The sequence below is a fragment of the Uloborus diversus genome, chromosome 8 (assembly GCF_026930045.1).
Source record: "Uloborus diversus isolate 005 chromosome 8, Udiv.v.3.1, whole genome shotgun sequence".
In the NCBI taxonomy this organism is placed as follows: Eukaryota; Metazoa; Arthropoda; class Arachnida; order Araneae; family Uloboridae; genus Uloborus; species Uloborus diversus.
Window position 1 is genome coordinate 39761420 of NC_072738.1, and position 68085 is coordinate 39829504.

At 33.5% G+C, this 68085-nt stretch overlaps 1 long non-coding RNA gene across 1 annotated transcript; it reads right to left on the minus strand.

Annotated features, from left to right (window-relative positions):
- Positions 1-45742: 45742 nt before the first annotated feature.
- LOC129228231 (uncharacterized) lies at positions 45743-60230 on the minus strand. The gene is made up of 3 exons (XR_008580905.1): positions 59987-60230; positions 52469-52551; positions 45743-45878 (listed from the first exon to the last, which is right to left on the minus strand). It is a non-coding gene; the product is annotated as an uncharacterized LOC129228231 (long non-coding RNA).
- Positions 60231-68085: the final 7855 nt, after the last annotated feature.

A 68085-nucleotide genomic window follows, 5' to 3' on the forward strand; every position in this document is an offset into this window, starting at 1 on the left:
TTCATTTGACTGTTTTTGACGTTCCTTTGATTTTTCCAACCACCACCCTCTGCACCATCACCGTGGACAGGCGGGCTCCTCACGATGCTGCACCTATAGCGAAAGCCGGCTCCAGGTTGCATCCATGTCCTACACACACGCGCATACATACACAACTACACACACACGCGCACATCCACACACACACAAACACATACACACATACACCTACACACATATACACCTACACACATATACACCTACACACACAAACACATACACACACAAACACACACGCATACATACACACACATACACAAAACTACCCACACATACATGCCTGCACAGAGACACAAACACATACGCCGACATACACATACGCATACATACGCACACATACACACAACTACACACACATTCCTGCCTGCACACAGACACAAACACATATGCCTACACACACATACACATACCCCCCCCCCACACTTATGCCTACACACAGACACAAACACACATACCCCGTACACACAAACATCCCCCCCACACACACAAACACACATGCCTACATACACACACTCGTGATTGCGAAAAACATAATTTGAATTCAAGATGTCAAAATTCAAATTAATTTTTTTTTTTAAGTTGTTTGTATATATTTTGGTACTATGATTTCGTTTTCCTATAAACTATTGAGCAACACCAAACTTATACACTTCTCCAGAATTTTATTGTGTGCGTGACTTTTTTTTTTCTTCTTTTTCTTGTTCCTTGTTACTTACTGCCATAAGAAGTTCGCCAACTTCTTTCGCCTTTTGGAAGGGGCTCGCAAGGGAAAAAAGGTTGAGAACCGCTGTCCTAGACTGAACTGCTCAGCGCCTAACGCGCCAAGTGACCACGCTACCGGAACCCAGACCTTTTGCAAGTGAAGCAGATGTTTTTTCTTTGGCAAAAAAAATGTAAACTATATCACTCATAATGCGTTGGGGGCCTTCGTGACTTTGTGGGAGAAACTTCGCTTCAAATGCCGGTAAACGTGGGTTCGATAACCTCGGATGCTCCTTTCTTTACGCTGAAAATCTTTCTCATGTTGTCTTATGTGTGAATAAATAAAAAAGTCCAAAATCTCGTGGCAATGGCCCTCAATCCTTCCATTATTATTAATTAACGGGGGGTTTGGCGCTATCGTCAATTATGGGCTATAATTGCTTGCTTTTGTCACTATCAGCAAGGCCATGGCCGAAGTACGTTAGCCCTTGGTCTTTGGTGTCCACAAATTTGGCGACAATGGGGAAAATTGCTAAGACTCCTAGTTTTCAAACTCTTCCCGCAATTTCTACATTGTTAGGGGGAATTATCATAACGTAGATCGTAAAATATGCAGAAGTGGCGAAAACATTTCCTCATTGCTTACAATTCCGCGGCACCAAGTTTGTGGACCTTTAAGATATTAAAATGAAGCGAAGCTAAAAGACGTAACCATGGCAATGCGAAACAAAACATCAGTAATTTTAATAGAGATTAGATTTATTCGAACTTGATTTTTAACGGCTTGTAACTTTTTTTCCTTTGGAGATAGAAGGTTATTTTTTCGACCATAGGTCGAGATATTTCGGGAGTAAAAAATGTCGCTTTTTCCAACGGTGTCAAAAACAAAACTGTGGGACAATTCCTTCACTTTTTATTAATAGATTTAATGTAGAAAGTATTGCTAAAATTTCAGCTAAGCCTAAAAAAGTTCGAGATAAAAACGCAAATTGCTCCCGTCGTAATGACGTTAGAGCATTGAAACAAATTGCTTAGAACGCGGAAAATTCTACCCTTTTCAACGATATATAATATTAATATGTGCAAGTAATTTTTCACCTCTTTAATAGCCAATAATAGGCAAATTACGTGAAATTTGGGCCTAAATTTGAATAAAAAAAGAACTAATTATCGGATTTTTTTTCAAATTATAGCCTATGTTACTCAGTAAGAAAGCACCTTTCATATAGTGAAAGAATTTTTCAAATAGGTGCAGTGGTTCCGGAGATTACCTTGAACATATAAACACACAAAAATCCACCCTCTTTCCTTATAATATTAGTAAAGATAGTATAAAATGAAGTCCCCAAAAAGCGTCTGTGTGTGTTGAACTCGCAAAACTCGAGAACTACCCGGCCGATTGCGCTGAAATTTTCACAGTTTGTTCCTTTTAGTCCTGAGAAGGTTTGCAGACCAGTTCGAAAATAATTCGATGAATAGTTCTTTTTTTATTCCAATTCGGACCCAATTTTCACATAAATTTTCGAATATGGGGGTGAAAAATGACTTGCACATATTATTATTACATATCGTTAGAAAGGGTAGAATTTTCCGCGTTCTACGCAATTTGTTTCAATGCTCTAACTTTATTACGGCGGGAGTTATTTGCGTTTTTAGCTCGAATTTTTTCAGGCTTAACTGAAATTTAGTCACTACTTGCTTCATTAAATAAATCAATAATAAGTGAAGAAATTGTCCCACAGCTTTCTTTTTGACGCCATTGGAAAAAGCGACCTTTTTTTACTCCAGTTCTAACTCGACCTATGGTCGAAAAAATAAGCTTTTATCTCAAAAGGAAAAAAAGTTACAAGCCTTTTTAAATTAAGTTTAACAAATCTCGATTCCATTCAAATTGTGAACCAGTTTCTTTCGCATTTTAATTCCTTAAACTTATTTTATTTTGTGTTTACATGGTTACGTATTTTAAATCCATCTTTCTGGATTTAATTCTTAAAAGTATTTTAATATCTGCCGTCATTGTTTCGAAGGGAAATCATGTTTTTTTTTTATTTATTTTTTACGCCTGATTGTTGAATATACGTCACTTGACACAATTTTTATTTTCAAGGTAGACCGGGCAAAGCCGGGCAACGCAGCTACTGTGTAACATAGGCCAAAATTGGCAAATTTAATGTTAATCTGCCATATTTAATGTTCCATTACTATTATTATTATTTTTTTTGTTTTGTTTTACATTTCAACCGTTTATTTATTTAATATTATCATTTTAAAAATTTTATTATTATTCTTTTTTTAATTTATAAAAGCGTCTTCTATGCTCGATTGGGAATTGTCCAAATACAAAGACGGCAAAGCCTTTGACAATAAAAGTTTGACAGTTTTTCAGTAGAAGCGCAGCTGCTGAAACTAATGTTTCTGAATAATGAATTTAGGCGGTTAATTATGGGGGTGCAACCAGTGGCGTACCGAGACAGATGGGGGCCTGGGGCGCTACTCGAAATGGGGGCCTACCTGGCATTAAAACTTAAGTTTCTCAAACTATGTGTACGTACCATATATTACAGTAATTACTTTAAGTGTTACATTTTTACATATTTCAGTTAGTGTTGGATTGATTTCGGACACTATTGTAAATACTACAGTAAAACACATGGTTTTAAGTAAAATTAAGTAAATACTATATTTTTAATAAAATTGTGCTTTGTCAGAAAATATCAAAAACAGAAAAAAGTCCTAAAATTATATAGTATCTTAAAAATTTTTTGCATCTGAACATCCAAGTACAGTGAACAGAAACGTTTAGGCATTCCAGATTTAATTAATTTTAGGATAAAAATTGGCTTTTACAGAAAAAAAACCCCTTTACTATTCCTTTGAGTAAGACACACCAGGGAACTTTTTACCTGATAACATCACCTAATCTCAGAGAAAAATATTTTAAAAACATGCTTACCTAAATAAGGATGAAATTCACACGTTCACAGTCTAAATAAAACTTTTCTGTTAGGTCTCACTCACAAAAAAAAAAAAAAAAAAAAAAAAAAAAAAAACGCTCTTTATGTTCTTCAGATAAAAAAACTCTGGTATGACCCTATACTTGCCTGGCGCGTTTGATTGGAGAAAACGCTCCGCGCGGCTTTGCTGGTAGAATTAAAAATATTCAATGTTCGACAGAAATTAAGACAAAAAAATTTTGCGTATGCGTGGGTTTAACTAACTAATCCGATTTCTAAAGCGAAGAGCGTAATTTCCCCCCGATTGTCGGACAAAGGGCTAGGCATAGGCGGATTTAGGACTAATTTCCTGGGGGGGGGGGCAGGATCTTTTTTGAGCAACATATTTAATTGCCCCCCCCCATGTTTTGGTTTGTTTTCCTGTGATGAATAAGGCCATGCTTTACCTCACCTCTTTTTGTGTGTGTCGTTTTCATTAATGTGTGTTTTCATGCTGTCCTTTTTGAATTGACCTTAAGAGGGGTGACTGGTATCAAGAGTGACGCAGGGCTCTCTTTTAAGTTGGATATAGAATATCTCCAATTATAGGGGGTCCAGGGGTTTCTTCCCCGGAGGATATTTTGTAAAATGGATATAAAAATCTGCATTTTGAAGCCTTATAAGAGTAAATTGGATAGACGAAAATCTCAGGAAAATATAGACAAATTTTTTTAAAAAAAGTTTTATGATTTAAATGTGCTTTGTGATGTAAGTTAATACTTTAAAAGAAATGGTGTACATATTTAGAAAATAAGTAACATGAGAGTAACATACTACTTATTTGAACAATTCATAATTCATACACTTGATAAGAAATAAAATTGAAGCACACTTTGCTTAGGAGTTTCAAAGACTTGTCAAACTATTTTCATGGTTTGGTTGTTTAGATTGGGTGTTTTGGCACAAGAGCCCTAGTAGGTTATACTGCGCCAATTCTTTTCAAGGATTTTAGAACATTTAATAATTTAAGGCAACTCATTTGCACTTTCCAGTCTCTGAAATTGAGTACTAGGTTATACAGTTGTACGGTCTTGTTCAAACTTCGTAAAAAAAAACAGCTATTTTAAGTCTAAAAGAAAAAATAAACTATAGAATTCTCATTACAATAACCTTTTTTTAAATTATAAGCAGTGCAGAAAACGAAAAGGAATGGAGGTAGTGTATCATTTTTTTTCTGGGCTAAACAGATTAACAATATGCAGTAGAAGCAAGATAAAAGCAATCAATAGAAAAGAATTTCCAAAATACTGCATTCGGGATCAAATAAATAGCAAGATATGAAACATGTGAGTCAGAAAAATTTATTTCAAGCAATATGTTACAAACATAAGAACCATGATTTTTACTTTTTTGATGCAGCGAGGATGTAGCAAGGAGCTGAATTTGACATATTTTGGCATTCCTCCCCCTACCATTTGTTAGAAATTTTAAAATTTAAGGTTTGTAGCCACACGTTTCCAAATATTCAAACCTTTCAAGCTCTTGAAAATGAAATTAGTCTTTTCAAGCACTTTCCATTTTTTAAGGAGCGAATGATGCATTTTTTGCGAGTTACCGGCCCACTTCAAAGTAGTGACCCTAAGCTATAGCTTGTTTATCTTATAGGCAAATCTTTCCCTGTATATAATTCACTCTTGCCTGCAGATTTTTGTAAATTTTACGAAAATTCGTCAGTTTTTACAGTTAAAGGGTTTTTACAGTTTTACCAATCTGAACGTGTGAATTCAGAAGATTCTTCAAAATCGTTCGTCTGTAGCAACACAAAATATCTAGTTTTTGAAATCACGCAAATTGAAAATAAACATTCTGAAAAAAAAAAAGAAAACAAATTATAAAGAGTAGATCGTTCTGTTAGCGCAAATGGGGGAGGAGGGTTTCCTTTGTTTTAGGTTCTAATTTGTAAAAATAATCGTCAATTTTACAAGTGTTGCAGCTGAATGCATAGCTCGTTTAGCCTATAGTTCCATTTATATACTTGCCCAAATGATTTTCAGTCAAATGGTGAATTAAGACATATTTTCAGCACCCCAGTGACAGCTGTACTGTTTGTATTTAATGTTCTTTTTTATATTTTTATTTCTCCCATCAGAAAAGGACATTCGCGAACCTCTTTATTTTCATTGACTATTCAAAAAAAAAAAAAAAAAAATTTTTTTTGTCTTAAGGTTTTGGAAGATGTAATGTTACTATATGAAGTCCTCCCAAAACTGTCGGGCATTTCCCTCTATGCCCCCCCCCCCTATAAATCCACCCATGTCCTTCTGAACTATTCAACAAAGAAAAAAATAATATTATTTAAAAAAAATTTTGGAAGATATGTTGTTACTACATAAAGTCCTCCCAAACTGGGGAGGCATTGCTCCCCTTTGCCCCCCCCCCATAAATCCGCCCATGGCGGCTAGGAACTATTTCTTTTGCTTGGCCGCAGCTCATTTCTCCACAGTCAAGTAAGCTTGCAATCGAGTATAGAATGGATGGGAGGAGGTATTATGCAGTCAAGGTCAAAAGTCCCGAAGGATTGACCAATTAAACAGTTTTACGCTGTCGAAAGGGGCATAGCAAAAAGGAAGTCCCCTTTGCTTGAGTCAGAAGGGGTCCGATAAAAAGAAAAATTTATCTGACTGATTTTTCCAACACCACAAAGGAAAGACAACTTCTCATTTAGGAATGGATTTTCTTGGTTATATGTTTGAATTTGGTTTCAAAAATAGTGTATGAATTAAGACTAGACCATCGTAGTCTTAATACACAAAACAAAACATAAAACAGATATTTTAGCTGTATACTGTAATGATCAAAAATTATAAACGTGCATCTGCTCTATGCATTAGTTTTTTTTATATAAATTGTTCGAAAAAAAAAAAAATGCATAAAACTTTGCTGAAAGCACTTAACAAAATAAAAGCAAATGATTTTTATAGGTTTAGTTAATTTGAAAATTTGGAGCCCCCATTAAATTCGTGGCCCAAGCGCTCCATGTGCCTTTGTACACTTAGGACGGGTCACTATGAAAAAAAGTCATATTTAACAAAATTTATGATATATGCTCGCATATATATAGGTAAGTGATTAATATTTCTAATCATGATGTATATGACAGATCTACTGGAAAAAATAAGATACAATTTCGGGGCTTATGTCAAAGCGGGGCCTGTGGGACATAATTTGCCCTCTCTTTGTTTAGGGAAGAGTCACTGAGAAAATATTCATTCTACATGAAAAGTCTACTTTTTATTTATCTAAACCATGACATAAGGCACGTCTGGCGAAAAAGAAAACGAATTAAAATTTTGGGGCCTATGTCAAAGCGGGGCCTGGGTATCATAAACCCTCCATTGATCCCGAAGAGGTATTGATTGTATCCCTGAACAAATATTTGGTCTTTAAAAAAATTATGATTTATTAAGCCAACTTGTTTAAGCATTCAAACCAAGATATGCGACAATATTGGTGAAAACCAAAAATTGAGATTTGGGGGCCTATGTCAAAGCGGGGCCTGGGGCGGACCGCCCCCTCCGCCCCCCCCCTTCGGTACCCCACTGGATACAACAATAGTGTGGGAGGAGGGGTGTACTTTTTCTGAACAAATGCGGGGAGGGGAGGGCAGGTAATTTTCAAAATTTTCCGAGAACGGTTCCTTCTTAAATTTTCGAAAATTCGTCTCAAAAATGCTGAGTTTTTGGAGCTAATTTCAGAGCAGATGTTTACTGCTGCTTCAAACAATTTTTCGGGTTTTAAAAAGTATATTACAATAGTTATGATTTTTTTTTTACTTTTGGCTTTTTTTTGTGAATTCGCCTATGGTAATGATTCAAACCAAAGGATCTTGTAAGAGGAGTTTTATCTGTAAGGCAGCGCCATCTCTTGAGAACCAAAGAAGAAACGGAAGGAAACAGACCGTAATGCTTATGCATCGGTAATATATTGCGAACAACTCTCAAAAGCAGATGAGAGGACGTTACTAAAGAATATTAATTTCATTAACTACAATCAAAGGAACTCTTGAAGAGGTTTAATATGGAAGATAGCACCGTACGTGTAATGTCAAAGGAAACAAGAAAATTATGCATCGATAATTTATTGATAGCACAAAATAACACTTTTTTGAAACTAAATGCCAGGAAATATCTTAAAATATTTTTAAAAAAGTAACGTGAAAGAAATTGTGAAAGGATGTCTGTGGCGGGCCTGCGCGCATAAGATCCTATAGCACCTACAGCCTTGAAATAATGTACAAAATTTATGCCCTGGAGGTTTTATACAGTTTTTAAATTTCGAATTAGTTTTTTGTCATAAATTTTTTAAGCTACACGTAAATTCCCACACCCCTCAATATTCTATTTTTAAAAAAGTAACGTGAAAGAAACTGTGAAAGGAAATGTCTGTGGCGGGCCTGCGCGCATAAGATCCTATAGCACCTACAGCCTTGAAAAATTGTACAAAATTTATGCCCTGGAGGTTTTATATAGTTTTTAAATTTCGAATTAGTTTTTTTGTCATAAATTTTTTAAGCTACACGTAAATTCCCACACCCCTCAATATTCTATTTTTAAGAAAGTAACGTGAAAGAAATTGTGAAAGGATGTCTGTGGCGGGCCTGCGCGCATAAGATCCTATAGCACCTACAGCCTTGAAATAATGTACAAAATTTATGCCCTGGAGGTTTTATATAGTTTTTAAATTTCGAATTAGTTTTTTTGTCATAAATTTTTTAAGCTAGATCCTATAGCACCTACAGCCTTGAAATGATGTACAAAATTTATGCCCTGGAGGTTTTATATAGTTTTTAAATTTCGAATTATTTTTTTTTGTCATAAATTTTTTAAGCTACACGTAAATTCCCACACCCCTCAATATTCTATTTTTAAAAAAGTAACGTGAAAGAAATTGTGAAAGGATGTCTGTGGCGGGCCTGCGCGCATAAGATCCTATAGCACCTACAGCCTTGAAATAATGTACAAAATTTATGCCCTGGAGGTTTTATATAGTTTTTAAATTTCGAATTAGTTTTTTTGTCATAAATTTTTTAAGCTAGATCCTATAGCACCTACAGCCTTGAAATGATGTACAAAATTTATGCCCTGGAGGTTTTATATAGTTTTTAAATTTCGAATTAGTTTTTTTGTCATAAATTTTTTAAGCAACACGTAAATTCCCACACCCCTCAATATTCTATTTTTAAAAAAGTAACGTGAAAGAAATTGTGAAAGGATGTCTGTGGCGGGCCTGCGCGCATATTATCCTATAGCACCTACAGCCTTGAAATAATATACAAAATTTATGCCCTGGAGGTTTTACATAGTTTTTAAACTTCGAATTAGTTTTTTTGTCATAAATTTTTTAAGCTACACGTAAATTCCCACACCCCTCAATATTCTATTTCGTCAGAAAGAGACTCTTTTTCTGCATCAAATAAAACTTGCTTCAATGTTCTCAATTAATTAGAACAGCAAATATAGTCAACGCTCTAAAGAACGACTTCTTATTACTGTGACCCTTCCGTTATTAGTGACCGATGCATGAAGTCCTTTTCCTATTCCATAGATGCAATTTTATTTTGCCGTCCATTAAAGCGTCCGAATTGAACCATTCATTCTAATATAACGTCCAAAACTCTAGTTTCAATTTTTGTATTATCCTCAGGATTAACAAATCGAAAACTAATATTAAACATAAAATGCTTCTAAAGGTAAAATATTAACATTTGAAAATAATAATTTGTTGTAATAGGGTCAAAAAAAAAAAAATGATGAAAACCGAACTCGAATGGTAGACATTACGAATTTTTATATATATATATATATATATATATATATATATATATATATATATATATATATATATATATATATAAAATGAAAAATCAAGAAAGCAGAAAGCTTCTACAACTGCAGCATAAAATTTTTAAAAAGAGAAAGAAACGAATATATTTTTTTAAATTATTTTTTATTTTCTTAGTTTCTTGATTCGCTTTTAAAACGAAGCACAACTATGATCACTTTTTCGTGCATTTTAAAAAATGACTTAATAATATGCCTTCCGTCATAACAACCTTCCGATTTTGTTTGGACAACAGAGGTAGTTATAACGAACGTCGACTGTATAAGTCGACTATTTTTACTGTCGTCGTATAAGTCGACTGGGTTTCTATTTTAGCGAAAAATTCCTAGCCTCGACTCAATTCGAGCCCGGAGAGCTAAAAAGCAAAATATATTACTGGAGACTACGAATTTGAAAGCGACTTTTCAACCGTACAAAACCGCCGCTTCGCAATGCTCAGGAGCACCTATAGCTATACCCACCCTTAACACCAAAACTATGAAAGTTGGTACAAGATAGTTCGGAACCCGGGAAAGGAGCGGTTATGTATATTTCTATCCAGTTTTTTTTTTTTTTTTTTTTTTTTGTCTTCGTGTGAGAGCGATGATGTGTCCTAAAGGGGTTGTTTTCTTCAGTCAAAAGTAGTACTTTTTGTCACTGAAATTGATACAATAAGCAAAAAAAAATAATAACATGAACCCAGAAAATACTTTCATTTTCCAAACAGTTAATTTTTAATTAATTTTTTAAAGTGTTCGATTTTTCAAACAAGGCGTGGTCTTGAAGACGCCACAAATGATGCACTTTGGTGCATCTTTCTACCGCCTTTCCACGTTATGATAATCACTAAGCGAATTAAAATTGCGCTCTACGCTTGCTATCAACCATATCGTTGCCAATACATGTGAGTAAAGATGCGAATTAAATATTTTTTTATGTGAATGGCAATACTGGCATTTCATCATTTGTGATGTCATCCGCTGAAGCATGAAAAATGAAAGCGCACCGATTTAAGTAATTTTCTAAAAATATTACTTTGTCAAATTATTTAAAAAATGGCCAGATCCTATGTTTTTAAGCATGCTCTTTCAGAAAAAAATACTTTTAAAATTTTGGAAACGACCCCATTATGAGATCTTGACTAAAGTTCTATTTTTTGTTCAACGAGAGGGGAGGGGGAGGGGATTTTCATTGCGTGCAAAACAGAACTCCTAACCCGTTTTTAATTTGATTCTTTCTAATAGACGATTTAAATCTTTGCGAATCAAATCAGGTTGCGAAACAATCTCCGAGGGTTGGTGCGCGTCAACGAGCAGGGGGCGGATGTTTTTAGTGATATAGGGTAACGGCGCCAGTAACAGATATGCTTTAGGCGTAGTTCTCAGGTTAAGTCAATTTTCCGAGCGTTTTAATGTATTTACTGAGTGACATAGGCTATAAATAATGCAGGCATGTCTTTATACTATCTTTTAAAACTAATAAGTTCTCTTCGCTACCAGTTTATGTTTCGTACTGTTTTGTTCTTATATACGTAAAAACTATCCTCATCCGCGATAACGAAATAGTTAAAGGTTCTCCTTTAACTGAAGGCTGAGCACATGTAAAAGATAAAAACTTTTTCCTGTATTTGAGGCTGCAGAAGATCGGGTTGGTCGCATTCTATTATAGCCAAGGACATTGAAAACCGTTCAGGGTCACATAATGTTTACGCTTCACAATTTAGTTAAATGAAATAAACCTGCTATTCGCTTCGGGAAAATTAGTTTTTGAATTCAAGTAGTGTAGATAGATGATAATAATCCGTGTTTTGAAAGCTGTAATTTTGCATGCATTCCCATAAGTTTCGAAAATTATTAACTGAAAGAGCAATTGCACACAATTACCGCACTTTCAAAGTTAAGAGTTAAAACAAAAAAGAACAAAAAAACAGTGGATAGGAAAGAATTTGACATAGAAGAGGAAAAAATAAATACAAATTATTTGCGAAACTATTCTTCATGATGACCGTATTTAAGCATTTAAAAACGATATAATCTTTACTAATAACTAGAGGCCCGTCTCGACCTAGTTCGGGTTAAAAAAAAATATCTATTTTAAATAAATGTTTCAAAGGTACTATTTAGTTTGAAAATTAATAGTACGCAATAGTTTTTTTTTTTTTTTTTTTTTTCGCTTTTAAAAGGCTTGAAGCAAAATGATTTATCTCATTTCCAGATCAAGAGAGACCAACATAAAATTCCAACTAAACAATACATTCTTCCCGTATGTAACGTTGCACTACGAATCCTATAGTTATACGTTTGATGATGGTGATGGTAAGAAACTTTCATTGGATATTGTAACCGCTGAAATTGGAAAAGGAAATGTCCAGGGACCAAGGGGATGCGAGGATTAAGAGACAACTTATCTGCTGCTGGTGCTGTGAGAACAATACTCGAAATCATATTATTCCGTAGTGAATTTAATTTTGGTTAAACTCCATTGAATAGATTAGACAAAACAAATTAAAGTTGTGCAATAAAATTATTGGGATATTGCTTTTAGTTTTAAAAACTTGAAGAGAAGTCCTGATGAGTAAGTACAGTCGAACCTCCATATATCAAAATTTTCTATAAATCGAAATCCCAGCAAATTTCTTTGTTCATTATATAGAAAAAAAATGGTTCTATATATCGAAAAAATCTCTAGATATCGAAATTTTTTTTCGAGACATTTGTAGATTTTTTTCCACTTTAGACTGTTTGTCTCATGAAAAATAAAGGTTAGAGGAGAAAATTACGTCCACAACTAAAGGTTGCTGCGGAACTCATAAGGAATCTGGGGTTGAAGGGTGTGTAATTAAGTCGTTCTTCCGTTCTGAAGTTCTTAAATTCTCTCAAGTTTATTTTAAATCTTAGTTGTAATCAGTAACACTGTAAAATCAGTTTCAAGTTATCTCTTTTGTCTGTTGATTATTATTCCTAGTCTTCATAGCTTCAATAAAAATCATTCAAGTTAAGTAGATTGATTGTTTACTTTTCTCCCGATCACATTGTTAAAACGAAAATCCCCTAATGTTGCGATCAAGTTGAATTGCCGAAGAATATGAAGATGTATAGTAAGAAAAACAACGTTAAAAAAAAGCACAAATTTGCCAATTACAGCAAATTTGCTGTAATTGGCAAATTTGTGCTTTTTTTAACATTGTTTTTCTTACTTTACTGTTCAGCACAAAGGTATTTATTTATCTTACTAGAGGACCCGACAGACGTTGTTCTGTTCAAACTTTGTAAATTGAAAATTTAAAAAATTTCAGTAGACTATCAAATGTTTGAACCGTTTTGTTGAAAATAATAAGTAAAAGGAGAATGTTTTAAGCTGCTTGGTGTCAGAATGCGTATATTTATTACAACTTGATTTATTTAATTGTTTTATTGACTATTTTTTATCGCGTAACTTGAAAGATCTTCATAGATTGCATGGTTTGCTCCTTCAGCCATACTCAAAGGACAAAAATCGTCCTCAGATACTAAGTGTAAAAAACTAACTATTCATCTAGAACAAACGGGAAATCCCGCTGCAACATCCCGATATGAAAAAGAATAAAACAATCGAAAGGATATCTTTTTAAAAAACGATGAAGGTAAAAACAGTTTTCTAAATAAGCAAAAATCACTCCTCCTGCCCCCCCCCCCCCCCCCCCCCCGATGTAAAATAAACACATTCTTCAACTAAAATGACTAAAAACTCTTTAAAAACAAAAAACAATTCTTTGCAATTTGAAATACTTCGCCAAATAAACAAAAATCAGGGTTGGGTTTTGGACTGTCCAAAACTGGTTTAGGACAGGACAGGTGGTTTTTACCGTCCAAAAGTGTCCGAAACTATCTTAAACTGTCCAAAACTATGTTAAAATTAAAGGGGTGTAATCTAATCAACTCGTATTCACTGCAATATTCATAATGCATAAATAAAGACATTAATGAGGTTTGACTAATGAGTATTTGACAATATTTTTCTTCAAAATGTTCATTTAAAAACATTTTACTTAAAAAAAAAATGCCAGTAACTATTACATAAAAACTTCTTTATTTAACAGTTGGTAGAGTTATGAAAGGAAATTCACAACACTACCAAGACAACTAATTTCAGTTCTATTCATAACGCGAAGGAATGTTATTCAATGTACAATATTTAGGTGCAAAAAAAAGGTAAGTATTTTAAATGGTTTTTGCAAATAAGTTTTACATGATGTTTTAACAAAAATTATTTTTTAAATCTTAGATTAAAGAACAAGAAATTGATGATTAAACACTTATATTATAAAACTTGTGCTATTCTTTTTTTAGTTCATATTTTTAATAAAATACATTCTGTGACTACAAAAAATTGTAATTTATTGCATTTAAGTCAATTATTGCACTATATTTTGAACACTTTCTTTTGCACACATGCATAAATGTCAAAAAATTATTTTATGCAAAAAAAAAAAAAAAACCTCCTGCATACAATATGAATTTTTTAATGAAGAATTTAATTTTTACTTAACTAGATTAAAATCAGCTGCATAAATAAGTTGCATATATATTTATACCTGAATGTTCACATTGAATAAAGATATTAAATAGTCAACGAAATAATTTTGACACTTTTTGTTCTGTTTTTGATATTTTCTCACAAAATATAGTTTCTCAAAAATAAGTTTTGGACATTTTCGGACACAAGGATTTTGAACAGGATGGTAAAAACCTTGCCAACCCCTGCTTTCATCTGCACGTATGCATAAACATAGGGAAATTTTGTTACTATTATCAAAAACTAGTATGTTGTGGCCATCACGAAACTTTCTTCTATATTTTTCTTTTTTTTTTTTTTTCTGATCCCTCCCCATGCTTGACGAGGAAGCAATATTCCCAACAAAAACAAAATGACACATGCAAAAACTTGACGACTATTCCAATGTCTGAATTATTGCAAAAGCAAAGCAAAGAGCGAAAATTGAAAGTTATTTTAAAAGCCTTGCTTGAATGAATTACAAATATTTTATTTGTTAACAAACATAAGATGGCAACAGTTCAAAATTTTAAATCATAGATAATATTTCCTATCATTTCCATACAATTAAAATCACGAGAAATACGCAGACGACAATCTATTACGATTTATCTTTCTTATTGTTGCATTAATAAAACTATTTTTATTCGCAAAAAAAAAAAAAAAAAAAAAATCAACACCTCTTGGAGCGATCGGCGTCAAAATAGAACCAAAGCCTGTTTACATATGGATTCACATATATTCCAAATTTCAACCAGAACGTAGCATTACTTCTTGAGATAGGGCACTCAAAATGGAAAAAAAGAACGGGTGATTGCGCTACCCCCCTTTTAGCTGTTGACACAAAAATAAAATCAGTTCTTATACCCACTAAGGGCTACTTGCCGATAAATTTTTCTTTCATTCCGTTCATTATTTCTTGAGATACAGCAGTCACAATTGACGACAAAAAACGTTCTACAGCTCAACCCCCGTTTGAGTTATTGACACCAAAATTGAATCAGCACCTGTTCCTGTTAATACCAACATATGGACCAAATTTTGTTTGATTCCGCCAGTAACTTCCTGAGGAATAGCAAGCACGCGTAACTCGAAAAACGTCCCATTGCTCCACCCCCCTTGGAGGAATTCGCGCCAAAAACTAATGGGCACAAGTTCACATAGGGGCACATATGTGTACTAAATTTCGTTCGATTTCATGCGGTAGTTTTTGTTGTAGAGCGACCACAAAAAACTGGTCACACACAGACGTGACACACATACATACACACATACATACATACACACACACACACAGACAGACAGACATTTTCCAAAAATGGCCGAAATGGACTCAGCACACCTCAAAACGTTCGAATCCGTAAAAATTCGAAATTCGAAAATTTGCACGAATCCAATACTTTCTTCTATATATTAGATATAGAAGAAAGTAATAAATAAACTTATGCATGCAAATTGAAATTTTTATCAAGAATTCAACTTCTATGCAACTATATTTTAATCAGCTGCATAAATAAGTTGAATGTTCTCATTGAATAAATGTTTAATATAAAACATTGCTTTGATACATTTTATTCTGTTTTCTGATGTTTTCTTACACAATACTATTTTTTCTAAAAATATAGTTTTGGACACTTTCGAACACTAGGGTTTTGGACAGGACGGTAAAAACCAGGGTTTTTACCATGGTTTTTATTGTAGTGTCCAAAACCTTGCCAACCCTGACAAAAATACAATAAATTACATTAACAGTAGCTTTAAAATGTAAACAAATGATCACGCAGCTCTATTGTTTATAGCCAAAGTCGCCAAGTCACCACGTTACTGTAATCCAGCCGATCAGTGAGCGAAGCGACCGTTCCGAACCGAAGCGAAGCTCCGACCGATTAGCGGTCCGATCTTTTGAACGAAAACTTTTAAAACTTCACATGTTGCCTAATTTGTTCTTTCCACCAAAGATAAAGATGTTCCACAGCACTGATCTTTTGTGTACAGAACTATCCTGTTGTAATTAATATGGACGAAAATAAAATTTGTTTCGTCTTTTAAATTCCCTCATCTTTTCCTTTAATAATGTGCTGATTAGTTTGATAATCCTTAAAGTATTCTGGACATTGGTGCCAAAACCCAGATGGACTTCAGCCTAGAAACAAATGTTGCTAGGTACGGTACTTTCTGATCATTTGGTTAGGAAAACCTAAAGCGCCGATCCAGTCACATAGTTCAACTACGACGACAGAACACACATTTTGCGTGAACTTTCCATACCATTGAGGAGGAATAGATATTTAAGGATTAGTATTCCTTCTCGATGTTCCATACATTACTTTAAAATATATCACTGGACCTAAAATCGTTGCTTTCAAGAAAAGAAGGCTTCACTCTCTCTCTCTATGTTTTATCTATTCTCAATTGACATAGCCAAGGCTTCACTTGATACGCGTCTTATCAGGCTCAGTCATTTCAGTAAAAGTTGTAGTATGAAATCAATTAATCAAACAAAAAACCCGATCAGACTCCAGCGACATCTGTTGGATTTTAAGGCAACTTAACAATATAAACATCAGATAAGGTTATTTTTAAAGTGAATATTCAAAATTGAGTTCAAAAGTGTTTGATTTAATTTTAAAGCGGATTTTTTTCTTCTTCAAGAAAATGTTTGAAAAGCTATTTTAGGTTAAAAGTGAAAAAATATGTAACTTCGTTTTCAATAAATATTAAGTTTCAAAACAAAATCACATGAGTATAATAAGCTGAGGAAGGTGTTTATCTAGTACTAATTAAATTAATGTAAAATTCTGTTAATGAAAAAAATTTTGTGATTAACTATTCCAATTTTTCGCAATGAAGTATTTTCAAAATTATTTGAGTAATGTAACTACAAACCTTCAATAAATATAAAAAGGAGTTCGTGATATTGAATATTGATCATTTCTTATTTGCAATTTATACATTAAATTACAATTTCCAACGATCTTAAAAGAAAGTTTGTTGTTTTAAAACGTATGTGAAAATGTTTTGGTTACATTGTTTTTTTTTTTTTTTTTTTTTTTTTTTTCGGGAGGTGGGGGGAGGTCGGTTTAATTTCTGCTGTTAAATAATAAATTATTTAGTGGGGCCATGGTTAAACATACTATGCTCAATAAATTGTATCAGCGAAAAGTTTTTCTTTTTTTGTTTAGCTTTATTATGCAAGAATTAATTACATATCTCATCAAAAACAACCCTGTTGTAAAAATTTCCCCTCCAAGAAAACCTTTAACTTTTCCGCACAAAAAAGAAAACCTGCATCCTAAACCCAAAAACCCTCAGCCATAAAAAGTTATGATATCTAGTTTGCCCGCCAAGTATCTGCCAAACTATCATCCTCCCTCTTCTCCTTTTTCATCACAGCTACTTCCATTAGAACCTCCTCCCACCTTCAACTCCTCAGAAATATGGATAGATCTTTTAAATTGTTTACCTTGTTTGGCGGGAAGCTTTTTGCTCACCAAGCAACCACTTCACTTTGAAAAGTTTCCCGCCAAACAAGATAAACTATTACTCCTGCCCATGATGTCCCTAGGGGTTGAATTTTTGTGTATGTACTCAATGGCCCCCCAAGAATATGTATACAAAAAATCACTATCGTAGCTCCCCGGGGGGCTGTGATAGAACCCCGGGAAGGTACAATTTGGGGGGTAAAAACAAGGGGGGAAGGGGAGGGGGATCAAATGGCACAAAAGCACATCAGTAGGGCACAAGGAATGTGTGTGCGAAATTTCAGCTTGATTCCTTTTTTCGTCTGGGCTGTAGCCCTGTCAAAGAAAGCGAAAACTTTTTTGAACAGAGATTTTATAACTTTAATACCTCTCCCTCCTGATGGTCCAGGGGATTGTATTTTGGTTTACGGCGTCAGGGGCCACTAGAGACTGAGTGTACCAAAAATCAACTCCGGGGGTCTTCATGGAGCTGAGATACAGAGGGGTGAAGAACCCAAAAAACCCCAACTTGTTCTGTCGTGTAATCTTGTTCTTGGTCGCTTTTATTTTCTTTCGTCTTTGGCGGTGGATTTGTTTCTGTTGGCTGTTGACGTTTGGTTTCCTTGGCGGGGCGGGACGCTCCCGCGTCCCGTGATGTTTCATCAAGCACAAGTGATAAATATATTTATCAGTTACAACATAAAACAAATGAAAGTAACGATTGTTTCTCATAATTATTACCGACCCAGGGAACGCCGGGTATTTTTGCTAATTCATAAATATATTTATGGAAACATTCAAAAAGCTTTTAGAAATTTTTTTATTACTTTAAAGTTGAACTCAAAATTAGTTATTTTTTAAAAGACATATTCCGAAAATGGTGACTAACTCAGTTTAATATCTTTATTTTTTTCACAATAAGAACTAATAAAAAGCTCAAAAAATCCTTAGAGATACAATTATTTGAATGAAAAATATGTAGAAAAGATGGCAAATAAAATTTTAGCCATGAAACTGATCATTAGTATCGATCAATATGCATTACAATTTATATCATTAAGAAGTACGTTTAATGTTAAAGAAGAACAATTTAAATCATTTAAAAGCACATTGAAACAATAACGAATTCACCAGAAAAAACATGCCAATAAAAATTTCAAAAAATCAAAGGATGGCAGCTTTTCATATAAAGATTTTTATAAACCTACTTTGCAGTATTTAGAAAAATTATAACAAAAATTCCCTCCAAATTATTTTTCGGAACAAAACTTTTCCTTGTTTAAAAAATAAATAAATAAAAATAATAATAACAATTAAAAGACATAAAAACAAGCCTGTTAAAAACGTAAACGGTATTCCAATGCTTACATGTTATGAGGAAATTTAATGGGGAAAAATTTCGCCATATAAATATAGTAGTCCACTGAAAAACATGAAAAGAATTTTTAATCATTTGCTAAAAAAATAAATAAAAAAAGCCATTCAGTAACATAAAAAGTGACATTAAAATGAAAAATAAAAATTTGTTGGAAAATTAAATTTAGCTATTGAAGAGCTAAGTTTAAGTAATTCGCCAAATCTAAATTAAACAGCATTAGGAAGCACCCACGTTACTCTAATGTGTAATCCAGCAAAAGATCAATTAAAGTGTAAAACAGTTCGCCAAATAAATGTATCAATTAATTAAAAAACAATAAAAGTTCCTTCAAAATATTAGAAAAACAAACGTTGACGGCAGCAATTTTAGCAATAGAAAAAGCTTTCGCCAATATTGCATGTTCGGCGCCGCGAGATAATTCCCCCACGATTTTAATGTGAATATTAAATGGCAAGAAAAATAATGCTGCCAAATTGTTATCAAGTTTTGCGACGCCAAAAGATTACATATATGTGTGCCACGATGCATTTCAAATCTTAGCGATTATTTTTCATTTTTGTGTCATTTCCCGTGTTTGGTTTTTTGATTTCAATAAAATAAAGCTTTTATTTTTGTCAAGCATAGTTTGTTGGTTAGTTGATTTTTTTACATTTTACTGAAACTTTTAATACCGTTTTGTGGCTTGATTCATTTACTGGGAGGATTATTTTAACTTTTAATAAATATATATATGGAATAAAAATTTGAATGCTTTTCGATGATCTAATTTATTTACTTGTCGAAACAATATGCTATTTTGTCTTTTTCTTGGATTTTTAATCAAAACAAAATAGGGTAGAATTACGGTAACCGGGTCGCGGCGATAAATATTTCGTTCTGGCAACCTTGGCGACGGAGCAATTTCGGCAACCCTGCACCAAAGCTTATTCGCTATTCGTTTGGCCAATCAACCATTTCAGAGTTCACAACACAAAATTGTAATTTACTTGTCTACTAAATATTTTTATTTTAATTCCATCGAACAATATTTTTAATTTCCCCAAAGGTGATTTTTTTCTGAAAACTGGCAACATATATTGTGTTTCTTCAATTTTTAGATTTTAGAAACATTTTATAAAATTTTACATCGTGGAATGTTTGTCACTTTTAACTATTTTAAGTTATAGATTTAAAAACTAGTTATTCATATCTTTGGATACTTTCTTGGAATTTGTTTGCAGTAAGTAATTTCCTTCGTGTTTCATTGTTCCATCTTCAATTTAAAATTCATTACTTATCGTGATAACTTATTCAGTAAGTTTGAATTAAAATTTCAGTTGTAACATTCTCTGGATGGATCTTTTGATGTGATTTAACTTGTTTAGTTGATCGTTTTAAGTTTTAATTAAACATTAAATTTCCTTAAGTGCTCTTTCTATTTATTGACGAACTATTTCAGACTAATGTCGTTTTCTATCCAACTTTTAAAGTTGTTAAATTTGCAAGAAATATATGTTTCATCTTTATGTTCCTAAGGAAATCAAACATAAAAAGTGTAACATTATTTATGTCATGAACCTTTTCGTTTTATATGCTTGATCTTCCCACACAGATTATGTTAACATCCTGAAAAAAGTTACCTCTCACTTGTCTATTCTGCAAAGTTAATTTTAAAATAAGAAAATTAATAACGTTTTATACAAAATTAGGTTTTATGATATGTTTCCGGATATTTTGTTATATTTTCATCATTTAAAAATGAAAAAAGAATTTTATTACTTTTTTTTTTTTTGCTTCTTTAAGATTATGATCAGAAAAAGAAAAAGATTAATAAACAGTTCTAGTTACCAAGGCGATAGTTTGAGCGATCCGAAGCTCTTCCCCTTTTCTTTGAGTGTCTCTCATTGGAAGGTTTCCTTCGTTTGCAATGTAGTACTTTGTTTACATTGAGCCGTAGGTGCCAAATTTGGCTGTTTTTGAAAAAATACGCCAACGCGGCCCGGTTACCGTAATTCTACCCAAAATAGAATAATTCGCCAAATAAAACTAGTTGGAGCGTTCGTTAATCAGGCCCTGCGTAATCCCTAAAAATGCAAATAGTATTGGTTCACTTTTATTTAATAAGACATAATGTGCTTCAGGGATGAATTCGTGCTTTTACCAGAAGTTAACGCCAATGAGAAATAGTTGAATTCTGAATTGGGACCAGCTTTACCTAAAAAGGGAATTTATTTTTCCTGAAAAACAGATCTGAAAAAACGTCTCTTTTAACAGTAGAAATCATAGACTAATAATAAGAGTAGACCGAGCTATGGCAACTCTTTTGCTGCTCATAAACCAAACCATGTGACTGGTGGATATCCTAGCAACAGACGATCAACGCGAGCGAGAAATAAAATAAATAGAATTGCCACGGAAATATAAGTTCGTTGCTTGAGGCACCTGGGGCCCTGCCCCTTATCCTCTGGTGTGGTATGTTGAAAGTTCCCCGGTTGGGGACATGGCTTTATTTTGGCGCAGAAGATGGTTGCGTGGATGTACGAGAGATGTGGCTTCCTCTAACGGGAGTACCATAATGGTTAGCCGAAGGCTCTTCAAAGTAAATTTCAACTAAAGTTCTTCTTTATTTAAATAAGTTTAAGTATTTTTTTTTCGCTTCCTACATATATTTTTTAAAGTTTTATACTTTTTTTTCCCCGTGGGGGATTTCTAGGCTATTTGAATGAATAAAAATAAAATAAAATTAAGACAATGATAAAATGTTGATAAGAAATTTAAAAAGAAAATAGTGAAATGAAAATAGATAGGAGCATGCTCCCAGCCAGAGTGTAGCACAATAACTAGAGTCGAAACGAGATATGAACCCGATAAGGGATTCAACTCACCCCGTTTCGAATTTGAAACTAAGCTAGCAGAGCGCGAGGCCTGCGAGAATTTGCCGGATCCAATGGTTCGTAATTTGGAAGGTTGTTAATAGTACAGTGCAATTAGACATGAACCTCAACATCCAAAGTAAAAGTTTCCTGTCAACTCCAAATTGTTGTATACTGTCCACATATTGTTTGGTAAAAAGTTACACCGTTTTCAGCGTCGGGTTTTGGGGGGAGGGGGGGAAGAAGTTGGTAAATTAGTAGTTTTTATCAGTTTTTCCGAAATATTTAGAAAACTATAGTGTTTAGCGCGAAAAGTGCAATATACAAAATAAGCTACACTAAATTACGAACAAAATGGTCCTAAACATTATTTTGTTAAGTGAACGATTCCAGAGTTACGGCGGGTGTAAAGTAGAAAATTTTCACATTTTTAAGATTTTTTGGGAAGTGCAATTCTAACTACTACGTAAACAGAAATAACTAAATAATTTTATTAAAAAGTAATGTTGAGTAATGTTGTACAATCGTATTCTAGTCAAAAAGAAACTAAGAGGCACCACATGGGGTTAGAAACGTAGAAATACTGGGAACGAGAACCGGTTTTCTGCAATTTGCGTGAACTGTGATAAAGCACTTGAAGTTAGACTACTAGCTTCAAAAAAAGATTGAGAACAAAACATTCAGAGATACTCTTGAAAAGAAAGTTAGCTGTTCAGTCTCTAGCCTATATTACCAAGTCTATAATAATTAACAACACCACTGTATGTGTGAACACTAATACCAGGGGTGTTTGTGATCCGAAACTTCAGAAATTTCCAAAACTTATGGGTTGACAACACATTCTAAAACTGAAAAATTATTTCAAAAAATAAAAAAATAAATAAACTTTAAAAATAATTTTCATTAATGATTTAAATGATTTTTGTATGCATATTTGAAGAGTTTTTACTGGGGAGGGAGAAGGGTCTAGCTTCATAGTTTCAGGAAATTTCACACTGCCTTCAAAAAATTTTACTTGAGTCCACGTGCACCCCTGCCTAATACTCTCTCACATCGGATGGTGTGCACTGTAAGAAAATATGAGAGACTTTAAGAAATACTGTCGAACCCGCTTAAGTGAATAGCCATTTTGCCACGAAAAAAGATTCTAATAAGCGGGATATTCCAAAAACCAGGATAAAAATAACGCATTACATTGGTTTGGTACATTGAAAATGTATTATATTAAGCGGGATATTCTTTTAACCGATATTCTAATAAACGGGCTTGACTATTTTAATTCGAATTACGTGCATATCATCCACCCTTGTTCGACGAATCTGGCTTGATAAGGAAGGGGAGCAAATCTCCAATGGTGTCTGTTGTGGTTCCAGATTCAAATGAATGATCGATCACCCCTTAATTAGAAAAAGCGTCCTATATCATTAATGAAGATCACCTTCTTCATCGTGTTTTCTGACGTTTCCCAGCTACCTTCAGACAGATTTGCGAGCAATACATAAATTACGTAATTGCTCATTATAGGCCAGCAACTTGTTTTTGATGAATACGAGCAAGGAACCACAAAAGATGAAGAACAATTATGTAGATCACGTTCTACGACTAACATTGAAGTCAAAGTTGAAGACTCAATCGATGTAACTATCAACCAACGTGAATTTCTAGCTAACACTAAGAACAAAATGGGCCTAATTTCTCTCCTGACAATGTACTTGCAAAGAGGCGGTTGCACAGTTCACCAAGCATCGGGTGACGATGACTTATTTATAGTTTTAACAGCGATTGATAAAGCTAAGAATGGAGTTGAAGCTTGTGTGATCGGTGATCACACAAGCTTCGCACAACTTACTTAGTAGCTCACTCGCACACAAACTTAGTAGTCCTGTTGAATGTTCACACACCATCAGAAAACAAACTGAAAATGGTGGTACCAAAGAAAGGCAATCAGGAGGAAAAGGTAGGATGCACTGTTTCGGACATTCAGCGAAGCATTGGAGACATCAAGGGTGTACTCTTTGCAATATACGCCTTCACAGGATGTGACAATGTACCATCTTTCTACAAGAAGGGAAACATTTCACCGTATAGGAAAGTGTAAGCCAACAACGCTCTTCGTACGAAGCTTTTTAAGTCCTTAACGATTCCAAAGCTGACCCCAGTGCGGTGGCTGACACAGGAAAGTATTTCTTTCTTGCGATGTTTGGAGCAAAGAATACTGAAGATCTAGATAGTTTTCGCTACCAGTGTAACTTGCAGGCTATTGCAACGCAGCCCATTCATTGTTCAAGTTGGCTTACCCTCACTTCTACAGTTACCAGGCAGCATTCATATACCACCAGGTTCAGCAGCAGCTGGATGAAGAAAAGAATTTACCTCCAGTGGGGGTGGAAGAAGATTGGTGAATACCTGAGACCAATTACAACAATGCCTTCTGTAACTCCCTAGGAATTACTTTCCATCATAGTGCGCGTTTAAAAAGCCGAATGCGTCCATAGCTGCGAGTGCAGAAGTAGTGGTCTAAACTGCTCAAGCATGTGCAGTAACTGCTCAGGTCTAGGAAGTAATAACAGGGGCACTAATATCATAGACGAAGATCTAGAAGAGGACTGTGGTATGCTTGAACAGAACTGAATCCTGATGAATACTTTACATCACAATATGTCGCATTCAACGTTCTACATTTTTATTAAATATTAGTATTGAACTCAGTGTACGAACGTCAAAAAGTTTGATAAAATATGGTTGCAATATGCAGGCGAATATGCCTATTTTCTAAAGAAAAAACTTCAAAAGCTGCACTTATAAAAATGTTATTATTAAAAATGATATAACTATAAATCATAATTGTTATGAATTTTTATAATTTAAAATCATCTATGTTTATAATATATTTACTCTTATTGTGGCATTGTCTAGAGAAAATTTGGGTCTCTCCGTGCAGCAGATTTATATAACCACGGTCCATGAATGCTTCTTTTCCCTTAAAAGTAGAGCCCCTTGAGTAGGTGGTGAGGTTGTCGTTCCTTCAAGGGCTAATCACAAACATACCACCGGCCCCATAAACCGCAATTTGATTTTAAAAAACACTCCTCATACAAAAAATTAGTTTCCCGAGTGATAATGAATTTTTTTTCCGAAAAATCTAAAAAAATACGAAAAATTTCTATTTTTCACCTATTGTAACTCTGGAACCGTTCACTTAACAAAATAATGTTTAAGACCATTTTGTTCGTAATTTAGTGTAGATTATTTTGTATATTGCACTTCTCGTGCTAAACACTATAGTTTTCTAAATATTTCGGAAAAACTGATAAAAACTACTAATTTACCAACTTCTTCCCCCCCTCCCCCCAAAACCCGACGCTGATAACGGTGTAACTTTTTACCAAACAATATGTGGACAGTATACAACAATTTGGAGTTGACGGGAAACTTTTACTTTGGATGTTGGGGTTAGGCCCTTTTTCGGTCTATTTGCACCGTACTATAAGTAGTGGATTGCCAACACGGGGGATGTTGTAGTGAAATCTCTTGGCGAGCTTTTTGCAAAAGTTGTGGAGCGTCGGAAATAGAATTGATGAAACACGGAAGAATGATCTTTTATGGAGTCTGATTTGTAAATTTGTTGGTCTAAGTTATAAATGTTTTGTTAATATAGTGAGTTTTTCGTTTAGATAGTATTGTGCATTTTCTTTATTTAATTTTAATAACTCTCTAAGCAATTAAAGATGCAAGCGCCTTAAAAGAATCGGCAAACGGTAAGATTTTTACCTACAATTTCAATTTAAGATTACGATTAGTACATTTTTGCGTTAACGCAAAACGTTTACGCCATTACGTTTACGCCAACGCTGATGTAGTAGTTCCGAATGAAATTAAAGTTACTGAAAACTGCGATCAAAAACTAATTACTAATGTCAAAATAATGCATAACTAAAAGAAAAACAGTTCAATCATCTCTGCACCTGGGAAAAAAATTATAATAAAAACACATTACGTCTTAAAATACATGCCGAGTGCCAAACTATAGATAATCCTGCCAGCTGGAAACCATGCCGCCAAAGTTTTCGCCGAGCATTCCACCAGTCACATGATGTATCCATGAACCAATTTTTTCATCAGCAAGTCTGGGGAAGCTCGGTCTACTCTTATTATTAGTCTACTAGCAAAAATACACGGCGTTGCCTGGGTCAGTAATAATTATTAGAAAAAATCGTTATTTGCTTTTGTTTTCTGTTTTAAGTGAAAGAATTTAAAACATCTTTTTGACATGATTAAAAATCGAGTTTCTTCCTTACCCATAAAACTAAAATAGCAATAAGTATAAAGAACAAAGTAGTATTGATTTAGAAACGAAAGCACTATATTTAAGCATATACAAATTTAAAAAACATGAAATTAATCTTCTCATGTTTAAAAAGATTAATCTGTTGATACTTTTTTTTTAAACATGGAGTCTAAAACCTTCTCTGTATGGCTAATGAAGTACGAAGTGATTAAAAAAAAGTAGCTGCGCTCGTAATCCCCTTATACTTGCTTTAGTTATTTCGGGAAATTTGAATCATTGTGGCTCTTGGTGCGATTTTACCGAATTTGCGAAAGTCGTTTCGGGGTACCTTTGATGATGCTCCCCCATTCTTTCCTTACTTTGTAAAACGTTATGATATTAATTTTCGTTACAGAGATATCGTCGCCAGATGCTGAGATATTTTTGGTCACCATAAAATGGCGCTAAACAGTTTCATCCGAAATGTTACCAAACTAAGTAATAAAATTTGGTGATTGTTTGAAATTGTGCAAAAAGGAAAATTAATGGAAGTTTTTGTGCTGTTTATGGATTTGCCTAATTTAATTGCTGGATTATTTAACACAGTAAAAAAGGTCTTTTGAAAATTCTTTGATTGGCGATATTTTGTTTACATGGTGAAAGCTGAGAAACATTATGACGTAGTCTTCGGCTTCAAAAACAGCAATGTTGAAAAAATTGCCAAATGCATCAGCTACGGAAATCTTTCTGCAAAAATTTTGGCGATCCGCTGGTTGTTTGGATAATGAGTAAGTGTTCAATCAGCATAAATAATAATAAAAACCATTAATTACATTAAAGTTCCGTTTAAATGAAAAATCATCAGCCAAATCATGTATTATTTGCCAATTTTGTGCAAAAATCTTACTTCAAGATTTGACTTGAGAAAAGCCTTGAACAATCACGAAAAGCAAAGAAAGTCAACAATACAACAATTGTCGCTATCGACAGGGAGTTGAGATGATACACTAAATACTGTATTGAGTTGAGGAAAGCCTTCGAACATGGATCTAAAAAGCTCATAACTCGTTTTTTATTCTACTTAGAAATTTCGAACAGGTGCCATCTTCAGCAGAAAAATCAGAGCTTTCGATGGACATATAATGTAAATATGTGCAAGTATTTTTTCATCCCAATATTAGAGAATTTATACAAAAATTGTGTTTTATTGCCCCCCTAAGGGGTTTTGCCCCCCATAACGGGACGAAAACTACCCTATGTGTTATTCTGATGCATAAGTTATATTATTGTAAAGTTTCATCAAAATCCGTTCTGTAGTTTTTGCGTGAAAGAGTAACAAACATCCATACATCCATACATTAGTGTTACTATCGGTCATTTCCCCTACAGTTGTTTAAATTCAAATTTTAAATTTAGAATGGAACATTTTGCACAGAAGTTGTTTTGAATCAGCTTAATGAACAGAACTACGGATTTGATTTAGTTTATTTGTTTTCCTGAAGAGGGGTAAAGACTATACATAAAAATACTATGTATATACAATGCGTTCGTAAGTGTATTTATTCATTTTCCTTAGTTCTAAAAGTAATACTTCCTCTTATCACTCTTAAATGACCCTGCATGCGAAACTGCTTAAATAGAAAATGTCCAAGAAAAATGTTTAATATCTTTGATGACCTAAAAAATAGTATTTATGAACAAATTATCATTCAAATTTTGTTCAAAATTTTGACAAAGAAATTTTACTGTTTTTTGAAATAAGCTGAATAAAAGACAAAATGGTTGAAAACTAAGTCCGTTTAAAAATTTTAAAAAGTAACTTACAACTTTGTTTTGCCATGTTGTTTTCACTACATTATTTTTTGAAAAAAGTCCATAATAATGGATAGCTTGTTCAAGGTCCTTTAAGAACATGTTTTCTGAAACCCTTTTTCCACTCTTCATCTACTGTGTTTTACATTCAATTTTCATCAATTTATTATCGTCTTAACTGTTTACATTTCTGTGTTTTTTAATTTATTTGATACTTCTCGCAGGATGATACTAGAAAAAAATAAAACCCGAGAAAAACTGCAAATTAAAGGTTTTTTCAAAAATTCGTAAAAAATACAAAAATTGCTCTGTCTTTAATTTTTTTTTATTCATCATATTTAAAATTTAACTTCCTACACTACAGTACAAAAAATATTTGTGTGGCGCGATTGGTTCGGGGTCTGTGAGGTTAAAAGTACTAAAAAGTGCTAAAAATCACATAAAACATTAAATAACTTTTTTTCTAATTAAAATATTAAAAATCGAAGCCCAAGGTGCACATTTTCAGCAAAAACTGCACCTGTGTACAAAATTTCATCTTTCTAGGCCTTACCGTTTTCCCAGGATGCGCGCCACAAACACACACACACACACACAGACAAATATCTTGTTTTATTGTATGTACTAGCCGCCTGCGGCGACCAGCTGGTCCGCCTTTTTACGCCAGGAGTGCCGCCTTCGGCGGCTGCTTAAACAATTTAGCGACGACATTAATCAATGTTTTTCTCTATAAATCAGTATTATCATTCGTTTTTTTTACGTCAATGTTGCCGCCTTCGGCGGCTGCTTAAATAAATTTCGTGGCGGTGTCAATCAATCTATATCTATCTATATCATTAATAATTTGAATAAAATATTTTCTAGATCTGTCTCCAGCTTCGTCGTTTGGAATATTTTTAAAGGAGGGGGAGGGGAGACACAAACGACGTACTCTTCATGCAAATTTTGTCGAAAAATAACAAAAAGCACTTCCACTTTTATGTGAAAGCATTGTTTTTTCAAAGTCATGGTGTATGTGGGGGAGGGAGGGGGGCATTGAGAACAATGTGCAAGCAGCCACCTACGGCGGCTGTTTGGCTAACTTGTCATTTACCTTTTTCTTTCAAGTTTGCCGCCTTCGGCGGTTGTTTAAATAAATTTGGCAGCAGTATTAATCAATCCATCTCTATCTTTTTTCTTGTGCCATTCACATTTTTACGCCAAGATTGCCGCCTTCGGCGGCTATCTACCTTTAGAATCTATCTCTACATTTTCTTATCCATCTCTATAAGAAATAAATGCAATCCCTAAATAAAACAAAAAAAAAAGGGAAGAAAAAAAGCAAGCGCTGCCGAAAAAACACGTGGTCATCACGTCAGAAAATGTAGAAGTAAGCTATACAGTAAAAAAAAAGATTAACATTGCTTGCGATTAAGATTCCATCGAAAATATCGAATCAAAACCCAAGTAGTGACGTCACAAACATAAAAGATTGAAGAACGCTTTTTTCGACTGATGCGTGAAAGGACATGATGTGTTCAGCATTAAAAAAATTGTTAAAAAAAAACTATTGCGTATTTTTAAGAACTTTTTTCTTCTGAAGAGGGCGAAATGTTTTTACTATTACGAACTTAAATTTTAGAAATGAGGCTTTGATACTTCTCGCAGGATGATACTAGAAAAAAATAAAACCCGAGAAAAACTGCAAATTAAAGGTTTTTTCAAAAATTCGTAAAAAATACAAAAATTGCTCTGTCTTTAAATTTTTTTTATTCATCATATTTAAAATTTAACTTCCTACACTACAGTACAAAAAATATTTGTGTGGCGCGATTGGTTCGGGGTCTGTGAGGTTAAAAGTATTAAAAAGTGCTAAAAATCACATAAAACATTAAATAACTTTTTTTCTAATTAAAATATCAAAAAATCGAAGCCCGAGGTGCACAACTTCAGCAAAAACTACACCTGTATACCAAATTTCATCTTTCTAGGCCTTACCGTTTTCCCGGGATGCACGCCACACACACACACACACACACACACACAAACATCTTATTTTATTATATGTATTAAGATAGAAGATATGTATAGATATTTTTTTTTTTTAACTCGAACAAGGTCGGATACGGATCGGAAGAGAGCATTGCACCAGAACAAAGTTTTTTTTACGCGGTATGAGAGAGAGAAAAAAGATCAGTATTCGAGCGGGCGTGAAAGGGGCAGTATGAGGGGGAGCCGAACAAGGTCGGGACGTGCCGCTAGTTTATACATATAATAAAATAAGATGTTTGTGTGTGTGTGTGTGTGTGTGTGGCGTGCATCCCGGGAAAACGGTAAGGCCTAGAAAGATGAAATTTGGTATACAGGTGTAGTTTTTGCTGAAGTTGTGCACCTCGGGCTTCGATTTTTGATATTTTAATTATAAAAAAAGTTATTTAATGTTTTATGTGATTTTTAGCACTTTTTAGTACTTTTAACCTCACAGACCCCGAACCAATCGCGCCACACAAATATTTTTTGTACTGTAGTGTAGGAAGTTAAATTTTAAATATGATGAATAAAAAAAATTTAAAGACAGCAATTTTTGTATTTTTTACGAATTTTTGAAAAAACCTTTAATTTGCAGTTTTTCTCGGGTTTTATTTTTTTCTAGTATCATCCTGCGAGAAGTATCAAAGCCTCGTTTCTAAAATTTAAGTTGGTAATAGTAAAAACATTTCGCCCTCTTCAGAAGAAAAAAGTTCTTAAGAATAAGCAATAGTTTTTTTTTTGTACAATTTTTTTAAGCTGAACACATCATGTCTTTCCACGCATCGGTCGAAAAAAGGTTCTTCATTCCTTTATGCCTCTGACGTCACTACTTGGATTTCGATTCGATATTTACGACGGAATCTTAATCGCAAACAGTTATTATTTTTTTTTACCATATAGCTTACTTCTACATTTTATGACGTGATGACCACGTGTTTTTCCGGCAGCGCTTGATTTTTTTCTTTCTTTTTTTGTTTTATTTAGGGATTGCAGTTATTTCTTTTTCCATCCCCCCCCCCCACCCCCAAGCTGGACGTTTTGCTGTATCTATAAAACGAAATATTTCATAGTTGTGCGCATTTAATTCAATAAAAACAGCGAGATTTTCTTTTCTTTGTCAAACGCTACTTTTTGCACACTACGGGGAATTTTGGAGATAACTTTTTTTTTTGCTCAACTTAAATAAAAAAAAGCGGGTTTTTGAGTGATCTTAGTTTTTATTATGAAAAGGGCGGAGAGGTTAAAATAAATAGAAGTGGATCGTAAAGGTAGATAGCCGCCGAAGGCGGCAATCTTGGCATAAAAATGTGAATGGCGCAAAAAAAGAAAGAGATGGATTGATTAATACTGCTGCCAAATTTATTTAAACAGCCGCCGAGCGGCAAACGCTAAGTGAAAAGGTAAAGTTAGCCAAACAGCCGCCGTAGGTGGCTGCTTGCATAAAAGGCGAATGGCGTAAGAGGGCGAACCAACTGGTCGCCGCAGGCGGCTAGTATAAGAATAAAATAGTATGAAACAGAAACTGGTAGCGAAGACAAACTAATGGATTAAAAAAAATTGTATGACTACATATATGCATAAATTATAGCCTATGTCACTCACTAAGAATACAACTTTCATGTAGCGAAAACATTTTTCAAATCATTGCAGTGGTTCTGAAGATTACCTCGAACATATAAACACATAAAAATCCTCTCTCTCTCTCTTTATAATATTAGTATGGAGTTTATAGATAAAGCTGAAAGTCTCTCTGTCTGTCTGGATGTCTATGACACGCATAGCGCCAAGACCATTCGGCCGATTTTCATGAAATTTGGCACAAAATTAGTTTGTAGCATGGGGGTCTGCATCTCGAAACGATTTTTCGAAAATTCGATTTTGTTCTTTTTTTATTCTAATTTTAAGAAACTTTTACCGAATAAATTATCACAACGTGGAACAGTATATTACGAAATTATCATAACATGGAACCGTAGCATGGGCGAGCCATTTAACATAGCAAATTGGCGAGAAATTCATCATCCATTATTTTAAAATATACAGGCGAACCAAATGACCTTTTAATTTTTCTACTACGGGCAAAGCCGTGCGGGTGCCACTAGAAACCTTATGTAGCTCACAAATATCCTATCAGAAGGAAATTTCAAAAAAAAAAAAAAAAAAAAAGTGGAGGGGGGGGGGGGCATATGAAAAAAGCAAGTTTTCCGATGGAAACGAGTTTAACATTTTAAAAGGCTAGCTAACTTGAATTCAGTCACATAAGAATTCATTTGAAATATTTTCGTGGTCCTACATATTTACAAAGTCGATTAACAGTTAAAGATCCTGCCAACCTATCAAGCAGCATATAAAGAACTAGGTCTTATGGACGGCGACATATCTTGGAAAATAACCTTAGTTAATACATGTAACTTTCTGACTCTGCTCCTAAACTTAGATAATTGTTTACAACTATTTTAACTTTTGTGTCAACTTTTAAGGGGTTTAAGGACCTCTAACCTTCAAAATTTTCAATTTTTTGGAAATAAATATATGTTATGCATAGGGTCAGGTGGGGTAAAATGGGTATAAAAGAGCCTGCTTTTGGATTTTGACTCAAATATTTTTGTCAAAATATTTTGTTTCATGTATACATTACATATGTTGAGAGTAGAATTAAATGATTTTCACACATAATTTGATACAAATTTATTTTTGAGAGGAGTGTTTATGACTATATGTTTTCTATACCCATTTTACCCCACGCAGGTGAAAATGGGTAGCCTGTGGGGTAAAATGGGTATTGAAGTCTAAGAAGTGATAAAAAAGCATACTATTTGTTCAATGCAGTGTGATAATATAGAGTTAAGAGTCGGTTAACAAAATTTTACAATTTAATTTTAAAAAAATAGTGCAAACAGTAAATTTGACAAAATATTAATGAGGTTTCTTTCAATGCATGATATACATACTTGCCATTCTTTTCAAAAAAGTAATGGCCTCTATTATTAAATTGTGGCTCATTAATTATTTTTATTATTTGATGTTTTTCAATGAAATCCATGTCGTGTATATCAGGAAAAATAAGAAAAATCCCCCATCTCGGATTTTTTAAAAATATTTCATCTCATAATATTTCCCTCAACAGCCATATATTTGCCAATAAATTCTTTCTTGCTTGTTTCCTCTAAGTATAATATTTATACCCAGGCACCTGTGGTTAAACTATGCTTCATAAGCATATTTTTAGCAGTTTCTATTCCAGATACTTCCTCTGAATGGGAACTTTCTTTTTCCACTATTTTTTATTTTCTTGTTTTTTAAGTCATTATTTTTTTCACTTTCAACTCTTAGCCTTTCTCAAACATCTTTGTCAATATTTCCTGTATTTGCCAGCATACATTTAAGTTGTTTTAAATAACTCATGCTGGTAGTTGTCAAATCTGAAGCTCTTGTTGAAATAGCAGACAATATTGCACTTTTCAAATCTTTATAAGGTGACGAAATCGTGCTTTGTGACGTGTAATTTTCAGATTGAAACGAGGATGTGTTCTGAGAATTTAAAGGTACATTAGAGAAATTGGTAGCATCGGATTGCAATCAAATACAACTATGACAACCAGCAACAGGCTGGGCCCAATATATTCTGAGGAAATTGTTATTTTGTGCGCAAGTGCACAAAAACTCTAGAATAAGTATACCGCTGGCTTCTTATTTCTTATTGTGGAGCGAAGTTTATTTTATAAAGTCATGGCATTGCGTACTTTTATGTTTCAATTATTTTAAATTAACCACAAATGAAATAAAATTCATTTAAAGGAAAATATTCTGTTGTATCTTTTAAAACAACTTGCTGGAATGATAAGCCTAACCATATACCCATTTTACCCCATTTTCAAAATATGAGATTAAAAACAGAAAAAAAATCTTTTTTTTCTTCCCTGTAAGTTGAAGCAGCAACAAAAATGTCCAACTAAAGATATTATGACACAGTAATAAAAATTTCTCTAAAATCAGAAGCTGGAGATAGAAGTTTAAGCAGACAACATGCGGCTTGAATTTATCTACTTCAATTTAAAGTGTTACCTCTCACTAAAAAATAATCGATTGGAAAAATATATTTTGCGAAACAGAATTCAGAACAGCCAAGTATAATGTCCCACTCAAAAAAATGCAAATTTAATTTAAAATAATTCGTTTTCAAAACCATATTATTTGACTACCCATTTTTACCCCACCTGACCCTAATTTAATTCTGAACAATTTGATACATTATTTATTACCATAAGCAAATTTTTTTTCCAATTATCGTGAAAATGCGAAAACTTTCCCCATAGAGATTTATGTTTACAGCAGAGCTGTTTAAGCCTCTTTTTCTCAGGTGCCGGTTTCTCGATTTGCGTGCACGATATTTTAGAAAGTTTTTTTTATGTATTTCCGTAAAACTTTTCATGCATGGTTGTTTGATTCATTTTTAAGATCTGAGCCTAAATTTTTACTAAAAATAAAAGTTGACATTAAAAAATAATATTTTCACCCAAAATTTTGGGAAATTTTTATATTAACTTATAAAATTTAAAAAATAAATAAAAAAATAAATAAATAAATTTAGGTTCAGTTCATAAAAATAAACCAAGACAAACATGCACAAAAAATTTTACGGAAATATATAAGAAACTTTTTGACATATTATGCACGCAAAACGAGAAACCAGAGAAAAAAGGCTTAAACAGTTGTTAACATAAATCTCTATGGGGAAAGAAACGCATTTTTTCGAAAACTTGAAAAGTTTTTTTCCCATATGGTAATATATAAGGTATCAAATTGTTCAGATTGGGGTGGTTTCTTTCAATCACAATTATTACTTTTAGTCATTGAAATAGATAGAATGAGCAAAAAAAAAAAAAAAAAACTAATTTGAATTTTGACATCTTGAATTCAAATTATGTTTTTCGCAATCACGAGTGTGTGTATGTAGGCGTGTGTGTTTGTGTGTGGGGGGTATGTGTGTGTGTACGGGTTATGTGTATGTGTGTGTAGGCATGTGTATGTGTGTGTAGGCATATGTGTTTGTGTCTGTGCGCAGGCATGAATGTGTGGGTAGTTGTGTGTATGTGTGTGTGGGTGTCTGTATGCATGCGTGTGTGTATGTGTTTGTGTGTTTGTGTATGTGTTTGTGTGTGCGTATGTAGTTGTGCATGTATGCGCGTGTGTGTAGGACGTGGATGCAACCTGGAGACGGCTTTCTCTAGAGGTGCAGCATCGTGAGGAGCCCGTCGACCGTGATGGTGCGGAGGGTGGCGGTGGGAAAAATCAAAGGAACGCCAAAAACAGTCAAGTGAGAACAATAAGCAATCGTGATTGCTCAAAAAAAAAAAAAAAAAAAAAAAACATGGGCCAAGAAAATGCTTTTATTTTTCCAGCAGTTTTTTTTAAATCTATATTTTTAAAATGTCCGATTTTTCAAACAAGGCGTGTTCTTTGTGACGTCACAAATGATGCACTTTGCCGCATCTATCATACGTTTCCATGTAATGATAATCAAGCAGCGAATTAAAATTGCACTCTACGCTTGCTATCAACCATATCGTTGCCAATATACGTGAATTAAGATGCGAATTAAATATTTAGCTCTGTGAGTGGCAACACAGAATGGCATTTCATCTTCGTGATGTCATCGCCAAGAAATGTAAACAATGAAAGCTACTCGACGTTAAATCCCGGTTATCACAAATTTGCCATTTCAACTGCGCTTGCGCGTTCAAAACTCTTGCTAAATTAATTACAAACATTTTAAATTTGGTAATAAATATGAGATGGCAAGAGATAAAAATTAGAAATCACAAAGTTTTTTCTGATTTAGTTTTTAGGCCTCGGTAAAGATTGAATTTTGCGTCTTAATTATTAATGGATTCGGTGTTTGAATCGTCTGTCCTTTTTCAGGACCAAATTTTTAACCTCAGAAGAGCGTACTAGAATTTCAGCATCACTTCTAATACAAAGCCGAACCCTCAACCTAAATAAAAATGTATAATACTAAGCTGTTTACGCCTAACGTAAAATATCCGCAAAAGACGGATTTCTGTACTAATATTCCAATCATTTTTGAAGTACACAACGTGTTTTACACTTATGTTAAATAAATATTTCCAAACTAATAAATATTGAAGTGTCATTTTTCTCTTAAGATTATCAATTATTCATATCCGTAGTTTCATATAATATATCACGAAGTCGCTGTAAAAATATTCTAATCGCATTCATTAATTTGGTGGGACTCTCGCTCAGCTTAAATATAAACAAGCAACACGAAATCTTAAAACAGAAAGCCCAAAAAGCTAAGTCCGCGCGCAAGCGCAGTTGAAATGGCAAATTTGTGATAACCGGGATTTAACGTCAAGTATGAAAGCTCACCGATTTAAGTATTTTTTTAAAAATATTAAACAATTTTTTTAAAAAATGGTCAGATCCTATGTTTTAAAGCATGCTCTTTCAGAAGAAAATGCTTTTAAAATTTTGGAAATGGTCCCATTAAATTAGGCATAACATATATTTTTTCCAGAAAGTCGAACATTTTGAAGGTTAAGGGTTCTTAAACCCCTTAAACTATATTGCTTTATGGCAAACATTTAAAAAAGATATCTTTGACGACATATTGCGAGGAGAGCGTCAGCAGAAATACTTTGATTGTTGTTCAATGTCAAGCGATGTAAAAATTAAGGGCAAATTTGTGAATGAAGCGGACACTCAACAGGGGACTTTTGTTTGCCACCGCCGCAGAGAATCAATGAAAAAATTCTTTTTAAACATGATTGGTACATGAGAACCAGGAACGTAAATTAATGTTGATTGGCATACCCGGTAGAACTGAAAAAAATTAGTAAATTCAACACTATCAAAAATCTACCAACAGGCTTCTGCGATGTTTTTTTACGGAACAGCAGGGAATTTAATTAGAGTTATAAAAACTAACCATTTCACATTTAAACTACTTTGAATATCTCCTACAGAAAGACTCCGTATTTTTAACAAGAAAAAACGGGCAATTGGGAGAATTTCTTTGTATGTGTAAGTGCGCATATCCTTATGTAGAAACATAAAGAACTCCGAATCGCTCCTCCAAAAACTGAATACATAAATTAAAACTTTAGAGTGAAAATAGAAACAAATCATATTGAAAATAATTTTTTTCCCAGTAAAAACCATGGCTTCGGAGTCGGAGTCAATCTCATTTTTGGACAAAAGAGTCAGATTCGAAAGCCAAAAGTTTTTAATTCAAAGACTCGGTGTTGGAATCGGTCATTTTCCCTTAAAATCTGCAACTCTGCCAATGTTTGCGGGGTCGGAGTCGAATTTCCAAGAGTCGGAGTCAGACATTTTTCCTTCGTGTATAAATTTTTGCCCAAGCTCCGTAGTCAGTGTCGGAATCGGTGGAGTCGGAGTCCGAGTAATTTTCGAGCTCAGGAGTCGGAGTGGGAAGTAGGTCGTCAAGAGCTATTTCCAGCAAAATTTGTTTGAAGTAAATCCGCCTTTAAGTTCGGAATCCATACTAACTTTCAGTTTCCCCGTAGGCGCTAATGTTAAGGGATTTGAACTGGTCAAAATTTAATGGAAAACTGTTTAAATCAAAAAATATTTTCAATACATGTTCTTCATTAAAAGCTTTATCCCACCAAGTTTGTTTGAAACCGGTTCGCCTCTAAGTTCAAGATTTATATTTACTTTGCATTTTCCTGTTGGCGCTAATAAGTTTTTTGAACTGTACAAAATCGAACGAAAAGTTGTTCAAATCAAAAAATTAAATATGGGCATGAGATGTTCTCACCAAGATCTTTGAAGAAAAAAAAAAGTTCGAATCGGACTTTTCACTCAAAAGAGTTTGGGCTGGGGGGGGGGGGGGGCACAGACAGACATACCGACATACATTTCCCCCATCTCAATACCCTACTTTCCAATTTTTAATTTTTCGATACTTATTTAATTATTTTATTTATTTTTGACTTCTTTTTTTGTTTTTCGCGATATTTTTAAGATGCATTTAAGCCTTCTTTCAGGCTTTTTTTCTTTTTTCTCCGACTTTTATTGGGAAAGTAGGCTAAAAATTGAGTAAAAGGCAAGAATATCATTAAAAAACAATTAGAAAAGTAATGATTCATAATAACGTAATAACATAGCACAGAATAGTAGCAAAACCAAACTAGTAGTTCTTTTTTCTATTCTTTTTACAGCGTCAACTACAGTTACTTAACATTTCCAACACCGAATCGGACTTGAAAGATCTCTACTTATAGCCCGGTCAAAATAGACCAAAAAAAAAGCGAAAGTTCGGAAAAATTCCCATAAAGCTGAAAATTGGTACAGACCTTAAGAACATCATTATACATGAAATGTCAAAAGTCCTCATCGATCCGAGTGGAGCTAAAAATTTTATGCAAGGTCAAAGGTCAAAAAATCAATTTTTCATATATGTCTCTTAAACGATAATTGTTAGCGAAAAAATGGAGGTTAGAAAGTTTGAAAGGTATGCAATTGTGTACAAACAAGTGGGGATTCCGAGGATGGGTCATGGGGGTCATACCTTCCACCCTAAAGCCATAAAGCTACTAAATATAGGTTAAAATGGCATTGGAGACATATTTTTAAAAAAAATCCCCTTAGACCCCTTATTTGTACCCCTATTTGGTACTTTGACTATGAAATTAACACAAATATAGTTAAGGACAACACTAAAGTGAAATGTCAGAAGTCCCCATCGATCCCGGTGGAGCTAAAAATTTTATTCAAGGTCAAAGGTCAAAAACCGATTTTTCGCAACTATCTCTTAAACGGTAAGTGTTATTGTAAAAGTAGGGGATACAAAGATTGAAAATTAATAGATAATTAATAAATAATTAATAGATAATTATGCACAAACGGGCGGGGATTCAGTGGATGGGTCAAGGGGTCATACCCCCCTCTCCTTAAAGCGATAAAATAAAGTTGAAAACTGCAGTTCAGGGACTCAAATTTCTAAAAATTCACCCTAAAATCCCAATTTTTGTCCAAATATTGCACTTTGACTATGAAATTACCATTGAAATAATTACAGACATCATTATAAACGAAATTTCAAACGTTCCCAACGAATCCCAGTGGAGCTAAACGTTTTATTCAAGGTCGAAGCTCAGAAAATCAATTTTTCACAAATATCTCTTAAACGGTAAGTGTCTTAAAATAGAGGATACAAAGTTTGAAAACTATGCACTTATGTACATACAAGCGGAGATTTAGAGGCTGTGCCTTTGTGGTCTTACCCCCCAGCCCCCCCTCCCCGTAAGCGACAAAATTAAAGCTGCATTTTGATGACATATTTCGTTGACTTTAAACCCCCTATTTGTGCCCTAAAATTACTTTGATCCCTTTCTGATAACGAGTACTTCCAAAACCAGAAGCTGGATCTGCAATAGGTGTTAAAAAAGCCCAATATTTGTGCCCCCCCCCCAAATAAATGATAACATTCATAAGGTATCGCAGTTTTTGAAACTTGGAAATAGTACTGAAGTTCCTTTTCTTTCTTTCGAGTGACCTCGAGAAACTACACTTGACCCCTATGCCTATCCCCTCTTACGATTCACACACCCCCTTCAAATTGAAAAGATCAAATTACATTCAGGGGAGAGTGGATGCGCTTGGATTAATTTGTATGAGCAAAGTCAGTTGCACAAGTGCTCCTATTAACAGGGAGTGATTCTTAGTTGTGAAAAGTCGGGTTTATTGATACTATTTTTGATATGAATACGTACCCTTAACAAATAATTCTTCAAAGATGCCGCAAGATTGCTTCATTTGCAATAAATCTTTGACTGACGGTGAAATTGTTACTGTTGAACGCGGACTAAAATCTTTAATTGATTCAAGTAGTGCAAGGAACGATGGGTTTGTTGAATACTTGAAAGACAAACAGTCGGTGGATCAGTTCATGTAGTGTCGCAAAACGTACAACCGAAAGTGGGCATTGCGGCAGCTAAAAGACAACAAGAGACAGAGGCCAGTACATCTCTGAGTAGTCCACCTCGTACCAGAGTCCTATCAGGTGAGACAACATTTTGTTTTAAAAACTGTTGCTTATTTTGTGGTGATGAAGCAAATGAAGAGACTGAAAAGAAAAAACAGCAGAATATACGGCGTAGAATTTGTCAAGTTGCTACTCTTTCCTTTAAAGATAATATTCTAAAGACTGCACATAATCATTCAGATGACGTAGCAAAAATTGTGTGTGCGCATGAATATTTTGGGAGAAAAAATATTTTGGGATCAGCACACAAACTCAGACCTTTCTTTTAACGCATCAAAAATAGCCTAAAATGTGTTTTTAGAACCCCAATTAAAAAAAAAATCACTCGGAAATTTCGATTTAAAAACAATTACCCCCCCCCCCCCAAGGGAGACTCCTAAAACCATTCCCTTCACCTAACGCAGGGCTGTCCAACTGCAAAGAGCCCACAGGCCAAGATTCCGGTCACTGATCACCAGGCGGGTCGCAGTTTGAAAAAATTTGCACAATAACCTCTTATACAATAACAATTAATAGTTGAAATATCTTTACTAATAATAAAGCTGAAAGTCTCTCTGTCTGTCAGGATCTCTGTGACGCGCACAGTGTGTAGACCGTTCGGCTGATTTTCATGAAATTTGACAAAGTCAGTTTGTAGCCTGGGGGTGTGCACCTCGAAGCGATTTTTCAAAAATTCGATGTGCTTCTTCTTCTATTTCAATTTTAAGAACAAAATTATCATAAGATGGACGAGTAAATTACAAAATTATAAAACATGGAACCGTAACATGGGCACAAGCCAATTGGCAAGATACGAAATTATCATAACGTGGAACCGTAACATGGGTACAAGCCATTTGGCGAGAAAATTCACCATACATTATTTGTAAATATACAGGCGAACCGAAAGATCTCTTAATTTTTCTATTACAGGGAAAGTCGTGGCAGTACCACTAGTTGATTATAAAACAATGAAACAGAAGGATTATCAAACAAGCTGCAACCTTATCCGGGAACCTAACATATTCGCAACCAGTCAGATCAATATCAGCAACGGAAAAAAGCGGAGAGTTAACGAGAACTAATTCTCAATTTCTTTTTCGAAATCAACAAAGGCCTTAGAGTCAGTGAGGGGGGACTTTATTTTAAACCAATTACAGGCAGGTTTTGGTTATCTGAAATGTTTCTCTCCTCCTTCCCTATCTCCCCCCCCCCTTGCCGCCAACACAAGGCAATACTATTTCTAGGAATTCGTTTGAACACCAGCGTGCAGAGTAGGACTGCTTGACCTTGACCTGTACCTTTTTCTCCAAATACAATGGAAAGAGTTAAAGAGTGATCAAGAGGAAATTTCGGGGACCCCGACTTGACCAAGAATGGGAGCCTCATATGCTTCTTGATACCATAAAATGTCGAAAAAAGAAATATGCTGAATAAGAGGTTGGCGGGCCGGAGCCACATGCGGCCCGCCAGTTGGACAGCCCTGACCTAACTCCTCCAAAGATAGCCAAAAATGGAGTTTTTAGAACTTATAATTTCTGAGGAGTTCATTCAATGATATAACCCCACCTACCCAATGATCAGGTAGGACTTTTTAAAAAATGTCTCTTTAGGTTTTAATCTTGTAAGAAAAATCTTCACAAGCTAATCTGATATTGATTTTACAATGTTACAAATAACAATGCAATTATCCTAAATAATACTTCACAGTTAATTATTTTTACTCTTTTAGTCATCTGGCAATAAAATCTTTTAGTGGGACGTGAAGTAAACCGCCTGGGACACTGGGATTTTGCCTGAAAACAGGGACTGTTCCGGTCCAACAGGAATGTCCGATAAGCGTATGTGTGTTTGATATGTGTGCATGCTCGTATTTAATCATTCGGTAAAATTGAAATTTCATTCAGCAAATTGAGAATTTTGCACCTCCTAAAATTTTTAGTTCGGGGTGCCCCTAGCAGCGCAGTGACATTTCTAATTCTTATTAAAAAAAAAAAAAAACTGTATTGCATTTCCAACAATAGTAGGATGAGGCAAAGGGTCTATTGAACAAGTTAAGCATCAATCATTCGAAAAGTGCTGGTTTTACACTTGCCACTCAATCCTGGGAGAAAATTCCCATTGTTTTCCCTGTATGACTATGCAGCATTAAAAAACGAGTGAACACTTATATTTGTATATGAAATTAATATCCTGATAGTTTCATCATACAGAAACAATGTTAGAGGCCCAATGTTACCCTTGCATATGGGTTACTTTGGTTCAAAGTGGTTCTCCCTATTTAAAATCATTGCATAATTAATGAGATTAAAAGATAGATTTATGTTCATTCGAAAATTTTTATTTGAACGAAGTTTCAATCACACATATTTTTTCTAAGGAAAATTTTAAAATGAGTGCTCAGGCATAGTTATTGTCTCACAAATTGTCGACGGAGAACAGTCATCCTTTCATTAGTTTTGAAGGTTGAATAATTTTACTAACTGAGAGCCATTTTTAAAAGAAAGAATCTTTAGGTCGGCCACTTCCAAATCTTGCTGCTGCACTTCATGCACTCAACATCTCTTTCTTCTCTCACATCAATAACAGTCCCTGGAAACCAGAGCCCATTTAATCCTACCACGAAGAAATTCCCAACAAATTTAACAAAATTTGTAAGTACTAGATGCAACTAGGTTGACTTTTTCTGGACCTTTTATGGCTTTCAGTTCCTCTTCATTTTCCACAATAAAAACCACGTAAATGTGACCTGATGAACTGTGGCTGTAATTACTCTCTTTATCCATTGATGGGAGTTAGGTTTTTTTTTTTTTTTTCTGCTTAGAGTCTTATGTTTAGCTTTGCTTTTCTTTTCCAAATCCCCTTGAAAGATTTTTTCTAACTTTTGAGCTAGGCCCCAGTAGGTGGTAATTTTTAGGTTAAGAGAATAATCCTGAATTTCTAAAATAAAAACCAGTTTTGATGGCACCCCATTTTCGTGATATACACTGCCTGAATTGATTAATTTTCTGTGGCTTTATATTTAAATGAATGAATTTTAAATGAAATAATGAATTCATAGATTTTGCTCTAAGCTATAGTATATTGTAATAATATTGACTCTGTAATGGATATGTTTGCATTTTACGTAGGTTGTTTTTTTTTCAAGCTCCGTTTTTACAGTGGGAAAGCCAGGTGGACGGCAGGTGGCTGGTTTGCGTACTAGGATACTGCACATACCGCTGTCAAAAACACTCGGTTATTGTCGAGTCCAATCTGCCATTTCCTGTTGAGCTACAGACACGAAAACATGGCTGCCTCTATCGAGTCTCCCGCCAAATGTGAATTGAGAAGTGTTATTCATTTCTTGCAAGCAGAGGGTAACAGGGCAGCGGAAATTCATCGAAGAATAAGTCGTGTATATATGGAGACAACCTAATGAGTGCTGGGGTTGTTTGTAAGTAATGCCAAAACTTTAAAGGGGGCAGAACTAATGTGCATGATGAAAGGGGTCTGGGACGCAAATCCGTGGCTACAGACGACCTTGTTCTATGAGTCGACAAAGCAGTTAAGGAAAATCGAAGATTCACAATAAGTGAATTATAGATGCAATTTTCAGAAGTTTCAAGATTGTTTCTACATTCTATAGGTATAAAATGGTTGCAATTCAGAAAACTTTGTGTTCAACTGGGTCTCAAAAACACCGTCAAAATTCCCTTTCAATCATTGGCGGCAACGTTCTATGAGGAGGATATAGAAAAGCTTGGCACAGGTACGACAAATGCCTAAATTGCCAAGGGGATTATATGGAGAAATAATATGCATTCTACCTTACTTTTGATAGTATAATCTTTTTTGTATATTCACCCTTTTTTTTAAACAGCGAAACGGGGCTTGAAAAACAAACAAACCTTGTAATATCAGACGATTAGGATTGGTATTAACTCTTTTGAAACTAGTTTAAAGGCTATATATTGCATGATTGAAATACGTTGATTTCAGTATCACTAGAACATTCAGTCAAAATGAAGGAAATATATGGTGATTCTTAAGTCTTTTTTTAGATAAAATTCAGTACAACACATATCATGGGACAATCTGATATTCTGGTCTAAAATTAATTAAACAATTTTTATTAACTGTTAAATTGTGTTGATACAATGCTGTTTTCTCCTATGCAAATGGGATAGCAATGACAAGAAGAATTTAAAAAAGACAGGATTGTTATTCTACTAGCCTTTCATATTAAATTAGGCCTTTTCAAAAACTTTGTAAAGACTTTGCAACACTGGTGCTGAATTTGGATATTGAAAACCAGAATTTCTGCATATTATTAAAGTAAAGCTAAAAAACACATCTTTGGAGAGGCCCCCATTGTCCAAGTTAATAAATTCTTAGAAATAAAAATTAGCTAAGAATTTGATCATTATTTTAGTATTAGTCATGCATGTGAATATGCTCATTTCTTTCAAACTTCTGTCTAGTGTTACAAAAAATCTGTGGGTAATGGAGAAAAACTTTGCATATTTGAATTCAGCGCATCATTTTACACTAAGATCGGGTATTTTTCCCCGTGTAACAGAAAAATAGTTTCTTTCTGTTGTAGACTAATTAGTGTTATTTTTGAATAACACTGACTAGTCTATTATTCTCTATAGTTATTTTTGTGATAAAAATGCACAAGTAGTACTCGTGACCTTGAAGTAATATTTTCTGATTTTCTACTAACCAAAAAATAAGATTTAAGAAAACAGACATCAATTAAAAGTTTTTGAATAATCGAGGTTGGTAATGTTTCCTCCCTCAGCATCTCTAAATTTTATTTGAAATTTTAAACTCTTTCAAAAGCATACACAATGTGCTGTCAGATTTGTACATTGCAGGTTATAAGAGCTATTGCAGCAATGATAACTGGCATTTCCAAAAATCAACATTTTAGACTTTTTTAGAGTAAATAAAATAAATTTTCATATCCTTCTCCATTTTCATTTAATTTTACACACTACATTTAATTAAACAAAATGGAAACTAATGAAATGAGTTTATATTTTACAATCAAGTCTTGTTAACATTGGGAATAAATAGAACAATTCTCGAATGGATAATTCAGGCTTGGGGTCAACATTATTTAAAAAAAAAAAAAACAATTAATATGAATATATTCTGGTAGAAACTATTTCAAATCTCATTGATATTTACACTACTATAACAATTATGAAATTGCAGGTTTTCGAGAAGAGTTTAAACTACGGCGAAAAGAATAAAAACTGTTATGCGTCAAGAACTTGTCAACCTTGCTTCTTGCTCAAGACTATTTCTTAAGTTACATTGTCTGTCATAATCATGCTTTTGCTTCCCATTTTTAATTGTTGCCAGAAACAATGAAAATTAATAGTAATAAGAAATTTAAAATACTTCTGCTTGTTAATTGTTGCCATAAACAATAAAAAAATGAATTGACAGTAAATTTAACAAATCAGTTTCAAGGCTGAACCTAAGTAATCATGTACGAGTATCAGTGGGCGCTTTTAAAAGCTTTCTTTTTTTCACTATAGTTGAACCAAATTCAGTTTAAATTCCAGCATACAAACCAGCAACACTGATAACAGATTAATGAAAAAAAAAAGTGTTTCGTTCTTCATGCGCAATACATTTATATTAAAACGAAAGTCCAAGCCTTTTTTTTTTATAGACCATCTGAAAACATCAGCTCGTGATAGAAAAGAAATTTGTTGTTTTTCAAAACAAGTTATTTAAATGCTTATCAATATTTAAATTCATTGAATAATCATAGAGGTAATAAATTATCTCTTAAACACAGCTACTAATTTTGAAGCATATTTTTGGCTTCAACTTTTTAAATGTACACAATATACTAGTGAAAATGGTTACTAATTTATTCAATATTACAACATCAAGTCCTTTGTCCTTTGGTATATAACATCGCATATAGTAAATTAATAGGAAAACATACCACATTTCGCCACAGTACATCATCCTTCTGTTTATTAGTGAATTTCCTGAAAAAACCAAAAGAAAAAAGATTAAAATTTTGTTTCTTGAAAATTTAAAACATAATAACTGATTTTGAAAGGGGAAGATAAGAAAAATAACAAAATATAAGAAGAAGCACTTTTATTTATCTTACTAGGCGGCTCTGCCCCTGCTCGTTGCCACTCACCAACCCCCGAAGATTTCTTTGCAATCTTAATTGGTTCTCGAAAATTTAAAGTGCCGGTTAAGAAGAATCAGTTACAATACGCGTTACAGTTAGAACAAAATAAAAACCATGCTCCCCTTCCCGTAGATAATAGAGTTTTAGTGAAACACACATTAAATAAGTAAAAAATATTAAAATCCCAGTCCTACCCTAATACAAAAAGAATTTAATGAAAATACATATAACAAAATTATTGTTAAACAAACGCTTCAAAGAACACCCCTCCCTCAGGGTCCAAACTAATTTGTATCAAATTTCACAGCTTAATGGCCTCCTGAACATAGCAAAACGGCCATTTTGGATGTTTGAAAATTCACTTTCAAATTCGTGGTCTCTAGTAATACATTTTGCTCTTTATCACCAAGCATGAATTTAGTTCAGCCTAGGACTCTTCACTAAAATAGAAATCCTTATATCTACTGTTCTAATTAGTTGAGAAAATTGGAACAAGCTTTATTTGATGCAGAAAGAAAATGTCTTTCAAATGACATAGAAAGTTAAGGGGTGTGGAAAATCTTTCATCCCTATTATAGGCAATTTACATGAAACTTAAACTTAAAAAAATAATTAAAAATTGAAAAAGAAAACCCCACGTGCAAACCACCGGCCCTCGAAGTAATTTTGTAAAAAAAAAAAATATGGCTGTAAGTTCTATGTGGTCTCCTGGACACAGGCCCGCCATAGACTTCTTTCACAATTTCTTTTAACTTACTTTTTTAATTTATATATAGAGAGAGATTATTAATCAAACCTCATTAATTTGAACACACTTAAAACTAATTGCTGCCTGGACAAACTACATTTGCAGTCCTTGTTGTATTGTATTAATAAATAATATGATTTATTGCTTTTCGGTTCCTGAAACTATGATTAAGAATTAAATTTGTTTCAATGAGGTTCGACTGTATAATTAAGAAAAGCAAAACGTTTTTGTAATGCATGGGCTGAAGCAAATTAGTTAAAATGGAAACTAGCGTTATACTTCATTCACTGTCAGGACTAAGACTGGGCATTATATTCAAGTAATGCAAAATAAATTTAAAGTACACTGTCAATACAACCATTAGAATATCAATAAGAACCTTATGCATTGTTTGATTTAGATTCAATTTGAAGTTTAATTAAGGACTCCTTCAATGATTTTAAGCGAACAATTTTATGATAAAAATTTATTTTTTAAATACATGGGAAAAAATAACTAATTGAAATTAAATTTAAACTAAATTTATCAAAATATGATGGATCTTTTCAAAGCTTTGGCAGTTATGAATTTTGCCTGTCGTAAAAAACTTTTGATTAACGTATGAGTTTCATATTTTCTAACTTTACTATGTTCTTTTGAACGTAAGAAAGAAAACAAAATAGTTCAATAAGATTATAAAATAATAGTAAAAAGCAGTGGCTTTATATTAGATTCTTTTTTCCTCATGCGCCTCCTGAAATTGCTCCTTGAGGAGAAATTATAAGGCATAAAAGCAAACTTTTCGGCTTTGCTTAGTGACCTTAGGGGAAGGAAAAGGATTTGGAAGTCCTCAAACTTGTAATTATAAGGCTCTAAAAATGCAATTTAAATTGTGTATGCAGATGTTGGAGAATAGAGGTGGAGATTCTGGTAACTTCTAAAGCCATACTTCTAAAGCCCACATTTTTAAAATATTTATTTTTTGACAACATAAGACAAATTGAGGCGAATCCCTATCAAAATTTGTTACACTTGAAGTGGCATAACCAGGGGTGTTCCCATAGGGCATACTCCATATATGCCATATACTCTCAAACATTTTTTGGAATTAAAGTGTATAACCTCAAGCTTCAAAATTTTCCTAAAGCAAAAAAAAAGTTTGCTTTATTACATTTTCCCACAAGTAACCTTATTTCTTTATATTTCTAAACACTTAATAAATCAACGCCTTATAATCGCATACACATATTGTGCATAATGGATTACTGGTAGTATATCCTCAGAAAAATTGATGGGAACATCACTGGGCATAACTGATTAGGTTATGTTATGGCTAAGAAAGGGGAGAAAGAGAGGGTAAGCGGTGCATAGCCTTCCTTTAAATTATTGAAAATGAAAATCTAAAATTAAAATTTTATGTTGTCTTGGTGGCAATAAGGAAAAGTTTCTTTCACTCAGAAATTTTATAAAATTAAGAGACTCGAAGTGTAATTTTTTTTACAGTCTGACTACAGATAATATGGATAGGCAAACATCCGCTTTATAGGCGGAAATGGATGTATCCATTAGTTTATAGGAATGGTAATTTGTCATTACAGATGCACCTTTTTGCTTCTTAATTATTTAGACCCAGTGTTATAAAACTGACAATTGCTCACAGCAATGATTTTTTTTCATCTAAACTATATTCAATCTATAGTCTCACTACAAAAATTGATTTATTTTTTTACAACATCATTTTGATCTTACCATTTTGTTTGCCATTTCCAGATGAAATGGAAACATTTTATTTTCTTTTTGTTGTTTTCATAGAAACTGTGTTTACCCTCATTTTATTTTACAAAATGCAATAAACTAATAATGCCGTAGTGACATTATAAAACGCATGCATAAAATCAATACAGTCGAACCTCCATATATCGAACTTCCACATATCGAAATTTTCTATATATCAAAATCCCAGCAAATTTCTATGTTCATTATATAGAAAAATTGTTTCTATATATCAAAATTCTTTTCGAGACATTTGTAGATTTTTTTTCCACTTTAGACTGTTAGTCTCATGAAAAATAAAGGTTAGGAGAAAATTACGTTCACACTAAAGGTTGCTATGGAACTCATAAGAAATATCGGGTTGAAGGGTGTGTATTTAAGTCGTTGTTCCAATGTGAAGTTCTTAAATTCCCTCAAGTTTATTTCAAATGTTAGCTGTAACCAGTTACACTGTAAAATCAGTTTCAAATTATCCCTTTTGTTTGTTGATTATCATTTCTAGTCTTCTTAGCTTCAGTAAAAATCATTCAAGTTAAGTAGATTGATTGTTTACTTTTCTCCCGATCACATTGTTAAAACGAAAATCCCCTAATGTTGCGATCAAGTTGAATTGCCAAAGAATATGAAGATGTACGGTTGGCGTAAAAATGAAATTTCTGTTAATTTTTAAATCATTAACTTTCATTTAATCCGATACTCGTATAAATTATAAATTGGGTTTCATACACGAAAATTAGATTTTATTTTAATGTTTTAGGATAATTTTATGATAAAATAAGATCGTTTCCATAACGAAATTTCTATATACTGAATTTTTTTCCGGCAATTTGCTACTTCGATATACGGAGGTCAGACTGTATTTCCAAATTTCATTCAGTTCATGCAAGCAAGCTTTCATACGATTTCTAATAAAGTTATATGTAAATAGACATGAGAATTCAAATATTTAGTTAGTTGCCTGTATTTAGCAGATGCTTTAACAGTAGAAACTACTTTTTTTTCCTCTTAGTAACCACTTTAGTTTTGCTATTATTAGCAATGATGAAAACATGCATATTCATTTAAAAAAAAAACTAAATTTATACAATCAGTATTATAACTTCAACCATTAACTTTTGTAAAAAAAATTAAAGTATGTACATCAAATTTTTAAAAATCAAATGAGTAAAATCTTTACTAATATTATAAAGAGAGAGGGCAGATTTTTGTGTGTTTATATGTTCGAGGTAATCTCCGGAACCACTGCACCTATTTGAAAAATTCTTTCACTATATGAAAGGTGCTTTCTTACTGAGTAATATAGGCTATAATTCGAAAAAACCCGATAAATAGTTCTTTTTTTAAATTCAAATTTAGGCCTAAATTTCACGTACATTGCCTATTACTGACTATTAAAGGGGTGAAAAATTACTAGCACATATTAATATTATATATCGTTGGAAAGGGTAGAATTTTCCACGTTCTACACAATTTGTTTCAATGCTCTAACTTAAGTATGGCGGGAGTTATATGCGTTTTTAGCTCGAACTTTTTTAGGCTTAGCTGAAATTTAGGCACTACTTTCTTCATCAAATTTATCAATAAAAAGTGAAGGCATTGTCTCACTTTTTATTGATAAAAAGTGATTTAAGTGAAGTTTTCTTTTTGACAGCATTGGAAAAAGCGAGATTTTTTACTCCAGATCTCTCTCGACCTTTGGTCGAAAAAATTAGCTTCTATCTTCAAAGGAAAAAAAGTTACAAGCGTTTTTAAATCAATTTCGAAATATGTCATTTTGGTTCAGGTTATCAACTATTTTATTTTCGCGTTTCCATGGTTACGCTTTTAAAATCCATCTTTCGCATTTTAATTTCTTAAAAGTGTTTTAATATCTGTCGTCATTGTTTGGAAGGGTAATTTTGCATGGTGTTTTTTTTCTTTTGTTGAAGTTATTCTTTAAGTTATTAAGTTATTCTTTTAATTAATTGTTGATTATATGTCACTTGACACAGTTTTGGCCGGGCAAAGCAGCTCTTAATATATAGATTTGAAAACTACTGTTAATGTGATTTTACAGCTTTTTGTTTGTTTGGCTAAACATCCATTATTACCAAAGAAAAAACATCCGCTTCACTAGCAAAAGGGCTGGGTTCCGGTAGCGTGGTCGCTTGGCACGTTAGGCGCTGAGCACTTCAGTCTAGGATTATTGTTTTAAGGCAACCGTTAATTTAAGTCATTGTTTTGGCGATTTGTATTGAAAGAAAAGAAACTTTTGATTTGTTTTTATCCGAGTGAAATGTACGACATTTTCTTCTTTTTTTCTGACGATGATTTTTGAATGTTCCACGGGATGTTTTTTTTTCGTTAGATGGATGGATTATGACAGTGTGGTTGCTGGGCAAGAGTTGATAAACAATAGAGCTTCTGAATTATTTTTACATTTGATAGATATTATTTGATGTCTTTTTTTGTTTATTTGGTGAAATATTTTAAATTGCAGTAAAAACCGCTTCACTCGCTAAATAGAGTTTTAAAGCAACTGTAAATCTAATTTAATGATTTGACGAAAAGTTTTAAATTCCTAAGAAGCTTAAATAGTTTTTTTTTTTTTAAAAGGTGTCTACGCATTTTATACAAAGAAAAACGACCATTTCACATCAGAGGGGGAGGAGGCGTCAATTTTTTTTATTCAACGGACTTCCATTAAATTTTTAGCACGGGCATCGCTGTGCGGGTGCTGCTAGTAATGAAATAAAGTGAAGGATTATTTAGTGTGTAGGAGGAACTATATAGAACCAGCAAGAAATAGTTTATGTCCTGACCAGTGGCATACCTAGCACGGGTGACACTTGGGATGGTAATTTGTGGTGTCACATGATGTGTAAACATGTGAACATGAAATTCAAGAAATTTTCAGAAACAACTACATTTGTGTTATAACGAAATATTAAGTGGGCTAATCTACAAAAGACAAATGACTGGGGGGTCTGGGAGTGCCCCCCACCACCTCGGAAAATTTTCAATTTTGTAGTCTTAAAAATGCATTTTAGCTTCATATTTTTCAAAAACTTGCAATTCCTCTTCAGGTGTCACCAACCAGACGGGTGATTCTAACGCCCCTCCCCCTTGTAGTGACGCCACTGGTCACGACAATCCTAAATTATTCATGTTCTGCATTACAATTTAAAATTACTGGGATTTAATTTATCAAAATAGTGTTACCTAGTTGTCAGTTCAATATTTCATTCAGTTTTATGCAAATTTATTATTGTCTACCTTTATTTTAAGCTATCATGCGACATGTTATATTTATATTACAGAAAATTACATTCATTTATTAATTACTTTATCCACCTTGGTTTCTTGTTCAAAGATACTTAAAAATTTGAAAATTGTTAAAAAGTATTTTAAATATTTTCCCAGCTGATTAATCGCAAAATTGGGCGGGTTATGAGTAATAAGCTGATTATGTCCAATTACTGCTCCCCCCCCATTAGTCAGCGCTCCCCTATTAGATACTATAACTTAGTGTACAATCTGTGCATGAGCTATACATTTAATCAAAATAAAAAGCAAATGCTTGATGCACTTATAATGACCTTCATTTGCTATATTTATGAGAACATTTTTTTTTGTTTACAGATTTGTCTGGATAAATGAGATTCTGTTGCAGTTATGCAATGATAAATTCAACAGAAACACTGTCTGGGAAACTTTTACCATACATAAAACATTAACAGTATTTGCTATACAAGTTAGCTAAACAGCTAATTTTTAGTTTTACAAATTAGCTTTTGACTGAATAATACTGAAGCGGCTTTAGAATTTTAAACACAAAGAGTAATGATGCAAGAAATTATTTGTACATGCAAAATAGGGCTGATTAGAAGTTTTATTATACTCACTACAAATGGAATAGGAAAAAAAATGTCTAAAATGTACAGAAAAAAATGCACCTTTTAAATGCCATCCTTTTCATTTCAATTTTCATTTTTTCTCTCAATAAGAGTTAGGATTCAAATATTCTGCCTGAATAACTCTGAAAAAATACATGATTTATAGTAATGCATGAATTTATACTAGAATACACAAAGAAAAAAGGTACAAAAACATATTTTTAAAAATTTCTTTGTTCACTTTTAAAGAAGTTTATTTAAGTAATACGTTGCTTTGTCAAATGCATAAAAAATGTCTTACTACAACTATACAGTCAAACCTCGTTATCGCGACACCCAGATTTCATGACACTCCGGATGTCATGTCACTTTTTCAAAGTTCCAAACCTATGCCATATAATTTCAATGTTGAGTGGCTCTGGATTTTACGACAGTTTTTTTCGTGCAACTCTGGTTATGACAACGCTTCGAGCTGCGCAAACTGGATCAAATATTTCTTTGCAATTGAAAAATGTTCAGTAAAATAATGAAGACATTTGGAAATGTTTGTTGTACAGGGTGGCGACAGGAACTGTGAAAAAAAGTTCCCTGACTTTTCCCTGATTTCCCTGATTAAGTTCACCAAATTTCCCTGATTTACGTTACCAATGATAATGGTTTTCTTTCTTTGCTTTACTTGAAATCCATTGTATGTTTGTATAAAATGCAGTATTTTAAACGTTCTAAGTTATGTAAAGTTGTTGAATTAAAGATATGTTTTAAAAAGATACTACTTTTTTTAATAAAATGGTTAAAAAAACAAGACTATTTGGGGGGGGGGGGAATAACCTACAAAACAGTATATTAAATTTTTATACAATGGAAAGATTATAGAAAATTAAAAAAAAAAAAAACTTTACATCCAGAAACCAATTAGCATAAGAATTTTAAGAAACTATTAAAATTACTTTGGCTCTCCTCTGATATGCCCCCCTCTTGGCGAGATTTTAATTTTTCGCTCGATACGAAAATCGCCAATAAGGCGATAACTTGGCAACCCTGGTTTTGCAACTTGAACGCTGGAAAGTAGTTTCTCTAAGTCTGTTTTTGCACGTGTATGTGTTTTAGGAGGTAGGTGCTCATATGTTTCGCTCTTAGGGAGATTTTAAGTTGAATACTCTAAAATAAAGTTTCAATTCAAACTTTATTTTAGAGTATTCTTTTTCTTGTTGTTTTTTAATGTTAATTTAGTTGAATTTTCTATTTAAATTATGAGTTCGGTTTGTGATGTTGTCCAAATGTATCAATTGAAATTTTTGAATGAATCTTCTTTTTCGTCAGGTCGTCCAACGTTTGGACGTACCGGAGTCCTAAGTAGATTTTTTATATTTAAACTAATTGAAAATAAAGAGGTTAGGTAAGTGAACATATTTTGAATTATTGTGTTTTTAGTGTGTTTCTGGTAGTTTGTATTTTGGTCTGGTTGGCATTTTTGTAGCACAAAAATGGTGTTAATTTCACATAAAATCTGTGACTTTATTGTATACTGAACGGAGGAGATCTGTGACTTATATCCGACTGTGATGTATATTAAAAGTCGGAGGGATAACGGACCGAGCGGCAGCGAGGTCCTGGCGAGCCCGAGGTCTCATAGTACTTTCGTAATGAGACCGAGGCAGGGGTCTCATTACGAAAGTACTATGAGACCGAGGGCTCGTATCCCGGAGAAACAACGGAAAAAAATTAATGCATTAATTTCATTAAATAATTAATGACATAATTTGAATTTTTCCTGTTGGCGCTAAAAAAGCATCGCTAAGAACGATGTATGACATATGACGTCATACATAGTTTTCTTGGCGACGCTTTTTTGGCGCCAACAGGAAAAAGTCGCCAAGAGGGGGGTATATCAGATTTGTTCCATTACTTTTAAAAACATATGTATTTATGATAGAACTAAAAAGTAATTGAAATTATTTTGACCTAAGTTTTCAAACAGTATAGTAATTGTTGCAAGAATAACAAGTAATAGTGAAAGAATAGAAGTAATGCAGTTATTCTTATATAACTAACTGACATATTTATGCAAAACAGATGAAACCATTTGACAAACATTCATAGGGAGCTTTTCTCTAATCAAGAACATAGGTTTTTAAAGAATGAATACAGCATTTTAACAATAAAAAAAATAAAGATATTTACTTAAGTACACAAGTTAACTCTATTTCAAATGATTTCAGTATGTAACGAGAAAAAATCTTCGATTGCTTTTGTAACAAACAACTTTGAAATGCAAGGGGGGAAAAATGAAAAAAAAAAGCAATTAGTCAATTTCAAAATATATAAAAGAAGAATACAACTTGGTTATAAAGTTAAAGAATCACTAAAGTCTGAAGAAAAGAAAACCTTTATAATCTGCGGTGACAACAAATAGTATAACGGCAAAAACAAAGGTTTTTTAATTGAAAGTTCAATTTTAGCAATTAAATTAAAAACGCAAAGAAGTAATAACTTTCAAGCTTTTATCAGTATTAATTCAAAAACCAAAGATTTCTTTTTGAAATCGTGATTACAGTAAACTAATTACTTCGAGACAATGGAATAAAGGCAAACGAGCTAAGGCATAATTGAAGGCTTCCTCTTTGCCTGTATGGTTGTTTATTTTACGTAGCATTGAAAGCGTACAAGGAAATTTCAAGTTATGTAAAATAAACAACCTAACAGACACAAAAGCAATCTTAGGAAGTTCATCCTGTGGTTAATACGTAAGATTCAATACTTTGACGTTGAGGAAAAAAGATGCACAAATATGCGGCAGTATAATCGCACCTGTAAGTAAAAGTAAAATCAAAATCATTAAAAGTAAAATCATTAATTTTACTTTTTTTTTTGAACAGATAATTGGCGGAAAATGCGTAGGGAATTAAGAGTACTTAACTTTGTAAAGCAAAAAAAAAAAAAAAAAAAAATTCTTCAAAAAATCAATTTTCCCTGATTTTTTGTTATTTTTTCAAAATTCCCTGATATTTCCCTGACTTTTCCCTGATTAATAAAGTTCCCTGCCTTTTCCCTGATCTCCCTGATCTGTCGCCACCCTGTTGTAGGCAGAACTTCGGGCTCTGACAAGAGATTTGACCAGGCGTGACACTTCGAGAATGTTGGGGGGGCGAGCACATAAGTTCTGAAAGGTACAGGTTTCAGACTTTGACAACAGGGACAATGGAAAGCAATTGAAAGCAGGTGGATTGCAATACTGGACGAGGAAAACAGCAAGAGAAGAGAAAGATCATACCAACCTTAAGCTGTAGGTGTTCATAAAATGCTTCTCCCATGAGAGAAAAAGAGATAAGGGTCTCCTCATTAGATTGAAAAGGGACACACAACTGTTAAAGTGGATAAAAGGATTAGAAAGAGTTTTAATACCTGCGAAAGGTGGGGTTTAGCCGTCAAAATCAAATCAAATTGCAGACAAAAATGAAAAGAGTTTTGAATTGGTTTCTTTCTTGCTGGTAATTTCGTGGAAGAAGGAGTGTGACAAATTTTATTCAAAAATTTATCAAACATTTTATAGGAAAGTATTGAAGAATTGAAAAAAAGAAAAATAATAATAATATGTGACTGGTTTTTTTTGAATAATTTTTGTTATAGTTACCAATAGTTAAAATTCACATTAGTTAAATCTAATTTTAAAAATATATAAACAGCATTAATTTCTTCATTAAATCTAATTTTATGGTAAACTTATGTTCAATTTTGAATTTTTTAACCTATTCCGGTTATGACGTCACTCCGGCTATGACGACACTTAGTTGAGTCCCAAAGGTGTCGTGATAACGAGGTTCGACTGTATACGCGAAAGTTTGTCTGGATGGATGGATGGATCGATGTTTGTTTCTCTTTCACGCAAAAACTAATGAATGGATTTTAATGAAACTTTACAATAATATAGCTTATGCACCAGAATAACACAGGGTAGTTTTTGTCCCATTATGGCAGGCAAAACCAACCATAAAGAGGCAATGAAACACGATTTTCATATAAATTCTCTAATATAGGGGTAAAAAATACTTGCACGTATTAACATTATATGTTCATCGAAAGCTCTGATTTTTCTGCTGAAGATGGCACCTTTTCAAAATTTCTAAGTAGAATAAAAAATGAGTAATAAGCTTTTTAGTTCCATGTTTGAATGCTTTCCTTAAACCAATACAGTATTTAGTGTATCATCTCAACTCCCTGTCGATAGCTACAATTGTTGAATCATTGAATATTTTTGCTTTTCATTTGACTGTTCAAGGCTTTACTCAAGTCAAATTTTAAAGTAACATCTTCAAGCAACACGGGCAAATAATAAATGGATTTGGCTGATTATTTTCCTTTTCAATGAAACTTTGATGCAATTAATGGCTTTTATTTATTTCTGCTGATTGGATAATTACATTATATCCAATCGACCAGCAGGAATCTCGCCAATTTTTTTTTGCTAAAAGATTTCTTTAGCTAAGGCAAAGGTTCCCAAACTTCAGACCTCTGGGGAACCCCCCCCCCCTCCAAAAAAAATATATATATTTGACACAGTTAAATCTGTCTTTTTTTCTAATATATTTTTACGGTTTTCCTTTAAATTTATTTATTTATTGTTCTATATATTTTTCAGAGCCCTTGTCTGGTTTTCATTTCTTACATTATTATTTTGAGTTAATGAAGTAAAATTTTGTTTGAAATTTAATTTAGGAATAAAAATATTATCACCATATTTATTATCCTTTTAATTTTTCTTCAAAACTTTTCTGATGTTTACACTAATAGATAAGTATAAGGATTGCTCAAATGAAAAGTGGACAAATTGAATAAAGATAATACTTTGAATGTAAATCAAAAGAAATCGCCATGGGTGTTGAAAAACAGGTCCCACAGTTGCGGCAGCAGGTCAATGCCTTTGCTGTAGAAAGATCGGGGCGGATTTCTGAGGAAGTCCTGCAGGGCTTCCTTTACTTCATCGTCTGAATGGAGACGTTTTCCCTGTAATGCTCTCTTGCTTCTAGTGTGAACCGTTAATTTCCTCAGGTTGAGTTTGTCACTGATTTCACGGGTCTTAATCCTTCGATTAGTTCGGATCATTTCATTAACGAAGGCAATGGCATCATCGGTGATCGCGATGATTGCTTTGCCCGGTCTCGGCAAAGCAATAAGGGCGGCATGTAAATTGCCGCCCTGAACCGTACTACCACGTGTTGTTCCGATCTGGACATATCTATGGATAGCACGACTTTCCTTTTGTACAGTTTCCCCTACTTCAAACAGCTTTAACCACTGAACAGCATCTGAGATGCATACCTCCCTCATACCACCCTTTATGTACTTGTGCAGTGGTGCTGTAATTGAATCATTCATTCTGACATTATCGCACTTGTCCACTTTTCATTTGGGCAACACTTATATATACAAAATTCAACTAACATTCTCATTTGTAAAGTAATTCATATATAAAAATAACATCATTGCTGGTGCTGTCAGAACATTCCTACATGATCAGTGATTTTGGCTATATACCTACCTATATAATGAGGATTTTAAAAAGGTGATTTTCAATGTATAAGGGAAACATTTAGAAGTAAGGTTTCACAGTATCTCAAGTTTTGCACTATACAAAATACTAAATATTAAAAAAAATATACATATATTAACTTGAATTTTTGGCATCTTGAATTCAAATGATGTTTTTCGCAATCATGAGCGAGTGTGTATGAATGCGCGTGTGTTTGTGTAGGCGCATGTGTGTGGGTGCGTATGTGTATGTATGCATGTGTGTGCGTGTTGTGTATGCAGTGCTGTGTGTGTAGGCATTCTTGTGTGTTTGTAGGCATATGTATTTGTGTCTGTGTGCAGGCATGAGTGTGTGTGTGTGTGTGTAGGATATGGAGACTGCTTTCGCAAGAGGAGCAGCATTGTGAGGCCGGTCGACGCGACGGTGGTGCTGGCAGAGGGAGGTGGTGGGAAAATAAAATCATAGGAATTCAAAGCAATCAAATGAGAACAATAAGCTATCGTGATGGCTCAAAAAAAAAAAAAAAAAAAAAATAATAATCATTGTAATCAAAGCTTAGGTATAGAAGATAGAAACTGTCTTGGGATTAAAAATGATTGTATACAAAACGTGATAAAGTGAAAATAGGTGGGGAATAAAAATTACTGCAATGGCTTAAAACGATCATTAACACCATATCATACATTTAAACCATAGCTAAAATGATAAGTGTATATAAAAAATGCACGTAAACTAAAAAGGATCACTCATTATTGCAAACAACTTACACATATACAAGAGCAAAGCGTTACCAAAAAGATTAACTAATAACAGATCAAACTTGGTTACACCAAAAAGACAGGAGAGAGGAGGAGAATAATTTCAAGACTAGAGTCTGGTCACTTGCTTATGTGTAAGTAGTGTGGATTTCAGTAAGCATGGTTGATCTAAAAATAAAATCAGATGTCAAGAAGTCAGATTTCCGTGACCTTTGAAGATTTGATGTCATTGGAAGGAAGGAATAAGAAAGAAATAGGTAATGTCTAAAAATAGATTATAGGTATATTAAGTTAAAATGTGTGCATTTATCTACTTTCAATTAATCGTCGCATTTTTTTTAAAGTGTGAAAGGCGGCAGATAATCCGCACTACGGATCAGCCGCCTGTGGATAGTCGGGAATTTATTGTACCAGCTTTTAAAATTCTTTCAATTTAAATGAGTTTTGTGCACCTTCAACACTTGTAAAAAAGGATTGGCCAAATAATCAGTTTCTTAATAGATATTGCTGTGGATATAGTACAGGATAAAATCATCATTTGTATCTTTAGTGCAGGGATACGTGAATAATGCAGGCTCTTGATGAATCTGCTACACATACTGTTCCTTTTCCTAAGCCGAGACTAAGCGCTAATTTGAGCATGCGTTAGGTCTGCTGTGATTTTATCAAAATAGGGAAGGAAACCCGGAAGTAAAAGGTGCAAAATAACGTGTTCAAAGACAGAAGTGCGAGTGGTGAGTGCCCATCCTCAACCTATCGCCCCTTTTTGAAATGGAATCTGTCCTGAGTGGTAGTCTTCTCTTTCGAGAACGGACAGTACGTGCTAAGTAAGATGTGAAAATAAAAACCCAATTCTCAATCCAACCTGGTCCTCTTGCCAGCTAAAAAGGGCAACTATCTGGCAATTCCACTACAAGTCTGGACAGTCAATATATCATTTAGCAAGCATTTTAAATTGGATTGCTTTAGTCAAATATTTGTAACTGCCATTAAAGAACCCCTCCCCCCTCCCCCGAACTAACATTTCTAATTTTTGCTAAGCAACTTTATTATTTTGTTTTTTGAAAAAAATTATCAGTACTTTTGTTGCATCCAGTTTAAGTTTCGCAATGCATTTAATAAAAATGTTATGCATCTGTATGTAATCGTGTGTGTACAAAAAAACAAAAAAAAAATCGCAATCATAACTGAATGGCATGCAACATAATGCATTCCTTTTTTGCAATCGTTTCAGGCTCTGAAAAACAATTGCAATAAATAAATCAATAAATCAACACATGTACCGTGACTTACTTAAAGTTTTTTTTAAACTCAAGAGAATGGATTTCTTCTCTGTTGGCACATACTCATTCTTAATTGTCAACACTATCCTTTATTCACTCGTGTTAGAAGCCAAACACAACAAATATATTTGCCTACATCAATATTTAAATAAATAACTAAAATTTCAACTATTTTGCAAACAGCCAACTCTAAATAATTGCAGAAAATTTCTGTTTACATTACTCATTGAACATTTGGACTAAGCAGCAGTTGAGCAGTGACGTAGCCTACGAGAATCTGTGCTGTTGCTTAAAGAGCCTGTTATTTTCGCCTCGAAAGCGAGGGACAGGGGCAGAGAATTTCGCTCCTAGATGGCGCCTATAGCGAGGCCAACAAAGCGCTCTGACAGGTAAACACAATGTGTTTTGGACTGTCAAACTTATTAGATATCTTGCTATAATATGCATACTTTTTCAAATTTTCAACTTTCAAGCATCTAAGGCAACCCAGGTTAATCTCCCTTAACACCTGGAAATGAAAAATATTATTCTTTGAGTCACAAAAGCGCGAGGAAAACAAGCCTCGAAAATGAGATAAGTTCCGGTCAGAGAATTAAAGTTATAATTTTAAACACAAAGAATGTCCTTGTTTTTCGTAAATTTTCGTTAAAAACTTCTTTTACTCTTCTCGGTGTATTTACCAGATGGCATTTTGTTTTTGCCAAATGTATTTTTATACTCTTTATAGGATTTTTTTTTTTTTTTTTTTTTTCATTGGATGCTAAAACCTAACTTTCAGAAATCATTTCAGTTTTTTTTAAACGTATGAAATCCAGGGGTGTCCCCCCGCCCCCCAAGTTCGATAACGCAAATCCCCCCTCCCAAAATATATATTCCCGAACTTTTTTCCTTTTGTATTTTTAGCTTCTTTTCTTAAATAAATTTATTTTTTAAAAATATTTTATGTTTATTTATTTGAAATTATTATTATCATTTTATTAGAAAAGTTTTGTGTTAAGCAAATGAAATACACAGACACACAAACTGAATAAATAAAAAATCGAAATTGTTTTAAAAAAAATAATTTAAATGCAAAATAAATAATTTTAAACAAAAAAACTTAAAAAATTTTTGACCCCCCCCCCTCAATTTAGATGGTTTTTTTTACAGTAATGGGATTCAACAAAATGAGATCAGAAGCCTTTTTACCCCCCCCCCCCTAGAAATTGTTGATGATACAAACTACGTTATGACCCCTCACCCCTGACATATATAGCAATCGGAAGAAGCATAATTGTAAGACTTTGATAAAAAATATGTATGACCTTGAGAGAATTAATTTCAATGTGAAAAGAAACAGGCGGCGGGGGGGGGGGAGTCCTGGTGCAGACAACGCTGAAATTTTTAGGAGGTAGTTTAAGAATTTTATTTGATCTCACGGCACATGATTTAATCTCATTGACTGTCTTCACCCGGATTCCCCCCCCCCCCCTCGTCCCGCTTTTAGTTTCGCTTTCTGCTTTCTTCCACACTGAAATGAATTCTCTCAAGGTTATACATCTTTTTAGCATAGCCATAAAATACAAGCACTAGCTTATGATTTTTTAGATAGTTATGTATGGATGCTAATGAGGAGAGGGTTAGGTGTAGCACCGAGAACATTGAAAATTTCAGGGGGGGGGAGCAATTGAAGAAGGTTTTCGATCTCGTTTCATGCAGTCCCCTTTTAGGGGGTGGAGGGAGCTCCGTGCAATGGTAAGGGTGCGTCATCGTTCTTACGTGGATGTGCAACGTATCGCCCCTTCGAACGCTAAGGAGCTCCCTCCAATGACAAGACTCCTCAAAATGAAATTTTAAAAAAATCTCTAAAATTACCCCCTATCAATTTTTGTGAAAAAGACTACCCTTGTACCCTCGTGCGCACCCAAATGAGAAATATCATCCCCCCAGGATGAAGGCACACACCCTAAAATGCAAGAAGCACGCCCCGTTAATGAGACCCCCCCCCCCCCAAATGAGATTTTAAAAGCTCCTAAACTCCCCCTCCCCCTCTGTATATTTCGCAATGTCTGTCAGGCGTCCCCGTTCCCCAGTATTCTTATTTTCATTCCACACAGAAATGAACTATCTCAAGGTCATACGTCTTTTTATCAGAGCCATAGAATACAAGCTATACCTATGTATTTCTGTTAGCACAGAAATATATAGGTATAGCACAGATCTACCATTTTAAATTTCAAGGGGGGGGGGGTGAATCATTGTTTTTGATTTCATTTCGTGTAGTCTCATTTGGGGGAGGGGGGTGTAACACCCCCCCCTCCTCATGAGCAACGTATCGCCCTTCGAATGCCATGTAGTGGCAATTCAGGTTAATCTCCCTTAACACCTGGAAATCAAAAATATTATGCTTTGAGTCACATTACTGGGAGTAGAACAAACCACCTTCTCCTAAGTAAAATAAGTTCCCGTCAGATAATCTATAAATAAAACAAAGAATATATATATATGTGTGTGTATATGAATGTTTCCTATACAAATCCAGTTTACGTCAGATCTCGTCCAAATTTGGCAGGGAGGTTCTTGGGCACCCGAGAAGGAACGGGGGGGGGGGAAGGGGGGAAGGTTCGAACTCTAAAGAAGTACCTAACTCTTCGAATTTTTATTTTAGAACCCGAAAATGGCATTAAATGGCTCTTTTTACCGAAATAATTATCCGATTTCTTTGATTCAGATCCCGTTCGAAAGCCCGCGAAAAACACCCATGAGGTTCCTTTAATTTCTTCGAATTTCAAAAACATTAAAAAAAAGGGGGGGGACTGTAAAATCACCGGAAAAATTTAAAAAGCATTACTAAGCCCAATGGAACAGAAATTTTAAATCGAAAAATTATCATTTGCGCGATTTCATTTTAAATTAGCGTTTGGAAGGTTGCCACTTTTTTTTTCTAGGCTGTGACTAAATAAAATTTTGTTCTTGCTTAGTAGTATTTATGGCGTATTGTGTTTAATTTATTCGGGAATTTTTGATTTGCCGTTTTGTATCTTTAAGAATGACTATTTTGACGGGAAATTTTACAGTATTTTGTTTCTCTCTAATTGAAGCCTGATTGTTTAACATGCGTCACGTGACAAAACGTTTATTTTTGAGGAAGACCGTGCAAAGCCGGACAATGCAACTAGTCACAGAAATAATTTGAAACAAAACAATTAAGAATGTCTTCTCGTTTTTCGTAAATTTTCGTTTAAAACTTCTGTTATCTTTTCGGTGCATTTACCAAATGGCATTTGTTTTTGCTAAATGTATTTTTTAAGTTGTTAACATGACTGGTTTTTAACTCATTGGATGCTAAAGCTTAACTTTCTGAAATTTTCATTTGAGTTACGGTTTTGTTTTGGTATGAACTTCAGAAAGCATTTCAACGTTTCATTTATATTTTCACGTACAAAATCTGTTCTGTAAAAAGTCTACTTTGTTTTTCGTTGCTTGTGTTGTATTGTGTGTGTTTGTTTGTTTGTTTATTTATTTTTTTATTTGACTAACTTTGCTTAAACTTTTAATTTTTTTTTTTTTTTGGAAAATAGAGTGCAAAAACAAAACTTAACCGCAAAGATCTAGACCTTTTTGGTTTTTATAAACACCAAAAGAAGCATTATTTCATAATCATAGCAAAACAAATACTAGGGTATAATTTACATTTTCCTATTTTTGACATTGTTCAAGTTTGTGTTTTCTCTCCCTCCCCTACATACAGAATAATGATAAGCTCATTATCAGTATCATTTTTTTTTCACTAGGAAGTCATTTAAAGTAATGAATTAGAGTTTAAATAATAATAATGATAACAGTTGTGCTTTAAAGTTTTAAGATACACATTGTGTATATTAATTATAGTCTTCAAACTACAGGACACAATACAATATTGTTATGAGCAGACACTCATTATTATTTTATTTTTTAACTGTGCGAAAGAGAAAGGATTATATAATTCTTTCAAATATGATACAAAGACACATTATATTTTGTATACGTCCAAAGGCATTCATTATGCATGAAGCTTTATGGCAGAGGATCAGAGTTTGGAAACACCCAGCATACTTAGGTTTTTGATAAAAAAACATATTACGTTTCAAGAAACATTTTGATTTCAACCTTTATTTAAATATTGCACCAAACCATCGTTTGACTATTTTTACAATTTATTGAGCAATATAATTTACATATAAACATTCATTCAATATTGCCTCTAAGGTTTACTCAAATATAATGCAAAATGAAAGAGCAAATCAAATGTGGAATGTAAAGCAAATAGATATGAAATAGTATCATTTTCCTCCTTCTAAAATATGATCTTATAAAAAGGTAAACATTTACCTCTATACAGGATCAAATTGTTTGAAGAACATTTTGAAAAAAAGTGCTTGTTGCAATCTTGAAATACATTGTGTACGATATATTTTTTTTACAATTTTTCCTTCACAATAGTTATTTCATAATTGATGGATAAATTTTAAAACATAGCCAGTACAAAACCATAAGCATGAATAATTCCAAGTACTTCAAACTTTGTTGAATCAGGAAGTTGGAAATAAAAATCAAAAGTAGCATTAAACCATTTAACTAATAAATCACATAACATCTTGTGCATAAAACTACAAAGATATGTATGATATACCAAAAAATTTAAATGGGATGGGACACTCTTCTTTTTAAAGGAAAAATTTTTTCAGGGAAAGTATTTATTCTTTATATATCATTTTTTAAAAATGATGAATGGAATATGGTTTAGAATTGAAAACAATTTCTTTGAAAATTATTGAATTTAAATGCTGCTGAGATAATTAGTAAGTTTCGAACAGTATAATTATTACAATACGCGTGAAACAAATATTTCGGCAAAGGTTACATAAAGATATGGAATATTTACAACATTTCTCAAGCATGAACCTTTTTGTAAAAAGATCAGATTTGTAAAAGTCCAGTTTACTTAAGTTTATAATGAAAAATGTGATTACTCACAAAACATTTTGTTTCAACTTCTGTATTTAAATGATATGCCATGTCATTGTTTGACGATTTTTACATTTTATAGAGCTACTAGCAGTACCCACACGGCGATGCCCGTGCTAAGAATTTAAAGCAAGTCCGTTGAATAAAAAATGTTATCCCCCCCCTCCTTCTGATATGAAATGAACATTTTTCTTCATCTAAAACGAGACACACCTTTTCAAAAAACGCATTTAAGTCTCCTTGGAATTTAAAACTATTCTTCAAAACACATAAGATTAACAGCAGCTGTAAAACTGAAAATAATCCTTCAACTGTATAGTTCATCGCTTAACGCGCCAAGTAACCATGCCACCGTAACACTGCCTTTTAGCGAGTGCAGCGGGGTTTTTTCTGCAATTTAAAATGTTTCGCCAAATAAACAATACTATAATAAAAACGTTATGAAGAACAATCATAATTGAATAATACGACAAATCAAATTATTTACTTCGATGAGAAAATATCTTCAACTATAAGAACAAAAACAAACGTTGAAAAAACAAGGAAAACAAAACCCAATAAAAAAAAACTCTGCAAAATCAAATTATGTACTTGAATACCGAAAAAAATTAAAAAAAAAACTCATTCAAAAATCACTTTGCTGAACACATGAGTCCTACAATAGCCTAGTCGACCACGTGTCTGAACCGCGCGGCATGGTTCCTCGCAGCTAGCGAGGCTGTCGCCCAGCGCCCTCTCGATGATTACTCCGCCGTCTATTAGGAATTCATTAAACCTAACAATAAATTAAACGTTTAATTCGGATTACAAATATTTCGAAATATTTCGGTCAACCTGATTTAAAAAAGAAAAAGGAACAGCCTCTAGCCCAGCGGTAACCTAAACAAACTAACGCTCTACTTGCCAAGTTCGTTGAACATTAAGATCGACTTGAAAGTGGGGAAGCGAATGAATTTAATTGAATAGTTGCTTTGAACTACTTGCAAAATATTCCGTGAACATTTAAGGCACATTAAAATAATTTCGGAATCTAATGGATATTTATTTTAGTTTTTTTTTTTCCTTTCAAGACATTCACGTATCAAGATTTATCTGTAAATTCATTTCTTTTTTTTCAAGAACAAAAGATATAAAGATTTTTTTTTTTTTTTTTTTAAATTTTAAATTGTGGTCCTTGCGGTGATTATAAAAAGCTTTGAAAACTTTTCAAATAGCGTTTGATTTAGAAATTGAATCTAATTTTTCCCCACAAAACAATGTTATTTAATAGTACTCATTAAAAAAGAAATGAGGTCAAACTGTTGCTGCGATCGATTGAAATTGGACTCGAGATCGACGGGTTGCCGACCGTTGCTCTATCCTTTTTCAATAAATGGATTAATCAACACTAAAAGGTTTTTCTCTAAAAAGCTCCCTCGTGATTTGTCTCATGTCAGACTCGAACCTACGCCTATTGGATCGTGAAGCCCGCATCTTCAGGTCGAGCCACCGTGTCTACGCTTTCTGCGCTCTAAGCATTTCATATTATAATATAAATTTTCCCATTTTCATAACATTTTGTATCGCTGTTCCACTCCTTTTAGCCATAGCGTTAGGTTATTCAGCTTTCCTCAAAGAATGGACTATTCAACACAAAAAGAATTTTTCAATTCGAACCAATAGTTCCTGAGATTAGCGCGTTCAAACCAACTCTTTAGCTTCATATTATTAGTAGATATAATAATTTGCACACATGTACCATTCCAGATATAATTATTACAAAATGCATGCACACAAATACTTGACAAAAGGTTCATAACAACAAAAAAAAATTGAAACATGTTCAAAGTATTGCTTATGGTTAGGTTATGCATGACGCTTTTTAACAAAGCATCATGAGCTTTAAAAAATCCCTGTGCACCTGAGTTTTAATTGAAAACTTGACTTCTTTCAAAAAACATTTAAGTTTCAACTTCTGTTTAAATATTGCATTCAATCACTGATTAGCCATTTTTACATTTCATAGAGCAATATAACAATTTACATATAATATTCTGGGTTTTTGATGCAAATGTAATATTTTTCAAGAAACATTTTGGTTTTAATTTCTATTTAAATACTGCACTACATCATTGCTTGGCTACTTTCACATTTTATAGATTTATTAACTTACATATAGTACTGTATAGTATAATTATTGCAAAATACATGAACACAAACACTTGACCAAGGGTAGGTACATCAGGAGAAAATATTTGCAACATATTCAAAGGCATTTCTTACGTATGAAGTATCTGTCAAAAGATCAGGGTTTTTAAAAGACCAGTCTACCTGAGTTTTTGATGCCGGCCGACGTGCCGGCCTTGGATCATAGCCCCCCCCCCCCTACATGCAAAAGTCTGACTCCGCCCATGGTATGTACAAAATACATAATGTTTCCAAATGGTTCACAAATTATACAATAAATACATAAACTTTTGCCAAAGAGAAAGAGTATAGAAAGGTGCAAAAAAGTTACTGTTTGTTGAAATATATATATATTACAGGTTTTGAAGGAATATTATAAAGTAACATTTTAAACTTTGGTTACAGTTTTAAAACCTTCCTTTCCAATGGCTTTGTTTGGAAGTTTATTCCTTTGGGAGCTTTTTTACTCGTTAGAGATTTTGCGATGTTGTCAAGCATTAAATTTAAAAATTTTTCTGTTATAATTTTTACAACACCGCTATTATCGCATGAACATTCAAGTTTTTCCTGAAAAAAATTAAGCACTATGGTCATGAGACTCTCTCTAACTCTGTGTCTAGCACAATATCTTACTGCACTGTTTATAAATCTTTCTACAGTATCAATAAGATTTAAAAAGTTTTCGCTTGGATACTTAAGTCCACCCCTGTCTTGCGAACGTATTAGTTGCAAATGGACAGCAGATCTCTTTGGTGAAGAGAGTGATATCATACACTCCACACATGTTAAATCTTTTTCATAGACTATCCTCACTAAATATCCTGCTATCACGGCTAAAGTAGCTCTTCGCATGGTGACAGGTGAGTCTAAAATGATGCAAGGAACAATAATGAGAAATCTTTGAACACAAAATTTAACTTTCATGAAATATATATTTTGAGAAAATTACACAATTGA